Source organism: Zea mays, chromosome 10, assembly GCF_902167145.1.
Source record: "Zea mays cultivar B73 chromosome 10, Zm-B73-REFERENCE-NAM-5.0, whole genome shotgun sequence".
Taxonomy (NCBI): domain Eukaryota; kingdom Viridiplantae; phylum Streptophyta; class Magnoliopsida; order Poales; family Poaceae; genus Zea; species Zea mays.
In genome coordinates, this window is record NC_050105.1 from 113,681,719 (window position 1) to 113,752,884 (window position 71,166).

Here is a 71,166-nt window from a genome sequence, read left to right on the forward strand (position 1 = left end):
AAACATTATGAGGTTTCCTAGCATGAATTCTCCTAATCTTGTGCTCAGGATAATTAGCAGGATATAAAATATAGCCCTCATTATCCTGAACTACGGGAGCTTTGCCCTTAACAAAATTAGACGATTTTTTAGGGGCATTAAGCTTGACATTGCTTCCCTATTGGAAACCAATACCATCCTTAATACTAGGGCGTCTCCCATTATAGAGCATGCTTCTAGCAAATTTAAACTTTTCATTTTCAATTTCATGCTCATTGATTTTAGTAGTCAATTTAGCTATGTGACCATTTTGTTCTTTAATTATGGCAAGGTGATCATCAATAGCCTCAACATTAATATATCTACATCTAGTGCAAATAGAAACATGCTCGGCAATAGATGTAGAGGGTTTGCAAACATTAAATTCTTCTATCTTAGCATGTAATATGGCATTCTCATTTCTAAGACAGGAAATGGAATCATTGCAAACATTCAATTCATCAATCTTAGCATTTAGACTAGCATTTTCATTTCTAAGACTGAAACTGAATCATTACAAACATTAAACTTTTCAACCTTAGAAATTAAGCTAGCATTCTCAGTTCTAAGGTTTGAAATGGAGTCATGACAACTGCTAAGCTCTTTGGTTAGGTTTTCACATTTTTCTACTTCCTGAGCATAAGCATTTTTCAATTTAACATGTTTTTTGTTTTCTTTAACAAGGAAGTCCTCTTGGCTTTCCAAGAGATCATCCTTCTCATGAATAGCTTCTATTAATTCATTTAATTTTTTTTCTTTTGTTCCATGCTAAGGTTGGTAAAAAGAACAAGTAAATCATCTTCATCTTCACTAGAGCTACCTTCATCACTAGATATTGTATATTTGGGGGTGGCTCTAGAGTGTACCTTCTTTTTCTTGTCGTCCTTGGCCATGAGACATTTGTGGCCGACGTTGGGAAAGAGGAGGCCCTTGTTGACGGCGATGTTGGCGGCGTCCTCGTCGCAGGAGGAGTCGGTGGAGCTCTCATCGGAGTCCCATTCTCGACACACATGGGCATCACCACCCTTCTTTTTGTAGTACCTCTTCTTCTCCTTCTTCTTCCCCTTTTTGTCGTCGTCCCTGTCACTATCACTAAAAATAGGACATTTAGCAATAAAGTGACCAAACTTACCACACCGGTAGCAAACCTTCTTGGAGTGGGACTTGTAGTTTTTTCCTCTCCTTTGCTTGAGGATTTGGCGGAAGCTCTTGATGATGAGCGTCATTTCCTCGTTGTCGAGCTTGGAGGTGTCGATGGGAAGACTACTTGATGTAGACTCCTCATTCTTCTCTTCCGTTGCTTTGAATGCAACGGGTTGCACCTCGGGTGTAGAGGTGGCGCCTTGCTCCAAGCTGACGATGTGTTTGGAGTCTTTGATCATTAGTTCAAAGCTCACAAACTTGCTTATCACTTCCTCGGGAGACATTAATTTGTATCTAGGATCCCCACGAATTAATTGCACTTGAGTAGGATTGCGAAAAACAAGGGATCTTAGAATAACCTTGACCATCTCATGGTCATCCCATTTGGTGCTCCCGAGGTTGCGCACTTGGTTCACTATTGTTTTGAGTCAGTTGTACATTGCTTGTTGCTCTTCTCCTTTGTAGAGGACGAAACGACCGAGTTCTCCCTCGATCGTTTCACGCTTGGTGATCTTGGTCACCTCGTCTCCTTCGTGCGCCGTCTTGAGAACGTCCCAAATCTCTTTGGCACTCTTTAACCCTTGCACCTTATTATACTCCTCTCGACACAAGGAGACGAGGAGTATAGTTGTGGCTTGGGAGTTAAAGTGCCTAATTTGGGCGACCTCGTCCGAGTCGTAGCCTTCGTCCCCCACCTTAGATACCTGCGCTCCAAACTCAATAATGTCCCAAATACTTGCGTGGAGTGAGTTTAGGTGATGCCTCATTTTATCACTCCACATACAATAATCCTCACCATCAAAATATGGTGGTTTGCCTAAGGGAACGGAAAGTAGAGGAGCACGCTTAGAAATACGGGGATAGCGAAGGAGCATCTTACTATACTTTTTGCGCTCATGGCGCTTAGAAGCGACAAATGCCTCAGAGCTTGATGTGGAGGGCGACGATGAGTCAGTCTCGTAGTAGACCACCTTCTTCATCTTCTTTTTCTTGTCGCCACTCCGATGCGACTTGATGGAGGGAGGGGATCCCTCCTTGGCTTTGTTGCCGGACTCCCTTGATGGAGCCTTGTAACACCCTGAATTTGGGGGTATAATTTTTTTTCCTTAATATCCATCAAATTCAGGTGTTACCTTTATCCTCATCTTCCTTTTCGCTCTTTTCCTTACGTTTCAAAGTAGCAGAAGGATTTATTTTGATGTCATGTATTAATAAAACCCTAAGGGAATAATGGTTGTTGCATCATACTGGAAATGCATTTATTTTCCGTTTGACGTATTGTCTTGGTATGTATCTATTTAATTTGTAGCTATTTCTTGTGTATAAATCTGAACAGAAATAAAATAAAATAATAAAAAGAAGAAAAATAGAAAAGAGCCACCCTCATTTTTTTCCCAGCCAGCCCAGCCGACCTGCCCTGCCCGAGAGCCGGCCCACGCGCGCGTGCGCGCTCCATTCCTGCGTGGCCCAGTCACCCATGCGCTCGCCCAGCGCTAGCAGCCGCCGCCATGGCCACCATGAAACCGCCCGCAACACACAACGTCCCTTGATCCCCTCTCCACACCCACGTCTCCCCTCCTCACTGCTACAAGCAGGTCGACGGTCATGGGCCGATGCCATTACCGCGCCCCCACGTCTCCCCCTCCTCACTGCTACAAGCAGGTCGACGGTCATGGGCCGACGCCATTACCGCGCCCCTTCTGATGTGCTGGCCGACGTCGTCGCTCTGGCAGGTAAGTCCCTTACACTGTCTTGCCTTTGCCCCTCGCTACAACTACGCCCATCGAGTTCACCATTTGTGATCTTCTCCGTTCGATCTCCACCCCGAGGTGAGGATTATCGAGCCCTCTTCTATTTTGGTTATCTGTTCTCGGATCGTAGTCTCCGGCAACGAGTAATCACTCGCCGAACCAGCCCCTGTGCGCCGCGCGCCTGCTGCTGCCCCTGCTCCGGCGAGCAGGCACATGCTAGTTGCAGGTGCTGCCCATCCTCGCCTTGCCACTGCTTCGCGGCCATCTGCTAGAGTTGCTGCGCCGCGCGCCCCTGCTAGCGAGCCGCCTAGCCTTCTCTTTCATCTCTGACCGTCAACAGCAAGCCAGCCAACCCAGCCCATGCGCTATCGACGCTTGCTGCCACGCCGTTCCTCCTCCCCCGGCCGACGAGCCCCTGACCCGTGCGTGTTGCAGAGAAGATTGAACCACTGTGGCCCCAATTCTTTATTTTCTACACGATCTGTGCGTAGTAAAAGATGGAATCGCTTCCCTCTCCAAGGCATGGCCACGTGATGGTCCCCATTAGCCATTCTATTGTACAAGATCTTGTGTGTGGCTAGTTTCTTTATATTGTTCAGCCAATCAATTTGCGACACATCATAATAATCCACAATTTAGTAATCATTCCATATCTTTTGCGTTAATTCCTCGCTTTGATCTGTTTCAGTTGCGATAGTTTTATAATAATATTGTGTACGTGTTAAATTATTAATTTTTTGTAACACATGTTTTCGTTAATTAATTAGTCATTTGTTTATCCAGCGGTTATTAAAATAGCAATCTAATTAAAACTAATTTATAGTTTCAATTTGCACTTTTATAAATACATGTTAATTTGATTAATACCAACGCGAATATTTAGATTCAATACTCGCCTTGTATAAACGCGGTATCAGTTATTGATTCTCGAGTCGCGCGTGCTGTTTCGCGCGTGTTAATTCATATGTTGTCGCGCGCGTCGTCGCTCGCGTAAATCGCTATTTACGCGCTTTAATAAAATCAATTCGCCATATTGTTAATGTTAATTAATTAATTGTTTAGTTTTCGATTAGTGAAATAATGATTCAATCGAATCTAATTTATAATTTTAATTATGAATTTGTAGATACCTGTTAACATGATTATGCCGACTTAACTGCTATATTTAATATAGAAACGACATATTTTAGTAGTATTTGTATGTCGCGTCGTTAATTCGTCTCGCTTAGAATTGCTCATATTCATTAAGTTACTTGCTTAACTGTCAACTATTAAAATAGTAAGTTAGTCAAAACTAAGTAGTAGTATTAATTTACATTTGATTAATATCAATTAATATAATTATATTGAATTGGATGTTCTAATTAGTACTTGTTTAACGTAAACGCGCTAACCCTTCGACCGTAGCTTCGACTATCGTGGTTCTTTTCCTCGCGTAACCGTAGAGGCGCTCTCTATTTTATATTACTCGCTTTTATAACATTTTATCTTGTATGGTGTAATGTTCTTATACATATGTATATGTTTGTTTGCTTGTGTCTGTTCGTCTTCGCGTCGCGTCGCGTTGCGATTAGATCGTGGTTCGTTTCTGAGCTTCGAGGACTCGACGGTCAAGCTTCGGCGACCAAATAACCCAGCTCTTCGAGTTCTACAAGGTCAAAGACCCTGAGCATCTTTTTGGTGAAGGCAAGTGTCCTCTGACCTATTATGTCCCATTTACTTTATAATTCATCAACCCGCATACCATGATCAACCTAAGGATTGACTAGCTTTGTATTTACCTTGTCCTTGATTACCTTTTGGGTTACTATGGTTAGCTTCATGCTATTGCTTTACTTTAATCAATGAACATGATGTGAACACTTATGATACGATGTTGTCTCTATGATTATGATGTTGGACTGGTGATAATTTAGGGGGCTCGAGCGGTTTCTCGAGTACCTCTCCGTAAGGACCTGTTCGTTGGATGATCGCCCGGGAAAACAGTACAACCATGAGGGTAGAATGGGACGCCCTTAGCTAAATAATTAGAGGAACTGGGGTGTAGTTTGCTTCGCCGTCGTGCGGTTAATGGGGCTCGGTGTATGCGGCTCGCTCTGCCAAGGTTGGTTCGCCCCTTGGGGAGGAGTGCGGTGCATTTAGGAAACCTAACGGGCGGCTACAGCCTCAGGGAATCTTTGTAAAGGCTTCGTAGTGAATCCCTGGCCATTCACCTCGGGAGTGAATAAGGGTCTTGCAAGCCCGGGCTAGAGAGGGAATCACGACTTGTGGGTAAAGTGTGCAACCTCTGCAGAGTGTTATGAAACTGATATATCAGCCGTGCTCGTGGTTATGAGCGGCCAAGGGAGCTCCATTGATTAGAGACACATTGACCAGAGATGGTTTGTTACAGATGATGATGAGGAGGATGGTTATGATTATGCTTATGGTAATGGTAAGTGGTATTCTTTCCGCTTGGAAAGGGTACTTTTGGGTTAACAACTTGGGTTAATATTAAAACATGGCTCTCTACTAGTAATAATTACCTGATCAACTAAAAGCAACTGCTTGACCTTAACCCCACATAAAGCTAGTCCACTATAGCCAAACGGGACATTTGTTGAGTACGTTGATGTGTACTCACCCTTGCTTTCACAAAACACCAGGTTGCCTTTGGTGCAATCTATGCTCAGGTAAAGAAGAAGGAGAACGGTGTCGAGGCGGATCTCCAGGAGTTCCATGACTTCGACGAGTTCGAGGATTAGGCTAGCGACCTCCCCCAGTCAGCTGCCTGTGGTGGGTTGTTTACATTGGCTACGTTTCGATTTTGTGTACTTTGATTTATATTATGTAAATGGCTCTAGTCTGTAATATTATTACTTACTCTTTATTGTAATTCGAAGCATTGTGCTATGATGAGTCATTTATGTAATCGCTGTGCACGTGAATTACTGATCCTGGCACGTACATGGTTCGCATTCGGTTTACCTTCAAAACCGGGTGTGACAAGCCTTCCTAAGGCTTGCAGGCTTGTCGCCAGTTTTGATCTCCCTCTTGGCGTGACCTCCCTACATCACTTCGAGTTGTTAGACTCTAATGAAGCACCGGGCTCTGATACCAATTGAAAGTCGCCTAGAGGGGGGTGAATAGGCGTAATCTGAAATTTTTACAACTTTAAACACACACTACAAGCCGAAGTTAGCGTTAGAACTTAAATCAAGTCCAGGAGAGAGGAGAAAACAAATCAAATGGAAATAAGCAAATGAACATGGTGATTTGTTTTACCGAGGTTCAGTTCCAAAGAACCTAGTCCCTGTTGAGGTGGTCACAAAGACCGAGTCTCTTTCAACCCTTTCCCTCTCTCAAACGGTCACTTAGACCGAATGAGCTTTCTCCTTAATCAAACGGGTCACTTAGATGTTTCTTGCTTTGATTACAAGTCACTTTGGAACAAGAATGAGGAAGGGAGAAAGCGATCCAAGCAACAAGAGCACAAATGAACACGAACACACACTCTCTCAAGTCACTAGGTGGTTGGAATGAATTTGGGACTTGGAGAGGTTTTGATCTTTTGAATTGTGTCTAGGAGTGAATGCACTAGCTCTTGTATTGAATGAGAACTTTAAAAAACTTGGATGCCTTGAGTTGTGGTGGTTGGGGGGTATTTATAGCCCTCTATCACCAAATGGCCGTTGGGGAAGGCTGCTGGCGATGGGCGCACCAGATAGTCTGGTGCGCCACCGGACAGGCACTGTAGGCTGTCCGGTGCACCGCCACGGCCCACGTCACCCAACCGTTAGGGTTCGGGAGCAGTTGACCGTTGGCGCCATTGTCTTCTTATGGCACCGGATAGTCCGGTGTCACACTGGACAGGTCCTGTTCACTGTCCGGTGCGCCTCTAACTCTGCGGTTCTGACTCTGCGCACATTGTTCTTCACTGTTCATTGTTAGCGGCTTTTGCAGTCGACCATTACGCGAATTAGCCGTTGTTCCGCTGGCACACCGGACAGTCCGGTGAATTATAGCGGAGCGCGCCTGCTGAAACCCGAGAGTGGCTGGTTCAACCCTGTACGGGCCTGGTGCACCGGACACTGTCCGGTGCGCCAGACCAAAGCACACTTTGGTTTCTTTTTGCTCCTTTGAATTTGATCCATAACTTGAATATTTTATTGGTTTGTGTTGAACCTTTTTGCACCTCTAGAACATATATTCTAATGCAAACTAGTTAGTCCATATATTTGTGTTGGACATTCAACCGTCAAAATTAATTGTGGGAAAAGGTTAACCCTATTTCCCTTTCAGATGGTGCTAGAGTTCTATGGGATCCAGCTCTCATGGTTCTCCCCAACTACATTCTTATCATGGTGACTTTCGTTCACTTAGTTCAAGGGGGTCCGTGCAAGTCTGACCCTCTTTGGCTAGTTCTTCATCCTTCGACAGATCAAGCAAGGGATGATCTATGGTAGCTGCTCCTTCTAAAGGTGCACTAATGCCCCATACGTACATACCTTGGACCCAGCAGGCCGCTGGACTCATAGAAGACGACATGGTTCTACCTACAGAGCGATTTCTCTCATCTCCGACTTTCTCGCCTCCTTCTACGAGACTTAAGAGGCATGCAATACCTACAGAGCGATTGCTTAGTTCTCATTTGTTTATAGAATTATCATCAATACCAAGAAGGGAGAGATTCAAAGGTCCTTGTTTTTTTTTGTGAATGGGTGCTAACTTAGGTGGATTAATATGTTTTTATGTTGAGATACATAGGATTTAGTCCACATATACACTAGAGTGAGTAACTCTAGCCGTGTAGATAGCATATTGGAAGATAAATATAAAGATAAAGATGTACCTTTGTAACACATAAACCGGATGTTGACGTGTCGTGCCACATTAGAGCAACCCAATGAAAGTTAGAGGACTTAAGTGACACAACATGTAAAATTGGGGACCCCAGGCGACTTCGAGGTGGCATGCCACGTCAGCATCCGGTTTTGTAAAACCGACTTTAAATGGGTTTGCAATGGCTGACAAAGTTCGAGGACCTGTTTGTCCGGTTTTCTAAGGCCTTATTTGTTTAAGCTTTTTTCAGGTTCTAGCCACTAGAAGCTACTGCAGACTGTCAAACGTCTAGCTTTTCAGCTCATTTCTATGAATTTAGTCAAAACCGTCCGAAATCAACGTGAACATAGAATCGATCGAGTCACTGCGATAGTAGGAAACCGTTATATCCTAAACTCTATGAATCATTTATCTTTCTCCGCAAGTAATCTCCATAATACTTAGATTCTCTCTACAACCAAATTCTTAAAAAAAGCTTCTTAGAAAAAGGTGAACTAATAAATAGGCCCGAGGTTCAGAGGTCGTAAACCTCTAGTGTACTTTATTTCTTTCTTACACTTCTAGCTGCGAACGGGCCGGACTGCGTGCGCAGCTCAGATAGCCCAACCCACTCTTCTAGTACCCACTCCATAGTAAAGCCCACAACCGAAACCGATCACAGCTGACTCCCGAATCCGTGAAATCCCCATCGCCGTCTCCGTCTTCTCCTATTGCCCTCTCCTCGCCCGCACAGCCGCACTGTTTCCCAATCCCAAACCCTCCGACCCCACCTGGAACCCAACACGCGCACCCACAGAGGGAACCGAGCCTAGCCGAACCTTCGAGAAGTTTCCGGAAAGCCGTGTCGTCGATGGCGGCCGAGGGCGGCGGCGGCCAAGAGACGTTCGAGGCGCGGGTGAAGCGCCTGTTCGGGTCCCGCCTCTTCGACGCCGTCCCGGACTCCTCCTTCCCGACGGCCTCCTGGTCCGTGGCCGCGGGCGACGTCGAGCGCCAACGCTGGGCGAAGCCGTCAGAGGCCCGCGACGCGGAGGAAGAGGCAGCGGGTGAGGCCGGCCGCGGGGACACGCCCTGCGCCTCCTCGTTCTACGACTCCAACGGTTGCCTCCGCAGCCGGAGGCGCAGGTCCAGGCAGGAGGAGTTCGAGGGGGACCTGGACGACCTAGATGAAGACGAGGAGGAGGATGGGGAGAGAGGGAGGGCGACGGAGCAGGACGAGGACGAGGGGGTTAGGGTTAACATCGGCCTCGACCCCACTCTGGATCGGGAGGTGAGCAAAGTTGTCTTCGGTCATTGATTTGGTTTGTTTTGACCACTCCATAAGCTGTTCTTTCGATATCATAATTGATGCTTGGCAGTTTGCTGGAATTAAGCTGTGAAGATTAGGATCGAATCAATTATCGACCTTCATCCTATTCCTTGACCTAGGATTTGTTGCCTCCTGACTATGGTTCTGCATGATTTGGATAAAGGATAGGCAGAGACGATCAGAGCATTTTGTTGGACATTTTTTAGTGGTCTGTGCTATAGTTCCATGTTGTGGCATTTCTGTTTCATTTGTCTTCTTGGATGTGTTCTGGTGACTGCGAGTAGGACCAATGTATTACATTTAATGGTTCACTAGGCCCTCTATCTATGGCAGTTTTTTTATTTTCCTTTTGGTTAATGATTAATTTTTTATTGTGGTAGTTAATGATGATAGTAATTGACTAATGAAATATCGTCATTTGAATGTGATATATGCTTGACCTGGAAACACCTTAAGTAACTTATCTGGACTTGTCTTGAATGTTTCTTCATGGTCGGTCACTATGAGCCATCATATCTATCACTGTTGGTTTGCTTCTAGTGGACTGTTATCTTAGAAGAGTTGTTTATTGCAGGAAGAGGAGGACAAGTATGACAGAGAGGCCTTTGGTAGAGAGGAGGCTGCTGACCGCGTGTACATGCACGATATAATGGATGACGGTATAAACATGAGCATCAACAGTATAGTCCCTGACCTCCTTGATGATTCCATTGAAGGGGTGTACCGTTTTAAGAAGGATCCTCGGGCAGATATGAGGGCAGCATCTGCAAGACTCAGAGAAGACGATGGGTCTGCTAAAGATGGTGACTCTCACTATGCCACTGAAGCGAAGGACTTCCTGAATGTGGGAATTCAGACAAAGAAAGCTGTGGAGGAAGTAAATGTAAAACCTATACTGAAGAGGAAGGAGGAGCAAGCGGATTTGAAACCAAGGAAACGTGTCCGGTTTGATGCTAATGTTAAGGATCGCGAGTCGGATATGTTTGAACGTGATGAAGATTCTCCAATGGTTCCTCAATCCATGGAAGTAGTCACAGGGAAGGAGAGCACGCCTACTTTGTCTGTGTCTCCTGGTGTCCCTGACTATGTAAGGAACCCTTCAAAGTACACCCGTTACACCCTGGATGTACCAGAGTCTAATGATGACTCGAACAGGACGGCTCTTGCTGACCTGCATGATCTGTTAGGGAGATCAGACCAAAACAGGATACATTCTGAGACTGCTGTTGAGATTCCTAGCTCAGTCACATTCATCCCTCGCAAAAAGTCAGTGGATGCCATGGCAGTGGATGACGGTCCCAGAGCTATTGATTCCAACTCATCTGTAATTGGATTGGTAGCAGGTGCCTCTGATGAACCTGATCAATGCGAGATGGATGAAGATGACAGTAATTTATCGTCAACGCCACAGATGCATACAAACTCGAAGGCAAACTCTCGGCGTTACAGGTCAAGTAGAACTGATGATGATGAGTAAAATTGAGGGCCCCAGGGTACCTAGTCTGATGTTTGTTTAAGAAGTTTTTAAGTTTCGGAATACTTATGTAAATCAGGATATATGTGTGCTCTTGTGCTTTGATCTTGTGATCTGAGCTAACCAACTATGTTTAAGTACGTTTCCCCCATATGCTTTGTTCTATAATTTCTTATATTGGGATTTGAGCGCCACATAGTATGTCAATATTAGAAATTTTCAGAAACTTCACTGGTAAGTCGTCTAAGCTGGTTTCAGTCTAATTGTGTCAGACGATATGAACTTTTTTCTTTACAGTTTATTCTTCTTGCAGAAAGCAATTTAGAGGAAACCTAACTGACCCTATATTTTTTCTATCATCAGATATGCACTTCCTTTCCTATGTAGAAACGAGTGTCAGCAGAATAAACAGTTTTGGGGACATAGGGGCATACAAATACAATATCCCATGGGTTACAAAATAGGGCATCCCATTTCAGGTTTGTGACCAAATTTCAGAACCAAAATCCACAATATCAATCTGTACATTCTTGCAGCGTTTATCTACTGTGCTCAAGACACGTAGTGGCGGCGGCTACAGCTCATCAGCAATTCTGTAGAGGGCATCAGCCACCTTGCCAAGCACACCAAGCAGGCTGCTCACTTGGTCCTTCCTCTGCTCCCTGTTCAACCGGCTGTTGACGTTCTGCGCCTCTAGCTGCGCCGCCACCATCTGACTGCTCCGGTCTAGGATCTCAACCAGCTGCCCCTGCAGGTTGGTCGTGGCTTCTCCAGAGGCATTGTCGTCGCTGCGCTGCCTCTTCTGCCCACACTGCGTTGGTGAGTCCTCGGTGATCTGCTCCGACTGCTTTTCGTTTGACGCGCCTGCTGTTTGGAAACATGGATGGTTGTTAAGTATGAAATATGAACTTCTGGAGCTTTGTCATGTGAATTTTACTGCTGTTATTTTGTTCTGGTTGCATGTGAGATTGTCTGACGATATAATATATACCCGAACCGTTTGATTCAAGTAAAAAAAAATTGCGGGTAAGACAGTATCAGGTATTGTATTAAGAAAAAAAACTTCTCACACACAAGTCAATAAAACCATCGAACCTTTGCTCCACCCATATTTTTTAACCACAGTCTAAAATTTGTTCCTGGGGAGTCAAACCTAAGACCTAAAGAATGCTACTTAGACTACCTAACCAACTCGGCTAGAGGCTCTTTTGCCATTTAATTCAATTAGAAATTGTATTAGTTGATTATTTTTCTGCGTGTTACAATAAAGAAGGTAATAGTTATTTGAACAGAAAGACTAAATAGGAAGGAATAGTCCTTACATCATCTCCAACAGATCTATACATATTTCTATGTCTTAAAACTAGCATTTTATTAGAAGGTGCTTCAGATCTGTTATATTTCTTATTGTACATATAACTTTTAAGAGAGATCCTAAAACCAGCCCTCCTTCGCGTCGAGCACAACCCTTGTCACCAACCCCGCACATGTCGCCCTAGATACTCGGGCAACAATGGAAGCGGCACACCAGCTACATAGGGGTGGCAGTGGCAACATTTGCTGTCGCCACGACAAGCGTGGCGGCCAAGCGTGGCGGCCAAAGCGCCTCCTAAGGCAACTAACCCAACATTTACAAGCCCTGGAGACTAGGACCATCCAGATGTGGCCCGGTCCAAGGGGGGCACAACATGCTCTTCCACCGACCCCTGGTGAGCCCAACTCGTCCTCCCCAACAGGTTTTCATGGCTGCCCCACGCAGGCCTTCGTGTATAGCCCAATGAATGCCTAACCCTCCTTCGAGCCACCTCTATAGGCCTGGTCCCTGCCTAGGCCACCTCCACTCGCTTCCTTGCCACTGTCGACCACCACATAGCTGGTGGGCCTCCGCAGACCGATATAGACACACTTGGCCATGCAACCAGTAGGCTCTAGCTAGGGCATTCAACAGCATAACACTACAACCACCCCCTCCGTGCGGCGAATGGTACATGGACTCTAGGGCTAACTCTCACATGGCCTCACACCCTATTATTCTCTCCCACTTCCACCATGTTCGTCATCTTCTCCCTTTGACACCATTGTTGGCGATGGTCCCACTTTCCATCATCGCCATTGAGTCATCTGTTGGACCTTTTTTTGCTTAGACATGGTTCTTGTTGCCCCATAAATCATCAACACCGTGTCTCTATCTGTAGTTTACCATGGATAATATATGTTTCGTCGAATTAGACCCCTTTGGTGTTACTTTAAAGAACCTTAGGACTCAGAACATGATCGTTAGGTGCAATAGCTTTGGCGCTATCTACTCGCTCTGCTTCTTGGAGTCACCAACCGCCACCTTTGCCACTGGCATCTCCTCCCAACTTTGGCACCACCGCCTCGACCACATCGGCCATGAGGCCCTCACACGCCTTTCTAGTAGCTCTCTTATTTCCTATAATAATGGTGCTTCGCTCATCGACATTTGTCATGCTTGCCAACTTGGTCGTCATGTCTGGCTTCCCTTTTCTACATCACAACCTCATGCCTCACTTCTGACATTTCTTTGACCTTGTACACTGATTTGTGGACCTCACAAGTGTGTCGGGCTTTAAGACCTTACTATACTTGATGATTGCACCCACAACCTTTGGACGTTTCCTCTTCGTCTGAAATCCGACATGTTCTCCACTATACCTCACTCTTTCTCCTATGTTGCCACCTAGTTTGGCACCACCATCAAAAGTGTTCAATGTGATAATGGTCGTGAATTCTACAACTCATTCTCTCATGCTTTCTTCCTCCGTCATGGGGTACTCCTCCGCATGTCTTGTCCCTACACATCTTAGCAAAATGGCAAGGTTGATCGTATTCTCCGCACCACAAATAACATCATGTGCTCCCTTTTGTTCCAAGCTCACCTGCCCTCTCCTTACTAGGCTAAGGATCTCCATACCGCCACCTACCTTCTTAACTGGCATCCCAGTCGTCTAATCATAAAGGCTATCGATGTCTCTACCCCTCTACCAATCACGTAATTATTTCCTACCATGTTGTCTTCGATGAGCACCTTTCCCGTTTGTCAAGGCCACCACCTTGGCAACTTCCTCTAACTTTGATTTTTTGGATGAGTTCCCATAGTAGGATTCGATGCTTCCTGTCAAGCGAGTGCCTGGACCCCCTACAATGCCCTACAACCACTACAATAGGAGGTGGTGGTGCCCTACTGGTCTCTAGGCATCCCACGATTGATGTTGTTATTTCACCACCCCCTAGACATGCTAGACCAACCCTTGGTTGGGCCCACAACACCACACTTGCCCCATTGTAGGCTCACCCTCTACCTAGGTCGATCTCTAGCGGGCCGTCGTCAACACCTACTCCAACCGAATCACTAGCTCCTATGCCAAGTGGACTTCACCACACGTCTGGTGGGCCACCTCTTCGAGAACTCTGCCTAGGTTGCCTACCCTCACCTTGAATGTTGTGGTCATTGATGAGCCACCTCCACTGCATAGGCCATATCCCCCCGCCTCGGTGAATTGCCCTACTTCAGCAGGACCGTTTGCACCAAGTCTTGACGACCCTAGAACATGGTGCTGGGGCACCAGCTGGCCTCGCACAACGAGTTTACCGTTTATAGCCACTCCTCTGCTACCAGCCAGTGTAATGTCTGCCCTATTCGTTGACAATCTATATGCTATGAAGACACGTGCTAAGGTTGGTTTCCACCAACTGAAGCTCCTAGTTGCATCGACAACCATTTATCGATGCCTCTAACCTATTGCAGCACCCTCGATGACCCTCACTAGCACAACACCATGAAGGAGTTCTAGGCTTTGGTCGTCAACAACACATGTACCATCAATTTGTGCCCTGCACGCGCCAATGTTCTCACCACAAGTGGATCTTCAAGCACAAGCTCCACTTAGACGACACACTCTGTCGCTACAAGGCTCATTAGGTCCTTTGAGGTTTCACCCAACACCCTAGAGTTGAATTTTTATGAGACTTTTAGTCTGGTGGTCAAACATGTTATCATTCGCATCGTCCTCAAATTGGCTGCCTCTTTGGTGATTGGGTCATTCCTCAACTCGACTTCAAGAACACATTCCTCCCTGACATCCTAAAAAGATGGTGTACTGCTCTCAACCCTTGGGATTTATTGACCTAGCTCGGCCTAATCATGACTACCGCCTCAACAAGTTACTCCATGACTTGAAGCAGGCACCCGAGCGTGCTATAGTTGGTTTGTGTCACACTCGAAGACCCTAGGCTTTGTTGAAGCCAAGTCTAACACGTCGCTCTTCATCCTCCATGGTGACTCCATGATAGTGTACCTACTTCTCTACATGGAAAACATCATCCCGACTATCTCGTCGAGTACCTTGTTGCGCTAGGTTATCACTGTCCTCGAGGCAGCCTTCCCCATGAAAGATCTTAGCCCTCTATAGTACTTCATGGGCATCACTATCCAATAGTCCACTGCAGGATGCTTCTGTCACAACGCCAACATATCTTGAGGTCCTAAAGCATGCTGGCATGACCGCATGCAAGCCCTATAGCACCTCGTCGACACGTAGGCCAAGCTGTTGACAGCATCTAGGCCCCTGGTTGGTTTTAGTGATTAATGACAATGTAATGTTATATGTGACTAACGTGTGTTTTGCAGAGACAAATGGTAAGTTAGGTCGTGTGACAGGTAGAAGTACTACAACGATGAAAACAATCCCGGAGATAAGAACTCGAAGCGACGACTAAAACGACGAAACAAAAGGTGAAGGACTACAGAGTCCGAGTGTCAAGGAGATGTGGACACTCGTGATTTAGTTAGGTCTTTTATTCTCTTTTAGCCGTACTATAAAGAGGGGTTGTCGATGAGTAGTTTGACCAAGAGAGTTCTAGTTTAGTGTTGGTGCACAATCACACTCATATTAAGTGCTAGGTGTCACTCTAGAACTCACTCACAAGTTAGATTGAAAAACAATTTGAAAAACAGCTGAAAACAAGAAGTAGGGTTTCTGGCCCTGGGGCACCGGACTGTCCGGTGCACCCTCTGCCAGGTGGGGCCAGGCTGGCCCGGGGAAGAGCCTTCCCCACGCAGAAACCCGAGAGCGCAGGTTTCAGAGTTGAATTATAGTGGCGCACCGGACAGTGCACCGGACTGTCCGGTGTGCACCGGACAGTGACTGTTCACTGTCCGGTGTGCCATCAGCCCAACGGCTAACTGTCAGAACTAGCCGTTGGAAACGACCGTTGGCGCACCGGTGGCGCACCGTTGGCGCACCGGACTGTCCGGTGCGCCCACGCGCAGGAAAATGCTGGTAACGGCTAGTTGGTGGGTGAGGGCTATTTATAGCCCCTCCACCCACCATATTCAATGTCTTGCACCCCACATTTATTCCAGCACATTGCTAGAGCATTGCAAGCACCAAAAGCCTAGTGAGGAGATTAGAGAATCTTAATCCGCGTTTGTTCCTCATTAGCGCTAGCGAGAGCCACCTAGAGCACACGCCACTTGCATTAGGCTTCTCTTGGTCAAGCGAAAGTCTACGACTTGTTACTCTTGGTGATCGGCATCACCTAGACGGCTTGGTGGCGTTGGGAGCTCGGTGATCACCGTGAAGATCTTGTTGGTGACCCGACTCAAGTTTGTAAGCGGTCTCGAGGGATCCACCGCACCGGAGTGGCAAAGGATCATCTCGTAGTGAGCACTTGGTTCTTGCGAGGACCAAGGGAGAGCGATACCCTTGCGCGGGTGCTCCAACGAGGACTAGTGGAGAGTGCCGACTCTTCGATACCTCGGGAAAATTGGAGGAGTCTTCTAAACCTTGCTTTACATTCCGCACTTAATTCAAGCACTTTACATTGTGTATTTGTTTAAGCAAGTATTTGAAGTATTGTCTTAGCATTATTGTATTTCTAGTATTACTATCTTATTGCTAGTTGTTGGGGTGAAGTTGGGCTCTTACTTAGCTCTTGTTTAGCTTTTAATTAGTGTTGATTTTTAGAAAAGCCCAATTCACCCCCCTCTTGGGCATCGTGATCCTTTCAATTGGTATCAAAGGCTTGTTGCTCGTTGATTAGCTTAACCGCTAGAGTTACGATGTCCGGTGGGGATGGACCTCCTCCCGTTTTTTATGGTGACGATTTTCCATATTGGAAAATTCGTATGGAAGCATATTTAGAGGCTATAGACATTGGTGTCTATAAAGCTGCCACACAAGGATTCCCCGAACCTATAGATCCCACAAATCTTGTAGGTGATGAGTTCAATTATGAGAAATGGAATGCTAAGGCCAAAAACACCCTTTTTATAGGCCTTTGCAAAGATGTGTTCAATAGAGTAAGAAATCATAAAAATGCTCATGATTTGTGGATGGACATTTGTGCTCTACATGAAGGAACTAGAAGTGAGCGTGAGGAGAGATATCACATAGCCATGAGAAAGTTAAATTCTTTTGAAATGCTTGCTAATGAAAATGCCAATGCTATGTACTCACGTCTCAATATTCTTGTAGAGGAAGTTAATGGATTGGGGCTTACTCAAATCTCACAACCGAATGTTGTGAGGAAGATTCTCAGTGTCCTCCCAATAGACAAATATGGACACATTGTCACTGTGCTACATCAAATGGATCTTTCAGTTACCACACCTACACAGATTTTAGGAAAGATCAATGCTCATGAGATGTACATGCACATCAACGACAAAGAAGAATCATCTTCCAAAAGAAAGGATTTGGCTCTCAAAGCAAATCATGAAAGAAAAGGAAAAACAAAAATACAAGTTGAGGAAGAATCCTCAAGTGATGATGACCTTGATGCTAACATTGCCTTGATGGTAAGGAAGACCACCAAGATGTTGAAGAAGCTCAATAGAGAAGGCATCAAGTTAGATTCAAGAAAGAAGAAATTCTTTTCCAACAAAAGAAAGACCATTTCTGAGATAGATTACTACAACTGTGGTGAGCTCGGTCATCTTGCTCATCAATGTAACAAGCCCAAGAAGAACAAGTTCAAGGGCAAGAAAGAATATGACATCGATGATGAAAAGAAGGAAAATAAATTCTTCAAGAGGAAGGATGGGAAGCAAAAGGGGTTCCACAAGAAGAAGAATGGAAAGGCATATATTGTTGGTGACTGGCTCACTGACATTGAGTCATCAAGTGGATCTTCTTCAAGTGAAGAAGAGAATGATGAAAAAGTTGCCGCCATCGCCGGGGACTTCTCTTCACCACCACCATCGCCATCATCGACTACTCACCTATGCCTCATGGCTAGAGGTGAACGGAAGGTACAAAATGATATTGATATTACTGATGATAGTGATAGTGATGAGGAATTTGCTTCACCTTCTTATGATGAGCTAACTGACTTGCTTAAAGAATATACTCAAATTATTAGAAAGTCAAAAGCTAAATGTGATAGGTTGAAAAATAAAAATGAATCTTTAAATGCCAAATATGATATAGTTATGAAAGCTAGTGATGAAATAAAAGAAGAAAATAAAACTATGTCATCAACTGTAAATGAGCTCACAATCTCCCTAAAAGATGCTAAGGATAAATGTGACAAATTAAGTGAAGCTAATAGGGAGTTGCAAAATAGACTAGTAAAAATCAAGGAAGACTATACTCAAATTAAATTTGATCATGACAATCTTCTTGTTGAAAATGAACTTTTATCTTGCAAAACACATGAGGCTATTAACCCTGTTGTTAAGATTGATGTAGCAACCTCATGTGATGATTTGAGTCAAGAAGAGCAAACTAGTCTACATGCTGAATTGACTGAAAAAGTTGAAGTCCTGACTTTAGACAACCAAAAATTGAAGAAATACTTGACTGATGCAACTACTAAAGGAAAGGTTGCTATTGAGAACAATGATTTCAACAATGAGTTGGCAGTGGATAATCAAAGGCTTAAAAATGAGGTCAAGAAACTAAAAAGTGAAAATGAACATCTTGCAACAAGTGTGCAAAAGTTCAACAAGGGTCAATACCTCCAAAATGAGCTGCTTATGAACACTGTCATGAAAAACAACAAGAGTGGTATTGGATACAATGCTTTTGTGCAAAAGAAAGCTACCACTCAATACAAGCCAAAGCAGACTCACAAGCCCATCAAATGCTTTGAGTGTGGAAATGAAGGTCATTTTGCCCACAACTGCAAAGCCAAACCACCAACTCCCTTGCCTAAGCACTCAAGACCATTTGCTTTCAATGCTCATTATGTTCTAAGAAAGGTTGCAAATGGAAAGGTCAAAGTTACATTCCTAGGTCCACCAAACAAGAGTAGACCTAGACAAATCTGGGTTGCAAAGTCCTTGATTGAGAGAGTCACTGGTCCTATGCAATATAGGGCCCTCAAAACTTAAGCTTGATTTGTCTCTGGATGTAGGTGAACTACAAGACCGGTGGGAGCCATTGGGTTATTGACAGTGGATGCACACAACATATGACAAGCAACCCACGGATGTTCACCTTACTTGATGAGAATGTTGATGGACAAGATAAAATCACATTTGGAGAGAATTCAAAAGGAAAAGTGCAAGGACTTGGCAAGGTGGCAATTTCAAATGATTTATCAATATCAAATGTTCTCTTAGTTGCACCTTTGAGCTTCAATTTATTATCAGTGGGTCAACCCTGTGATCTTGGACTTTAATGCTTATTCACTCCAACAGAGGTTATTGTAACAAAGATGGATGATGAATCAATGGTGTTCAAGGGACTTAGATACAACAACCTCTACTTAGTGGATTTCACTTCAGAAGATGCAGACTTAAGAACTTGCCTCTTCACCAAAGCTTCACTTGGATGGCTTTGGCATAGGAGGCTTGCACATGTTGGGATGAGCACACTCAAGAAGGTATTAAAGAAAGACATGGTTAGAGGATTAAAGGATGTGGTGTTTGAAAAAGTCAAGCCATGTAGTGCATGTCAAGCTGGAAAACAAGTTGCTAATACACATCCTACTAAAGCTTTCATGTCAACATCAAGGCCACTGGAACTACTTCATATGGATTTATTTGGACCTACAAATTATGTAAGTGCCGGTGGCAACCTCTACTGTCTAGTGATTGTTGATGACTTCTCAAGATACACTTGGGTGTTCTTTCTCCATGACAAATCTGAAGTTGCATCTATATTCAAGAAGTTTGCCAAGAAAGCACAAAATGAATTTGATTGCAAGATCAAAAAGATTAGAAGTGATAATGGCAAAGAATTCGACAACACCAACATTCATGAGTACTGTGATGAAATTGGGATCAAGCATGAAGTATCTGCCACATACACACCTCAACAAAATGGAGTTGTTGAAAGAAAAAATAGGACCTTGATCACTCTTGCAAGAACAATGATTGATGAGTATAACACACTGGAGAGGTTTTGGGCCGAAGCTGTCAACACTGCATGTTATGCATCAAACAGGCTATTTCCTCACCGACTACTTGCGAAGACTCCCTATGAACTGCTAAATGGGAAAAGCCAGACGTCTCCTTCTTCCGGGTGTTTGGGTGCAAATGCTACATCTACAAGAAACGCCATCACCTAGGGAAGTTTCAAAGACGTTGTGATATTGGTTTTCTTTTGGGTTATTCATTAAAGTCCAAAGCATATCGAGTATTCAACCATGCCAGTGGCATGGTAGAAGAAACATATGATGTGGAATTTGATGAGACTAATGGCTCCCAAGGAGCACTTGAAAATCTTGATGATGTAGGTGATGAGCCACTTAGGGAAGCAATGAAGAACACGCCAATTGGAGCTATCAAACCAAAAGAAGATGAAGAAGAGGTGCAAAACATTGACAGGCTTTCTTCATCAAATGTACCACAAGATGATGAAAAATATGAGAGGCATGCAAATAAAGATACATTTGTCTCTCATGAACAAGCAAGGGTACAAGCCGAAGATGTTGATGCTCTAGGATCTTCTTCCCAAGTGGTTGACAGGAGAAACTCATCACTACTTCAAGCTCATCCTCCAAATCAAATCATCGGGAGTCCTTCACAAGGGGTTATTACCCGATCACATAGACATGCTTCTTTTATTGAACATCACTCCTTTGTTTCTTGTGTTGAGCCTACTTGTATAGATGAGGCGCTACAGGATCCGGACTGGGTGAATGCCATGCATGAAGAACTTAACAACTTCACCCGTAACGAAGTTTGGACCCTGGAGAAGCCCCCACAAGATGCAAGAATCATTGGAACAAAGTGGATGTTCAGAAACAAACAAGATGATCAAGGTGTGATTGTAAGAAACAAGGCAAGACTTGTTGCAAAGGGATTCTCTCAAGTTGAAGGCTTAGATTTTGGAGAGACCTTTGCACCGGTTGCTCAACTGAAAGCCATCCGTATCCTACTTGCATATGCATCATGCTATGATATAAAACTTTATCAAATGGATGTAAAAAATGGATTTTTAAATTACTTCATAAATGAACTTGTATATGTTGAACAACCACCTGGATTTGAAGACCCTAGATATCCTAACCATGCTTATAGGTTGTCCAAGGCGCTATATGGACTAAAGCAAGCTCCAAGGGCTTGGTATGAGCGCCTTCGCGACTTCCTCATCGAAAAGGGCTTCAAGATCGAGATCGTCGACACAACTCTATTCACAAAGAAACACAACGGTGATATTTTCATTTGTCAAGTATATGTTGATGATATAATCTTTGGCTCGACAAATGACTATCATTGCAAGGAATTTGGTGAGTTGATGTCGAAGGAGTTCGAGATGTCAATGATTGGTGAGCTAACGTACTTCCTCGGCTTTCAAGTCAAGCAAATGAAAGATGGTAACTTTCTCTCACAAGAGAAGTATACCAAAGACTTGTTGAAAAGGTTCAACATGGAGAAGTGCAAACCAATCAAGACCCCCATGCCAACAAATGGACATCTCGACTTAGATGAGGGAGGTAACCCGGTTAATCAAACTCTTTACCGTTCTATGATTGGTAGTTTATTGTACCTTACCGCATCTAGGCCCGATATTATGTTTAGTGTCTGCATGTGTGCTAGATTTCAATCTAATCCTAAGAAAGCTCATCTTCGCGCTGTTAAGAGAATTCTTAGGTATCTCAGGCACACCACAAGCGTTGGTCTGTGGTATCCAAGGAGCTACTTTTGATTTAATTGGCTATTCCGATTCGATTATGCCGGTCGCAAAATTGATAGGAAAAGTACTTGTGGGGGATGCCATCTGCTTGGTAGATCACTAGTTTCATGGACATCCAAAAAGCAAAATAGTGTTGCCTTATCAACTGCCGAAGCGGAATACATTGCCGCAGGTGCTTGTTGCACACAAATTTTATATATGAAACAAACTCTTCTAGACTATAGCGTAGTTCTAGAAAAGGTACCTTTGTTGTGTGATAATGAAAGTGCTGTTAAAATTGCTAATAATCCTGTACAACACTCTCGTACCAAGCACATTGATATCCGTCATCACTTCCTTAGAGATCATGTTGCTAAAGGAGATATCATTTTAGAAGGAGTGAGGTCGGAAGATCAATTAGCGGATATTTTCACTAAGCCACTTGATAAGACCCGCTTTTGCATGTTGAAGAATGAACTAAATATTCTTGATCTCAGAAATTTTATGTAAAATGTCAAATGGTGTTGTCAAGCTTGCATTGCATGTTTAAATTTCTTGTATTGCATCTAGGGCTTGTCTAACCTAGTTGAGATAACCGCCAACAAAGCGAGTGAAAAAGCTTAACTCGGATCAAACTTGACAAGTCTTAGTTTTAAGCTTTTAGCACTTAAATTCTTACTTCTTATGCAATTGTTGGTTCTTGAAATATGCATGAGGTACTGCACTAAGGGGAGTATTCAAAACTCAAATCACTCATGAAAACCCCTAGTGCAAGGCCAAAATGCAAACTTCACCATTTGCCTATTTTCTCTAAAAATTATCTAGCCTATGGCAAAATATTTTGAAAATTATATATGAGGGTGCCAATACCTGTCCCAACAAGTGTTATTTTGTGTGTTTATAAGTTGGAATTTGGTTTGGTTGGGAACTAGATAGAAAAATTCAAAAATCCAAAATTTTCCCTCTATCTGGGCTCACCGGACAGTCCGGTGTGCACCGGACACTGCACTGTGCAATGTCCGGTGCACCGGCAGCCGCGCGCTAAAATTCCATTCTCCTGTGCGTTGTCCGGTGGTTCACCGGACAACTACTGTGCGCTGTCCGGTGTGCACCGGACAGGCACTGTAGACTGTCCGGTGCGCCCATACTTGGTTTTAAAAAAAAATCCTTCTCTGTCTGAGCCCGAGGCCAGGCTCATTTTCTCCCCTGGCCAGCCTCTGCTCTCGGTTTCTAGCGACCACCCTCTGCTCTCTGCTCACCGGCGTTCACCGTCTCCGGCCGTGCTCCGGCGACCTCGACCCAGTGCTCCTCTCCTACCCTCGCTCGGTGAGCAGCTCCTTCTCCCTCTGTCTTCTCTCTCTCTCTATTTCTCTAGCCAGTGAAGCCCCCTCTTCCACCCCTTTGTGCTCATTTAAAATTCCTGTGAATTCCAGTGAAATCAAGTGGTCATATGTGTTCCTCTGTGTGCCTTGAACATCCTTGCAGGTTCCTAGCTCCTTCGGGAGGGTTTTCCCACCTCAAATAGCCATTTCCCCGAAACCCTAAAACTCTGCCCTCCACGTGTTCGGTGAAATGCCCAAACCAGCCAAAAATGCTCCAATTGAACCCAAATTTTTTAAGGCACCTTCACGACATCTCCAGTAACATATTCGCCAAATTTCACGTCCATCCGATATTCCAGGCTTTAATTTCACCCAATTCCCCGTTTCGAGCGATCGTTTCCGAGCCGAGTGACCAAATCTCATTTTCTTCGCCTAAATTCAAACCAAACACACACTTCACTCATATTCACCCATATAAACCTATTCGTGAAGTATTGGCTCAATTCCACGTCATTTCGTGCCTCTATTCGAATTCCAAACCTCCTATGACACTTTCTATCGTTCAAACGCCGTTTTCACGTCGTTTGACCTTTCGATCGTCTCATCTCTTGTTTTCTGTGTCATCTTTCTCTGTGTATGTATTTATTCACATTTCATATACTTATGACTATGTGACTAATACGTGCTCACCTCTTCTATCATTTCAGTGACCTTGATTGCCCGTGTGCCGTCTCCTGTCCTACCTGGATCATCACCTCTCGTGTGAGCTTTCCAGGTAGTCATCTCATCCTTTGATATTCTATCGGATATTATCGATCTGTGCTTAGTCTCTCTCTCTCTTATTTGCAGTCATCAGGTCAGGATGCCGCGCACGAAGAATGTGTCGGTGCCAGGGGAGGCGATGATGAGGATCCTCGTCGCCCCTTCAGGCAGGTCAAGGGCAAGACAGTACACTTGGAGCAGCAGGAAGGCCGCAAGAAGCGGCGTATGGATAGAGCAGCCCGTGCAGCGGCAGCAGCAGCAGCAGCCGCTGCGCAGGCCGAGCTTGGAGATCAGCCACATACTCCGTCAGATCCGATTGCGTACCGTGTTCGTCACCTCGCCTCCCGGCCTCGCTCCTCCACTCACACCACTGCTTCCACTCCACCACCCACTCTGTCTGCTCCCGTCACCCCTGTTGCGCCATCCACCACCACAGCCATACCGGCTACCTCCACTACACCAGCTTCCACTGCTCCTCCTCCCGCTCCCGCTTCAGCTCCTCCTATCCCTCCACCTCGATTCCGAGAGCGCGATGAGACTGAGGTACGCCCACTTGCTACGGATCCCAGACTTTTTGACCTTCAGCGTGCTACAGCGGCACGGGTACGTAGGTTCAGATACGTACCCGTTGAGTCTTGGTTACCGGCTCAGAGGGACCCTGCTGTAGTTGACCTTTTCAGCACCCATATTCAGGAGTCCTTTTTCAGAGCTCAGATGTCTGCACAGATTGCTCTACGAGTGCACCGGCTTTTGGATCTTCCAGCTTTTCTGCTTGCCGTCGGTGCTGACTCTGAGGTGCACCTCACATATCTGCCTGGCCTTCTGACTCTTTTGACTACCAGCGGCAGGTATGTTGAGGAGTGGGTCCGAGTTTTCTACGCGACTGTATGGATAGACCCAGATCATCACTGGATGAGGTTTCGTTTTGAGCGAGAGGATGTCACTATTACTGCCAGTCAGATTCGCCGGCTCTTTGGATTTCCCGAGTCGTCGACTCGACTTCACAGCTTATGCTACGGCACCTCTGACCCTCCTCGTCGCCCTCACGACAGTGTGGCTCCGGGTACAGCTCACGTCGCGGCTCTGTTCCGCCCGCCCTTCTCAGATGGGTCGCGACGTTCACCGGCAGATTTCACTACAGCAGCCAAGTACTTATTTGAGCTTATCAGACGGACTCTTCTGCCGAGGATGGGATACAGGGAGGCTACCACACATATCCAGCTCTGGCTCCTTGGTGCCCTGGTCTCTCACTCTGAGTTTGACGTCGTGGATTTCCTTATTTGTGAGATCGAGGACACCGTTTTGGATGGCATACGTGTTCGTCGACAGTTGCCATATGCTCACTACCTGTGTCACATTTTTGCGCAGCTGATTCGGCCTCCACAGTTCCAGGGTACACTTGAGGCCTCATGCCTTGTCTTTGGGTCCTACCGTCCTGCGCCTGAGGCTCCTGTGCCAGCTTCTGCTCCAGTCTTTGACTCTCAGGCCGAGGATGCTGCTCTTCATCAGTTCGAAGCTCAGGATGCAGCAGTTGATGATGATGATGATGATTTTGGGATTCCTCCTCCGCCTCCGCCTCCTATGCCTCCACTCTCACATGATCATGAGGCTGGGAGTTCTAGTGCTACCCCTGCTGCCCCTCCTGCTATTGACCCTGCACTTGCTTCGATTCTTCAGACACTCACTCAGCAGCAGGCTCACTTGGCAGCCGAGCAGTCCCGCCAGGCAGCAGCCCATTAGCAGTTATCCGAGAGGATGCTCTTGATGTTTCAGACCATACAGGACAGACAGGATTCCCTTCAGCAGCAGCTTCTCCAGGATCGGGCTGAGAGCAGGGCATTCATGGCTCTTATGCTACAGCATTCTGGTGTCTCAGTTCCCCCGGTTCAGTCTGCTCCACCTCCTCCGCTTTAGGCTCCTGTTGTGCCAGCAATTTAGACAGGACCCCCTCCTTCTTCTGTTGGTCCTTCTCCGCTCCGGCCGGTCACCCTGGCTTTCACGTCACCGGTTCTCAGCTCTGTCTGCCCTCAGCCGCTAGTGCCACCAGCTTCTGCTGTTACCACTTCTGCTGTGGCAGTATCTGTGACCACTTCAGTTCCGGCAGCTTCTGCAGCGCGGCCTCAGTCCGAGTCAGTACCAGCTCCAGCTTCTACCGCAGATCCTGGATCCGAGACTGACTCTGACCCCCCGCCGGCGTTCGCTCTGCTGCCTCGACTGCGACCGGATGCGCCCCCGCCGCCTCCTCCCGCCTCAGATGTGTAGGTTAGGGTACCCTTTTGGTGTTTGACGCCAAAGGAGGAGAGATATGAGTTGTGAGAGCTAGGGGGAGTTAGAGAGTTAGTAGAGAGTCATTTTTGATGTAATATATGTGCTTGCTACTCTCTGTACTAGCTTGGTGTTTTTGGCTCACAAACTCTATATATACTCTCGTTGCTTATGATTGACTGTGTGTATTATGTTTTCACCTTATATTTTATCTCCAGTCTTCTAGTTCTTGATTCATCGATTTAACTTCACTTTTATATGAACAAGAAACTTACGATGTGTATACGCTCATTCTTATTATTATGGTACACATTCTTTCTGTCAAAGATTACTGAGTATAACTAACCATCTTTTCTATTGACAAAAATTTCAAAACAAACTACTCTCACAAATCTTGTAGGGTTGTCATCAATCACCAAAAAGGGGGAGATTAAAGCATCTAGGCCCCTGGTTGGTTTTAGTGATTAATGACAACGTAATGTTATATGTGACTAACGTGTGTTTTGCAGAGACAAATGGTAAGTTAGGTCGCATGACAGGTAGAAGTACTACAACGGTGAAAACAATCCCGGAGATAAGAACTCGAAGCGACGCCTAAAACAACGAAACAAAAGGTGAAGGACTATGGAGTCCGAGTGTCAAGGAGATGTGGATACTCGTGATTTAGTTAGGTCTTTTATTCTCTTTTAGCCGTACTATAAAGAGGGGTTGTCGATGAGTAGTTTGACCAAGAGAGTTCTAGTTTAGTGTTGGTGCACAATCACACTCACATTAAGTGCTAGGTGTCACTCTAGAACTCACTCACAAGTTAGATCGAAAAACAATTTGAAAAACAGCTGAAAAACAAGAAGTAGGGTTTCTGGCCCTAGGGCACCGGACTGTCCGGTGCACCCTCTGCCAGGTGGGGCCAGGCTGGCCCGGGGAAGAGCCTTCCCCACGCAGAAACCCGGAGCGCAGGTTTCAGAGTTGAATTATAGTGGCGCACCGGACAGTGCACCGGACAGTGACTGTTCACTGTCCGGTGTGCCATCAGCCCAACGGCTAACTGTCAGAACTAGCTGTTGGAAACGACCGTTGGCGCACCGGTGGCGCACCGGACTGTCCGGTGCGCCCACGCGCAGGAAAATGCTGGTAACGGCTAGTTGGTGGGTGAGGGCTATTTATACCCCCTCCACCCACCATATTCAATGTCTTGCACCCCACATTTATTCCAGCACATTGCTAGAGCATTGCAAGCACCAAAAGCCTAGTGAGGAGATTAGAGAATCTTAATCCGCGTTTGTTCCTCATTAGCGCTAGCGAGAGCCACCTAGAGCACACACCACTTGCATTAGGCTTCTCTTGGTCAAGCGAAAGTCTACGGCTTGTTACTCTTGGTGATCGGCATCACCTAGACGGCTTGGTGGCGTTGGGAGCTCGGTGATCACCGTGAAGATCTTGTTGGTGACCCGACTCAAGTTTGTAAGCGGTCTCGAGGGATCCACCGTGCCGGAGTGGCAAAGGATCATCTCGTAGTGAGCACTTGGTTCTTGCGAGGACCAAGGGGGAGCGATACCCTTGCGCGGGTGCTCCAACGAGGACTAGTGGAGAGTGCCGACTCTTCGATACCTCGGGAAAAATTGGAGGAGTCTTCTAAACCTTGCTTTACATTCCGCACTTAATTCAAGCACTTTACATTGTGTATTTGTTTAAGCAAGTATTTGAAGTATTGTCTTAGCATTATTGTATTTCTAGTATTACTATCTTAGTGCTAGTTGTTGGGGTGAAGTTGGGCTCTTACTTAGCTCTTGTTTAGCTTTTAATTAGTGTTGATTTTTAGAAAAGCCCAATTCACCCCCCCTCTTGGGCATCGTGATCCTTTCAGCTGTCTTCCACCCACACTCAGACCATGGACCCAACTGACTATCGCAACCTAGTCAGGGCTCTATAGTACTGAAAGTTCACTCGTCCAGACATCACATATGCGGTTTAGTAGGTTTGTCTCCATATGCATGACTCACGAGATCTTCACCTCACTACCATGAAGTGTATTTTTTCTACCTTCACGACACTACTAATCTCGAGCTATTTATCGCTCTCTGGCTATGACCCTCACTGTCCATATCAATGCCGACTAGGCCAACTGGCCCGACACCTGCAAGTCCATGCTAGTCTATGTGGTGTTCTTTAGCGACAACCTTATCTCCTAGTCCAACAAGCATCAATAGATGATCTCTTGCTCCAGCGCCGAGTATCGTACCGTCACAAATGGCTTTGTTGAAGCCGTCTAGTTCAAGTAACTTTTGTAGGAACTTCATCAATCCATACAGTGTGCCATCCTCGTCTACCACAACAACGTCAATGTGGTTTGTCTCTCAACTAAGCTAGTGCAACACCAGCACACCAAAGATGTCAAGAATGATCTTCACTTTCATCACGAGCGAGTCACCGTCGGTGATTTTTGGGTACTCCACGTCCTAACTACCTCCTAGTTTGCTAATATCATCACCAAAGGGATGTGGTCCACTATGTTTTGGGAGTTTCGATCTAGCATGAACGTTCACTCTAGTGTCATTCCTACTGCGCGGTCGGGGTAGTGAGATGACCAGCCTGTGATTCCCGTGATTGCTCTATGATTACGCCCATGGTTGCTCCCATGATTGCTCTTGTAATTGTTCCTTATTTCCATAAATCAGTTAAGCCTAAACCTATATAAGTGTAACCATGTACACTCAATCAATTAAGTCATGTTTTATCACTAATTACCCATGTCTTCAAATGTGAAGCAGAGCATGGAACTGGGTCATGACAACAATGATGAGCGTGGTTGTCGCGGCTAGTCGGGGCTAGGCGAAACAGGGCTCGCACAACCGGGTTAAGTACGACTAGGTGTTACCGGAGGCTTGCTAGCGCGAACGCAGATATGGTGGGGCTAGCATGACCGAGGCCGATACACCTAGAGGCAAGCTTCACGATTATCGGCTGCTTGACGCGTTAGACAACCATTTAGGGCTTGTTCGGTTATGAGTGGATTGAAGGACCCTTGCTAGTAAAAATGAATAGAAAATGATTTAAGCACCCTCAATCCCCTTCTATCCGCATTCAACTGAACAAGGCCTTAGTGGGGGTGGGACTAGCACGACAACTAGATGGAGTTGATTTGGTCGATGCGGTGTCGGCACGGCTAGGGCGGACCTCTCATGTTGCCAGATGGTGAGGGGTCTTGCACGAACATGGCTATGGTGCAGGGCCGGAGAAAAAGAAAGAAAGAGGAACAAACCATTTATTTTAGCTAACTTCACGTATGCATGACTTCATGAGTTTTTGGAGTACTTCTTGAGGTGCTCTAGTAAATCTAGAGATGTGACTTTTGGATCTGAATTTTTATGAATTTGAAGCTAGTGGAGATGGTTGTTTTGATTAAAAATCCGATCTAAAACTAATTTTGATGGACCTAAAGCACAAAGAACAACAATCAACATATTGCTTTCACGAGTATTGATTCTAAGAGCAAGTTTACTAATAGAGCCAACTGATGGTAGTAAAGATCCTTCGGCCATTTAGCCCATTTATATATTGGTTAGCTTTTCAGTATTAATGCATGGCGTCATATGTCTCTCCCACAAAGGTTATTGGTTCTTGTGTCGAAGCCAGCTAGGTATAAGTTTATAGCCCGCTTCTCCTCTCTTTGCTCTTTTCTCTCCTCCACCTCAACATTTAGCCAACTTATAGCCTCTCATTATACTTGGTCTAAGGTTGTGTTTGAATATAATGGAGCTAATAGTTAGCTGCTAAAATTAGCTGAAGATATCTAAACAACCTAGTCAATAGTTTAGGTATTAGCTGCTTTTAGGTACTATAACTATTAGCTGTACCATAAACTACTCATTAGTTTATTAGCTGGTTCAACCTAGTTAAAATCAACTAATAGTTAGCTAGCTAATTTCACTAACAATTTTTTTTTGCAATAAAACAAACCCTAAGTCATCGCCTGGTGGAGTCCGGAACTTCGCTCTGTTATCTTAAAAAAAGTCAGCATTGCCGTGTGTTTACACGGTTCTTTTTTTATGATCTTATACACATGGTAAACTATATATTGTGCCTTGAAGAGTTCGATAGTTCCAGAACTAATCGGTTGTCATAAAAAAGGACAACTCAGTCTCATACAGCTTTAAAGCAGCACAAGACTGTTCACAAAGAGAAAAGGTAAGCTAGTGTGTTGCAATCGTAGGACGCATGAGAAATGGCAGCCACAAACTTATGTTCTTCTTGGAATTGCAGGATTTTCATGGCATGTTTTTTTTTTTGAAGCTTTTGGATTGAAACGGCATGGAGTAATTGGCGCAACCGCTTATACTGCATTAGACTTTGGCCGATCAAACCGAACCAATGGAACAGTAAAAAGTTTCTGTGGAGTAGTACCTTGCTCGGAGCTCGCTTGCCTGGGCACATCAGTCGTCTTCTCTGTAACTGTAAGCAGAATGCAAAGCTTTTGTCAGGCAAGTAACAATCCCAATACCAAAGTACATCCTTATCGTTAGCTGGAACAGAAAGTAGAAAAAGGGCTATCAATTCCAGAACCATGAAAAGAACATTTTCCCCAAGAAGCAACTGGTCAAGGAAAACATGTTCATTGCACGCGGTTCCACACAGAAAAAAGGTTACAGTTTTACGCCAAGAAGAAGCTCACCGTGCACTGAAAGAGAGGAGGCACGCGCCATTTCTAGGAAGGATGGAACAGCAACAGCTTGCTCTCCGGGGATCGGCACGGCCACCGCAGCCGGCGCCGGCGTCGGGCTTGGCGTGGCCGCGTCTTCTTCTTGGTCATCCTCGTCCTCAGACGAGGAGAAGAGGCCACCCCGTTGGACCGCGCGGCCAGCGTGGACCACCGCCTTCGCCTCCTCCTCCTTGCCGTCCACGTCCTCCAGCGCCGCCGCATTACCGCCGGCGCGGCCCTCGAGGATGTCGTAGACCTCCCGGTCGAAGAAGCCCGGGAGGCGCCTCTCCCGGCGCGCGTCGTTGCGCATGTCCCAGAAGGAGGCCTCCTTCCTGGCCGCGTACCCGCGCTCCCACTCCCTGATCTTCTTGTAGTCTCCGGCGAGGTTGCTCCAGCGCTTGCGGCACTGCACGGGCCCGCGGTCCACGCCGTGGCGCCGGCAGTACTCCGCCACCGCGGCCCACTTGGTCGGCTCCGCGCCCTCGCCTCCGCGTACCCGGCCGCGGCCCCGGCCGCGCCCGCTCCCCTCCACCACCCGCTTCCCCTCGACGAGCACCAGTATCTCCTGCCGCGTCCACCGCGGCAGCCGCGACCCGCGGCCCGTTCCCACTCCTCTCGCCTCGCCAGCGTTTGACATGCCGCCCCCGGCTCACGTACGGCGAGCTCTCGCTCCTTGGCCCTTTCCCCCCAAAAAGAACCGGTGTCCGGTGTAGCTAGTTGCGCAACGGAGATGCAAGGGACGAGGGCGTGATGAGCTCCGGACCTTAATGAACTCTAAAGCTGGGGGATTATGTGAGGGAGGCAGTGAACTAATCAGCGATAAGGCTTTGATTAAGAGTAGGGTTAGTGAAGGCTGCTCTCCAGCTCTCCTCCTGAAGACTACTAGAGTAGAGAAGGAGAACAAAAAGGCAGGGAGTGGTTTGCATCTTGCAAGGGTTTGGAGCAAGTGGATTAAGGAAAAGCTACAGGCAAGCAATGAGTGTGAGTAATTAGGAGAGGAGAATGTCTCGGACTTCTATTTATTTACATATAGAGACGATGAATTAGCAAGTAGGGGCTCCAACACCAACATGGACAGGGTAGGTGTTGGAGGCCTAGCTAACCTACCGTCATCAATTTTCAGCAACAATAATAGGGTGGGGAACAGTGTGCGTGTGGGGGTGGGGTGGGGTGGGGGAGGGGAGGGTATTGTGACGTGGATTCTAAAAAAATCACTAAGAGCATCTCCAACAATGCCTCAAACTGGTGCCTCAAATTGAAATATGAGGCTCTACACAGGAAAAACTACTCCAACAGTGCCCTATTTCATAATTTTTTGTCAAAAAACTATAGGGCACCCTCTCAAGTGACTCAAATATACTACACCGTAGTGGGCTGCCCTATAATCTAGATTTGGGGCTTTACTGTTGGAGCGAGGTGTTTTGTTGGTGCCCTAAATTCTATAAAATATACTTATTTTCAAATTATAGAGCATTTTTATAGGTCACGTTGTTGGAGATGCTCTAACAACAGCTCCACTTTATGAAAATTTAGCCGAACATTTTAGATGCAAGAAATCTAGATCCACTATTTTGATGGATCTAGTGGCATATTCACTGTTTTACTGAGCCCCACGAGGGTATCTATTAACTCAATTTTGGTAGAGTTGAAAAGATTTATCCATTATTAATAGGAGTGAAAACGGAATCGAGTATACCTGTCGGGTACCGGATACGGATAGTACAAATACCTGTTTTTATATAGTTTTGGATATTTTTATACCCGGGACGGATACGAGTACTATCAAGATAGTGCAATATCGGATTCGAGTAGGATAAAGGTACCCAGGTTTCGAGTACCCGTTTTTCTTTTTTTCGTAATCTCTACAACTATTAAGAGCCAATTGTAGACCGCCTCCGCCTCCTCTACGCCCGCACGCCGCAAACCCCGTCGCCCCCGATCCCCTCGGTCGTCTCCTTCTCCGGAACGCAGGCAGCGCCCCCGCCTCCGCCTGCCCGACGTCCGGAAACCCCGCCTCCGCGATCCTCCCGCCTCCGCGATCCCCAAGCACGCAAATCCCTACGCGAATGGCACCGTGACCGTTTCAACCGCCGCGAGCCGCCCGCCGCATGCCCAGTTGCTACCTCTGCGAAATCCCTCGCCCAGCTACTACCTCCGCGCACCAGATCCACGCCAACATCCACGCCCAGATCCAGTGCACAGGATGCCCCCGCCTCCCCCTCTCCGCGATCCGCGCGTGCCCTAGCCTAGCTGAGCGCTCCACGAAATCCACGCCCTCCTCGCAGAGGAGTATGCCCTGATCCGTGGCGTCCGGGGCGACATCCAATTCATCACCAACGAGCTAGCCAGCATGCAGGCCTTCCTCAGCAGCCTGAGCAAGTGCGAGGAGGGCCACAACAACCAGACAGAGGACTGGATGAAGCAGATCTGGGACGTCGCCTACGACATCGAAGACTGCATCAACGACTTCGCCCACAGCCTCCGTCCAGACCCCAGGGGCAGCGGCTAGGTGACGGCCGTCCGCAAGATTCTCTACGAGATTCGGACGTGGTACCCCCGCCGCAACATCGCCACCCAGATCGTCGATCTGAAGAACCGCGCGCAGCATATCGGCGAGCACCGAACCAGGTAGGCGTCCTCGACCCGCAGCCTAGGAAGAAGAGCAACTTGGGGGGCGCTACGGGGTATCTCGCTGCTGAGAATCAGGACGTAACCCGACAACTCGTCCGCACCCAGCAGCATGTGGGGGTGAAGTGCTCTGTGCTTGCAGGCGCCTGCAACCTCTGCAACGGTGGCATCCGCTTCGTCCGGGAGCAGCGCCCCAACAGGTATTGTATAGCCGCATTGCTCAATTTTCAGTCAAATCAACATCGATTCAGTAGCTGAGAGGTTCTTCTGATGGGTACGCAAATCCAACGAACAGGAGCATCAGGGACATGCCGCTGCAGATTGAGTCTAGGAGGGAGCTCCTGCAGCGATCAGGGAGGTCCCCTGACGGCATCTCCAGTGTTATTCTCGTTGAGAAAGACAGGTGCCTAGCCATAAGCTTCCTTCAAGAATGGCTGAATGCTACTACAGATTGCTCGATGACGAGGTGCTCATCTTATAATTATTCTTGCAGGTCTTTCATCAAGTCTAAAGTAGTGCTAAGGATAATGGAATACCTCAACCTTTTTGAGATCCATGGTTTGAATTAGCCTCAAATAAACAATCTTATAATTACCCAATACACAGAAAGCAAAATGTTTGGATCAATAATTCATAAAATTTATCTGATCACGAGAAACTCTAGGTAACCAAACGTGGCCTAAGCATGAATGCATGATGACAATTGATGACAGTGATGTGACTAATCATCACGGTCCTTCAGATGAAAAAAGATTGTTGGAAATAACTAACACAACACTCATGATCGATCCACCTTTAACCGACAAGCTTAAACCTCTAATAGGCTCTTCTTCTAGCCACACATCAGCCTGCTGGACCAGTTTCAGCGACACCTAAGGTGTGATGTGCCTTTCATATTTTCCTACAAGAATATTCCTTAACTTTGTGCTTTGTTTTTGCATGTCAAAAGACTTGTTGTTATGGCATGCAAGTTACTTAAACATATAAAATAAAGAATATTCTCATATGAATATAACACAATAAGAGTCATGTAGCTTGGTTACTGTTTCAGTCTTGCATCAACACAATTCATTTATTGTTTATCTTCAGGAAAGTAGCACATGGAATTTATTCCTTAGTGATGATCCATTTTTCTCTATTTAACATTGTCTATATGTTTTTTCCTGTTGGGCTCTCAATTCTCAAGTAGCTTTATTTTACAATGAAAATTTCATTTTTGAAACAAGTTATTGAATACATTTGTGTCAGTGGACAGTTGCAAGTTGCATTGGTTCAGAATTTTCAGATCTTGATTATCATCAGCCATTTTTTTAAGAAAAATACAATCTATTACCGTTGTATACTTATCAGATGCTGGTTATACTCTCAGGTACCTTATACTAGAGATGACAATAAGTTCAATGATGCCATTTATGAAGACTTATGTGTGGTCATGCTAACATGACATTCGAGAATTACGAAGAGTTATTTGGTACCTCTCACATTCGAACTGAGGAACTCTTTGATGACACCGGAATTGATAGTTACTTTTAAATGAAGGAAACATTGCTTTTTGCTCAATCGACAAATAAGATTGGACATTGTTTTACCATCCTAGAGCGGAGCTGGTCTCTGTTGCTGCAGTGATGAGTAGCAGAAGCCACTTCTTGTTGTTCCTCATGATAAGTCGAAGCACTTCTCTTAAGTTTTGGGCCTCCTCTAATCTTGCCAAAATTATTCTTCTGTATTTTCACTGTGATTCATGATTTTATTCACTTGTCGAGTTTGCTTTTACTACCAATGAAAGAGCGGATGTGAGGCTTTATCATGGTGATACAGGTCTACAATCTATGGCATACTAGGTTGGAGAAAATTCCCCTATGTGTTGTATGCATACCGTGTATTTGCCAGAGAAGCCTTTAGCTCACATCAGAAAGATATATAACTTTCTGTTTGACAGGAATGACTCAGTAATTGGGAGTCAACTGGAATTAAAATAATACCAGCCTTAGCTAAATGACAGTTGGAACGGTGAATGAGGATATGTTTAGGTAATACAAGAAATACTCCACCATTGTGTTATCTTTATTGCATGTTTGTTGCTACACACCCAAGACATCCTTTTAATGATATTAAATTTGTGACATGCATTCTTTAGAAGCAAGAACACAATAAATCCATCTTCTACAGGAGCCATACTTTGTGGACCGAATGAAATGATGACAGCTGGAAAGGTGAACGTGTATATATTCAGGTAATACAAGAAATACTCCACCATTGTTTTATCTTATTGTAGGTTTGCTGCTACACACCTGAGACATACTTTTCTCTACAACTATTAAGAGCCTATTGTAGACCGCCCCCGCCTCCTCTACGCCCGCACGCCGCAAACCCCGTCGCCCCCGATCCCCTCGGTCGTCTCCCTCTCCGGAACGCAGGCAGCGCGACGCGTGGTTGGGACGGCTTCTCCCTCCGAAACACGGGCAGCGCGGCACGCGGTGGGGACGGCTTCTTCATGCCGGTGAGCATGGGCCCGACGTACTCTGCTCATAGCGTAACTGCAGGAGAGAAGAGAAGCCCCGCAACCCTAGGTCGTTGCCTCTCTTCCTCTCAGGTTCCACTCATCCGCGCGACGCAACGCGATGACACCGGAGGTATTCCTCTCTCCTGCTCCTCCTATACAGGATCTTTTATTTCCTCGTCGTGGATCATTCGTTGCTCCTCCTATACATGATCTTTTATTTGGGTGGCAGATCTGTCTATTGCAGAAGTGCTCATGCGCAGACGACATCACAACGACCGAGGGTGGCGAGGAGCGAGACGAGAAGTCGAAGTCTAGGCATCCAGGGCCTCCCTTGCTTCCGCCGGCATCACAGAGCGGAGACACTTACGCGCACACGAGGTCGTCGGGATCGGGATCCCTCGCGGCGGCTCCTGCGGTAGCCGCGACGGCGAGCAGGGCCAGCGCCGCCACGCTGATCCCCGGGGCACACCGCCCACGCCACGTCCCCTACGCAGACGAAACAAACCATCACCTTTTGTCTGTTTGGGCTCTTCTAGCATCGATGATCCTCCACAGTTTATTGACTTTGGAAGCTCACAAATCCTTTTTTTCTCTCTACTGCCCGTTGGCTCGGTTGCCATATATTCATAGATTTCTGCGTGTAAAATTGCTCTGATTCACCATGTTTACCCCCATCTACACTTCAATCTTTTCCGCAAAATTTATCAGTTTTGGCTTGATCCCAAGCAATTTAGGCACGATGTTGTTGTCAAGGTTTGTGCCTAACACGTTATATGCTCTGGACGCCTGCAGGATGCCATCTCAAGTCATGGATCCGAGGCGCCACCTCTCCCAGTTTAGCAATCCAACCGTGGCTGCGTCCTCCTTCTCTGAGGAGCAGTTTCGCCTTCCCACAGAGGTAATAATCTGCAGTTGCAGAATTGTTGCCCCATTTATTGTTTGTGTGCCTGCAGGTGGGGCGAGCAGTCAGACGACGTGTTCGATGCTCTGGCTGGAGACTTCATGAAGCCCAGGATACAGGAGGTGGACTAGCTCCTCAAGCTCGTCGTCAATGTCACCGTCTACAACGAACAGGTATTCTGACTGATTGAACCAAACAAACTCACTGAACGAGTGACTGACGAAAATGATCCATGGTTGGCATTACCACCACAAGCTTCAGCAATCCAACTGTGGCTGTGTCCTCCTTCTCTGAGGAGCAGTTTCGCCTTCCCACAGAGGTAATAATCTGCAGTTGCAGAATTGTTGCCCCATTTATTGTTTTTCTGTTTTTGTTAGCTTATGCTAAGACCAGTGATGCCTTTATTGTCTTAGTTCATGTTCGATACCTATCATTTTGTTATTTGATCATCTTTCTTGAGTCTTGACTATGGCATGCACTGATTTTTTTAATCTGTCTTTGCAGAGGCAGGTCGGATTTTGGAAGCAGGAGTCGCTGCATCACATTGGTGAGTACTGAATTTGATTTAATATCCCTTAGCTTTGTGCTCATTTCCATGCAAAGGATGCCCTGTGGCTGCAAAAATTCACGCGTTGTTGTGGGGGGCATTTTGTGCATTAACAGTCACAACATTTTATGCATGACTAAATAGCATAAATAATTTGTTTGCATGTGATGAATATGATTTTAGCTTACCCTAACTTTACGAGAATAATACGTTTTGTTTTTGGTGTTGTCCTGATGGACATGATTTGTTGCACTTTCCATTTGCTGTTTCTGTATTTAGGTCAAGCCATTTGTGTGAAAGGTCAAGCTGGTTAGGAATGACTAGAATGTATGTGTGCCTGCAGGTGGGGCGAGCAGTCAGACGACGTGTTCGATGCTCTGGCTGGAGACTTCATGAAGCCCAGGATACAGGAGGTGGACCAGCTCCTCAAGCTCGGCGTCAATGTCACCGTCTACAGCGGACAGGTATTCTGACTGATTGAACCAAACAAACTCACTAAACGAGTGACTGACGAAACTGATCCATGGTTGGCATTACCACCACAAGCTTGCCTGTTTGATCTGCTCTGCTTTTTCTTGGACATATGGATCTCCTTATTGTTTGCAAATAAAATAACTTGGCCATTAGATAGTACTAACAAGTCTTTCTTTCTCTCTCTCTCTCTTGCAGGTCGACCTCATCTGGGCGACCAAAGGCACCATGGACTGGGTTCAGAAGCTCAAGTAAGTGTAGTCTCTCTGATCTCACACGCACAATGTGCACTCTGTCTAGCATCTAGCTCTGGTCACAATTCACAACACAAGTGGCCTAGCCTCCTAGCTTACTGATCTGATGCCTCCTGCTGCTGCTGCTGCTTTTGTCATCCATCAGGTTGGACGGCCTCAACAGTTTCATGAGCTCTCCCAGAACGCCCATCTACTGCAACAAGGAGGGGCAGTCCGACACCCAGGCCTTCGTCAAGTCCTACAAGAACCTCAACTTCTATTGGATACTCGAAGCCGGACACATGGTAATTAACGAATGGTAACCCACGCACCCCTTTGTTTTGGTTGTTGCATTAGCACTCACATATATATCGTCGTGACCAAGCTGAGAAGGTGACGCGCCATCCACCCTGATGCATACTCGCTCGTCTAGTGAGTGCATAAGCTGGAAAGAGCGTGCATTCATGCAGTTGGTGAGATATAGCTTCTTCGTGCCCACGTGCACCAGAAATGCTCCATGCATCTGCCTGTTGCTCCATTCATGATTCCCTCTCCTCTCTCAATGAAGAGAGACAAGACTCCGGCCACAGGCCAGCCGGGCACACACATGCACCAACAGTGATATGTAGACAGACAGATTCCTAGATTGTAGGCAGCTAGCTAGGACAGCATCAGGCAGGGAACTGCTTTGCTGTCTTCTTGAATGTCTTTATATAGACTGGACTTATTAGGACTGATTTGGTGAACAGGGGAATGGAGGAGCTTATGGGAAAGGAATCTCCTCGCTCTTCAATTTTGATTCCTTCTTCATAGATCTCCTTCATTTCTCTGTCCACATAAAGAGAAAAAGATTTAAATGTTTTCTGCATAATGTTCCACTTCCTGTCTTCATGCTGATGGCAACAATGGACAGGTACCTCTGGACAACCCTTGCCCTGCGCTCAAGATGCTGGCTGACATTACGCGATCTCCTGCCGAGTAGCAGGAGGAAGCAAACAAGGCGATGGAATGGAACGACCTGACACCAGTTCTTCAAGATTCTTCTCTTTTAAAGTTCCGTAGCACTTCATTCATTCAGTCAGCCAGTCTATCTTTTCATATAGTCAGAGAAAAATAAATCATTGGTGGTAGCATTCATACATGCAACAATAAACAAACACAAAGGAAAAGGTAGTGATAGGATCAAACAAATATTTAATTCAGCAGATATTATTGTGTAGCACCGCTGTAGAGCTTGCACCTGAATTTCCAACATGATGATCTAATTGACAGTGCCTTCTGCTGTCTCAACTCAACACTTGAGCTGACCCGATCTCGCCTCCTTCCTACATTGCCTCTGATCCCTTGTATTAATCGGTAACGACTAATATGCAATTAGACCTTAGGTACAAGCATGCAAACGAGCATCCTATTCTGTTTGATCATGATTTAATTGTATATATAGTTATAGTTTTTTAGTAGCTTCTTTATAAATCTATACGAATTGGTGGAAATATTTAAGTATTAAATGTGACATATGTTTAGATCATGATGTAATGGATCACGATGCTCGCTTGCATTTATCCGTGTTAAATTGTCTTATACAGATCGGTACAATGCTCAAAGCAGATCCAATGCGGCATAAGTATTTCTATCTCCGTCCAACAAAGTACGACATTTCAGTTTTGTTCTGAGTCGTATAATCAAAGTAAGGCATCTATAGAGAGAATCATTCTTATCTATGGCACCGAATAGAGTAACTAGCTAGAGAAATATAATCCATTATCTATCTAAAATGGTACGTATTTCTTTGCTATTATAAATTAGCTGTTGTTGGTCTCATCCCATGCAGATGCCTTGCGACCGAAGTTTGTCTCGTTTGGGTGGATGTATGTTACAATAAGTTTTTTCTCTGTACACAACTCGTGTCCACTTTTTAAATTTTCTTAGACAGCTTGTTTGAGGATCCTCTTTTCCTTGCTTTTTTATATTATTCTAGATTTATTTGGATTGTCAGGCTTGTTCGATTAAGAGCGGATTGAAAAGGATCGAAGGAGATTGAATCCCTTGCTAGATCCCCTTCGCCCCATGCAATCGAACAAAGCTTTATTCGTTTTTAGCTTGTGTTATGAGGACTCTCATAATTATATCGTATAATTCTATTCTTAATAAAACCAGTAGTTGACCAAGGGGAGGCAAAGTGGATCATGCCCCACTCAATTTTTAAAACCTATTATATCTAATGTTCATTTATATAGAAAATACTAAAGTTTTGTGTGGGCTAAGACAGCCCGTCCTAGGCCTCCTCGTCTAGATCAGCTCAATTCTCCCTCTTCTCATCCACTAGCGCTTCGTAGTGTCGCCGCACCTCCTCTGTCCGCGTCGGGCGAGGATGACGATCACGAGATCTGCTCGGATGATAGAAAGGAGGGGCGGAGGGTTTGCTACCTGGAGTAATCGAGCTTGGGTGTGGACTTCTTCTCGACGTCGAGGACAACGGTGTTCGTGCCGCGGACGGTCTCAAGAGCGTACTCCACCTAGAAGATGTGGCCGCCATTGGCTGCGGGGCCGCCATGCCTCCAGTGGCGTTGCCCGACAAGGAGGCTGGGTATTTGGGGGATTATCGGCGAAGCATCATGGCTCCCGACGAAGCAGGGGCTGCGACTAGCGCGCTGGACGTTGCTGGGGGGCTGTCTGATACTGGCGGTGGCTGCTGCCTGGGGGCAGCGGCAGAGCTCATGATCGTCGAGACCTTTGATACCAGATTGGTAGGAGCCACGTTCCCTATCCCGACAATATGTTTCCGTTGCAACGCACGGGCATCCACCTAGTATTATTATAAATTCATAACTTTTGCATATGAATTCAGATGTAGATAAAGTTTACATGAAAATCATAGAGCTCAAAAAGATGTACAATTTCGTAGTACAACACATTTTGTTTGAACACATCTATATGTCGATATCATTGAAGTAATGTATAAATTTATACCAAAGTAATAGACAATAAATCACATGTATACATCCAATACTCGATAGCTTATGAATGTTGTAATTCGCTTATTATTAAAAATACAAGGTATTGGCGCCTCTTATAAATTGTTTAGTCTACTTTTTGTGTGTGCGCGCGCGTGCGTGTCTTGTGTTACATTATGCTATCTTATGTCATGAAAACTATCTTTTGTTGTATTAGACTATTGTGTGATTCGAATTTTGTCATTATGTTCGACTATCGTGTTGGACTATTGTATGATATAAATTTATTGCTATATTGTTATGTTGATTTGTGTTCTATACAATGCTCGTGTATAATTGTTTTATTCGCGAACTAAATTGAAGCAAATGGTAACCATTCCATGCTCTATCCGATAAGTATATAGTATCCGACCAAATAATATTTGTATCCATCACTTATTCGCCCCTGAATAAATATCGGGTCCTTGCATCCTTATCTGCCCTGTTTCTAACTATCTATATCCGACCTCGAATCAGATTGAATATACAATAGGGTAGGATACGGATGACCTACTATCCATCCTTATCTGTCATTTTTCACCTCTAACTATTAACACTCATTACATAAACATATTAGTTCATGGTTTTGTTTCTTTTCATCATCATCGTTGTTGGTCACTTGCTTTTGGCTCCTAAGAGAAACCAAGAACAAGGCAACACAAATGAGAATACTTTGCTTCCTCCCTTTAATATATTCCCTTTGTTTAAGGGAGTCGATTAAAGGGAGAAGGTGGGTTGATAATGAAATCTTAGATAGTATCGAATACATAAAGATTACACAACAAATCTTAGTGGAAAAGTAACATAACAGAATAAGACATCTAAGGGGATTAGTTTAACTTTGCATCTTTTCCTTATGAATGATGACAAAGATACCTTTGACTTTACAAACAAAAGTATGAAGGAGAATTGAGACACCTTCAAAGGCTGAGAGATTCTAGTATATCCCACTCAGTCCTCTCCCACAATGCATGCCATTGTTCCTCTATTTATAGTGGTGAGGTACAACTTTGTATAAAATTACAAACATGCCCATGAGTCCTATTTACATGATCTATGATACTCATGAGGGAAAAGTCGTCTTTTCCTATGTTCTTTGCGCTTGCTGGGTTTTTAGATTCTTCTCTCCCATGCCTGCTTCGTACATCGATGCTATAAAGTCGAAGCCTCTTTGTTCGACTATGTTTGTCTGCTAGCCCTTCGAGGGTAAAGCTTCTCAGCTTCGCTCTTGTCTTACGAGCCATCTTGGATGAAGGTTAGGTTCCTCACTCTTTGGATAGCACCCAAAACATGTTTAGTGCATAATGTAACACTTCAAGGACCTTTGACGATTGGGACCCCCAACAATCGTTTCTTCTTCCCAGTTGTCTGCCCTCGTTTGGCCATGCCCCACCCTCGTTTAGCAATGCCTCATCCCCGTTTGGCCAGGCGTCGCCCCTAGTAGCCCTTGTGCCACCCTTAGGATACCAGAGCCCGAAGTGAGGCGTATGAACTAAATATCGAAGAATTCGCTTCATGACCACAAGGTGACATTCCTTGGGGTCGAATTGAAATCTAGAACACATGCAAACAGAAAGCATAAGATCAATAAATAAAGCAAGGATCCTATCATAGACCGATATAACTTTTGATCTACGGACTTACCTCCTGCGTTAAGGTCCAAATGTTTGTTGGTTCCCATCAGCGTCTTGATGGGCTTTGCGTCCTTCATCCCAAACTTCTTGAGCAAATCTTGCTTGTACTTTGTTCAGGGGATGAAGATGCTTTCCATGAGCTGTTTTACTTGAAATCCTTGAGAGTATGTCAACTCACCCATCATAGACATCTCAAACTTTTACATCATCACCCTGCTAAACTCCTCACAAGACTTTTGGTTAGTAGAACCAAATATTGTGTCATCGACATATATTTGGCATATAAACAAATCACCATCATAAGTCTTAGTGAAAAGAGTAGGATCTGCTTTCCCTACCTTGAAAGCATTAGAAATAAGAAAGTATGTAAGACATTCATACATGCTATTAGTGCTTGCTTAAGCCCATAGAGCGCCTTAGAGAGCTTATACACATGGTCGGGATACCTGTCATCCTCGAAGCCAGGGGTTGCTCCACGTACACCTCTTCCTTGATCGACACATTGAGGAAAGTGTTCTTCACGTCCATTTGGTAAAGCTTGAAAGAATGGTGACCAACATAGGCTAATAAAATTTGAATAGACTCAAGCCCTAGCTATAGGAGCAAAAGTATCCTCAAACTCCAAACCTGTGACTTGGGCATAACCTTTTGCCACAAGTCTCACCTTGTTTCTTCTCACCACTCCGTGCTCATCTTGCTTGTTGCGGAACACCCACTTGGTTCTCACAACGTTTTGCTTTGGACGTGTCACCAGGCTCCAGACTTCATTTCTCTTGAAGTTATTGAGTTCTTCCTGCATGGCCATCACCTTATCCAGATCTTGCAATGCTTCTTCTACCCAGAAAGGCTTAATAGAAGAAACAAATGAGTAGTGCTCACAAAAATTAGCAATACTAGAATGTGTAGTAACTCCCTCGCTGATGTCACCAATAATTTGATCCACTGGATGATCCATTTGAATTTTGGTGCGAACTTGGGTTGGAGGTGCCTGTGGTACTTCTTCCTCCTTGTCGTTTTGTTCTTGTGCTCCCCTTGATCCATACCATCGGTTTGAGCTACCGGTTTCTCATCTTGAGTTGGGGGTTACGCCTAAAAGGGAAATGTGCCCTTGGTCCATTTCTATATTGTTTTGGTGATTAGATGCTCAACACATTTTGCTTAGACTAACATCATCTAACGTGAGAAATGAGATAGGTACTTAAAAGCAAATTGAGCTTGGGAGAAGGCAAAATACAAATCTATATGGGACCAAGTGAAAAAGGCAAGCTGTGGACACTTAGTCAATTGTTTTGGGTACTAATCATATTTGTATAAGTGCTAGGGACGTTATGAAGCCAAAGCAAAAAGGAGCAAAAGAGAATAAGGTTGAAAAAGGAGAAATTGGGTGGATTGAGTTGCACCGGATGGTCCGATGCCACCCACCAGACAGTCCGGTGTGCACCGAACAGTCCGGTGTGCACCGAACAGTCCGGTGCACGGTCCGCTGTACTGCCTACTCTTGAGAATTTTAGCCTTCTTCGGCTACAATTCACCGGACCGTCCGCGCGGAGCACCGGACAGCCCGGTGCGCCAGCTAGCCAACGGCTAGTGGCCACGTCAGCCTCAGACCAACAATCACATGGTGCACTGGACAGTCCGGTGCCCCCCAGAAGCAGAAAGTAGCCAATAGGAGATTCTCTATCATTGCACTGTTCATTGTCCGGTGTGCACCGGACAGTCTGGTGCACCCGCGAATAGAAGGCAACCAAAGCCTGCCAAATTGAGCTCCAACGGCTCCTAGGTCCCTTGAGGCTATAAAAGGGACCCCTAGGCACATGGAGCTCAACACCAAGCATCCATTAAACATTCTACAACACCGAGACACTGCGACCACACTTTTGGTTTGATAGTTTGAGATTTGAGCAAGTGTTTGAGCTGTAATTATTGTCGGGGACCATAATTAGGGGTACCCTCAAGGCTCCTAATTCTCAGCTGGTAACCCCCATCAGCATAAAGCTGCAAAGGCCTGATGGGCGCGATTAAGTCAGGGATCAGTCCATTCGAGGGATTCGATCACGCCTCGCCCGAGCCTAGCCTCGGACAAGGGCAGCCGACCCCGGAGGATTTCCGTCTCGCCCGAGGCCCCCCTCCAGCGGCGAACATATTCCCGGCTCGCCCGAGGCCCTGCCTTCGCCAAGAAGCAACCCTGACCAAATCGCGGCACCGACCGACCAAATCACAGGAGCATTTAATGCAAAGGTGGCCTGACACCTTTATCCTGCGCGCCCCCCAGCCGGCAGAGCCGAAGTGACCGCCGTCACTTCGCCGCTCCACTGACCGGCCTGACAGAAGGACAGCGCCACCTGCGCCACTCCATCTGCGGTGCCACTTGACAGAGTGAGACTGACAGGCAGTCAGGCCCTGCCGAAGGCACCATAGGAAGCTCCGCTTCGCCCGACCCAGGGCTCGGACTCGGGCTAAGTCCCGGAAGACGGCGAACTCCGCTCCGCCCGACCCAGGGCTCGGACACGAGCTAAGTCCCGGAAGACGGCGAACTACGCTCCGCCCGAACCAGGGCTCGGACTCGGGCTCAGCCCTAGAAGACGGCGAACTCCGCTCCGCCCGACCCAGGGCTCGGACACGGGCTAAGTCCCGGAAGACGGTGAACTCCGCTCCGCCCGACCCAGGGCTCGGACTTGGGCTCAGCCCCAGAAGACGGCGAACTCCGCTCCACCCGACCCAGGGCTCGGACTTGGGCTCAGCCCCAGAAGACGACGAACTCCGCTCCGCCCGACCCCAGGGCTCGGACTCCGCCCTGGCCTCAGCCGACGGCCTCCGCCTCGCCCGACCCAGGGGCTCGGACTCGACCTCGGCCACGGAAGACAGACTCGACCTCGGCTTCGGAGGAGCTTCCGCATCGCCCAACCTAGGACGCAGACCAGCCACGTCAACAGGAGGCGCCATCATCACCCTACCCCGAGCTGACTCGGGCCGCAGGGAACAAGACCGGCGTCCCATCTGGCTCGTTCCGCCAGATAGGCAATGATGGTGCCCCGCATACTCTGTGACGACGGCGGCTCTCAGCCCCCTTACGGAAGCAAGAGGACGTCAGCAATGACTCGACCGCTCCGACAGCTATCCCTCCGCCAGGCTCCATCGCTCCTCCGACGGCCACGACATCACACCAGCTGGGTGCCAAAATCTCTCCGGCTGCCACAACGGCATGTACTTAGGGCGCTAGCTCTCCTCCGCTAGACACGTAGCACTCTGCTACACCCCCCATTGTACACCTGGATCCTCTCCTTACGCCTATAAAAGGAAGGACCAGGGCCCTCTTAGAGAGGGTTGGCCGCGCGGGGACGAGGACGAGACAGGCGCTCGCTTAAGGCCGCTCGCTCCCTCACCCGCGTGGACGCTTGTAACCCCCTTCTGCAAGCGCACCCGACCTGGGCATGGGACGAACACGAAGGCCGCGGGATTCCCACCTCTCTCACGCCGGTCTCCGGCCGCCTCGCTCTCCCCCCTTCGCGCTCGCCCTCGCGCTCGACCCATCTGGGCTGGGGCACGCGGCGACATTCACTCGTCGGCTCAGGGACCCCCCGGTCTCGAAACGCCGACAGTTGGCGCGCCAGGTAGGGGCCTGCTGCGTGTTGACGAACAGCTTCCCGTCAAGCTCCAGATGGGCAGTCTCCAGCAACCTCTCCAACCCGGGACGGTGCTCCGTTTCGGGAGTCTTGAGTTCATGTCCCTCGACGGCAGCTACGACATGATACTCCTTCCACCGCCGCGCGACAACGACAATGGCGGCCGACAGCCCGCCCGCCGGCGGCGGAATCGACGACGTCTTCCCCGCATGGTGGAAGAACAACCTTCGAGCTCATCCCGCCCTCTTCCCCGCCGACGGGGGGAAGGCGGGGCAACCAAGGCCAAGCAGGAGGCAGCGCCTCATCGGCTGTCGAGCGAGTCGACAGCGCCGGCACCCCAACGGGGGCGCACCGGGTATCAACTTCACGCTTGAGACGAAGACGAGCGCCGTCTCCCCGCGACACGCCAATCCCGAGCAAGCGGACGACGCCAGCACGCTCGCGAAAAGCTTGCTGGACGTCACCCTCGTACCTGAGACAACGGTGCAGTCAGTCCCCGACGTGACTTTATCGCCGCTCGTCGACCAAGAGGTACTGACTGATTCCCATTCCACGTCATTTGGATTCAGCCTCAACCCGCCTAGCGACCCCGCTTTGGCGGGCGCTCTCGTAGAGGCGAGTCCAAACCCTCTGGGGTTTCGTATGCGGTCACCTTGGGACCGGCTGACGGACGTCTCGACCTACGGGCCCTCCGGGTCCGAGGAAGACGACGAGCCCAACTTCTGTTGGGATTTCTATGGACTTGGCAACCCCAGTGCCATGCGGGACTTCATGACCGCATGTGACTGCTGCCTCTCCGACTGTTCCAACGGTAGCCGTAGCCTCGGCGACGAGGACTGTGGCCCAAGTCGCGAATGCTTCCACGTCGATCTAGGGGGTCCCTCCGAAGGCAACCATCTCGGCATGCCGGAGGACGGTGATCACCCTAGGCCGGTGCCCCGCGTTGACATCCCACGAGAGCTAGCTATGGTCCCCGTTCAGGCGGGGGGCCATGACCCACAGCTCGAGCAAATCAGCGGGGTGCAGGCCAGGCTCGACGAGGGAGCAGGAGCGCTTGAGCCGATCCGCCGGGACGTCGGGCAGGCATGGGCGGGCCAGCCTCCGGCCGGAGAAATACGTCATCTACCCCAGGGCTTCCAGCACCGTGTCGCCGACGACGTCAGGGTCAGGCCACCACCCGCATCTAGTGGGGTCGGCCAGAACCTGGCTGCAGCAACGATGCTTCTCCGCGCGATGCCGGAGCCATCAACCACCGAGGGGCGGCGAATCCAGGGGGAGCTCAGGAATCTCCTGGAAGGCACCGTGGTCCGACGGGCCGAGAGCTCTGCCTCTCGAAGGCAGGGGTACCCCTCGGAACCTCATGTCGCGACTTCCCGATTCATGCGGGAAGCCTCGGTCTACACCGGGCGCACGCGCAACACCGCGCCTGCGGCCCCGGGTCGCCTCGGCAACGAGCACCATCACCGTGGCTGTTGGGCCCACCTCGATGAGAGGGTGCGCCGAGGCTACCACCCCAGGCGTGGGGGACGCTACGACAGCGGGGAGGATCGGAGTCCCTCGCCCAAACCACCGGGTCCGCAGGCCTTCAGCCGGGCCATCCGACGGGCGCCGTTCCCGACCCGGTTCTGACCCCCGACTACTATCACAAAGTACTCGAGGGAAACGAGACCGGAACTGTGGCTCGCGGACTACCGTCTGGCCTGCCAATTGGGTGGAACGGACGATGACAACCTCATCATCCGCAACCTCCCCCTGTTCCTCTCCGACACCGCTCGCGCCTGGTTGGAGCACCTGCCTCCGGGGCAGATCTCCAACTGGGACGACCTAGTCCAAGCTTTCGCTGGCAATTTCCAGGGCACGTACGTGCGCCCCGGGAATTCCTGGGACCTCCGAAGCTGCCGACAACAGCCGGGAGAGTCTCTCCGGGACTACATCCGGTGATTCTCGAAGCAGCGCACCGAGCTGCCCAACATCACCGACTCGGATGTCATCGGCGCGTTCCTCGCTGGCACCACCTGCCGCGACCTGGTGAGCAAGCTGGGTCGCAAGACCCCCACCAGGGCGAGCGAGCTGATGGACATCGCCACCAAGTTTGCCTCCGGCCAGGAGGTGGTCGAGGCTATCTTCTGAAAGGACAAGCAGCCCCAGGGCCGTCCATCGGAGGATGCCCCCGAGGCGTCAACTCAGCGCGGCGCCAAGAAGAAGGGCAAGAAGAAGTCGCAAGCGAAACGCGACGCCGCCGACGCGGACCTTGTCGCCGCCGCCGAGTACAAGAACCCTCGGAAGCCCCCTGGAGGTGCCAACCTCTTCGACAAGATGCTCAAGGAGCCGTGCCCCTATCACCAGGGGCCCGTCAAGCACACCCTTGAGGAGTGCGTCATGCTTCGGCGCCACTTCCACAGGGCCGGGCCACCCGCGGAGGGTGGCAGGGCCTGCGACGACGACAAGAAGGAAGATCACCAGGCAGGAGAGTTCCCCGAGGTCCGCGACTGCTTCATGATCTACGGTGGGCAAGCGGCGAATGCCTCGGCTCGGCACCGCAAGCAAGAGCGCCGGGAGGTCTGCTCGGTGAAGGTGGCGGCGCCAGTCTATCTAGACTGGTCCGACAAGCCCATCACCTTCGACCAAGCCGACCACCCCGACCATGTGCCGAGCCCGGGGAAATACCCGCTCGTCGTCGACCCCATCATCGGCGACGTCAGGCTCACCAAGGTCCTCATGGACGAAGGTAGCAGCCTCAACATCCTCTACGCCGAGACCCTCGGGCTCCTGCGCGTCGATCTGTCCTCTATCCGGGCAGGCGCTGCGCCCTTCCATGGGATCATTCCCGGGAAGTGCGTCCAGCCCCTCGGACAACTCGACCTCCCCGTCTGCTTCGGAACACCCTCCAACTTCCGAAGGGAGACCCTGACGTTCGAGGTGGTCGGGTTCCGAGGAACCTACCATGCGGTGCTGGGAAGACCATGCTACGCGAAGTTCATGGTCGTCCCCAACTACACCTACCTGAAGCTCAAGATGTCGGGCCCCAACGGGGTCATCACCGTCGGCCCCACGTACAAACACGCGTTCGAATGCGACGTGGAGTGCGTGGAGTACGCCGAGGCCCTCGCCGAGTCCGAGGCCCTAATCGCCGACCTGGAGAGCCTCTCGAAGGAGGTGCCAGACGTGAAGTGTCATGCCGGCAACTTTGAGCCAGCGGAGACGGTTAAGTCCGTCCCCCTCGACCCTAGCGGCGACGCCTCCAAGCAGATCCGGATCGGCTCCGGGCTCGATCCCAAATAGGAAGCAGTGCTCGTCGACTTTCTCCGCGCGAACGCCGACGTCTTCGCGTGGAGTCCCTCGGACATGCCCGGCATACCGAGGGATGTCGCCGAGCACTCGCTGGACATCCGAGCCGGAGCCCGACCCGTCAAGCAGCCTCTGCGCCGATTCGACGAGGAGAAGCGCAGAGCCATAGGCGAGGAGATCCACAAGCTAATGGCGGCAGGGTTCATCAAAGAGGTATTCCATCCCGAATGGCTTGCCAACCCTGTGCTTGTGAGAAAGAAAGGGGGGAATTGGCGGATGTGTGTAGACTACACTGGTCTAAACAAAGCATGTCCGAAGGTTCCCTACCCTCTGCCTCGCATCGATCAAATCGTGGATTCCACTGCTTGGTGTGAAACCCTGTCTTTCCTCGATGCCTACTTAGGGTATCACCAAATCAGGATGAAAGAGTCCGACCAGCTCGCGACTTCTTTCATCACACCCTTCGGCATGTACTGCTATGTCACCATGCCGTTCGGCTTGAGGAATGCGGGCGTGACGTACCAGCGGTGCATGAACCATGTGTTCGGCAAACACATTGGCCGCACGGTCGAGGCCTACGTCGATGACATCGTAGTCAAGACGAGGAAAGCCTCTGACCTCCTTTCCGACCTTGAAGTGACATTCCGATGTCTCAAGGCGAAAGGCGTCAAACTCAATCCCGAGAAGTGTGTCTTCGGGGTGCCCCGAGGCATGCTCTTGGGGTTCATCGTCTTCGAGCGGGGCATCGAAGCCAACCCGGAGAAGATCGCAGTCATCACCAGCATGGGGCCCATCAAGGACTTGAAAGGCGTACAGAGGGTCATGGGATGTCTCGCGGCTCTGAGCCGCTTCATCTCACGTCTCGGCGAAAGAGGTCTACCTCTGTACCGCCTCTTGAGGAAGGCCGAGTGCTTCACTTGGACCCCTGAGGCCGAGGAAGCCCTCGGAACCTGAAGGCGCTCCTCACGAAGGTGCCTATCTTGGTGCCCCCAGCTGCCGGCGAAGCCCTCTTGGTCTACATCGCCGCGACCACTCAAGTGGTTAGCGCCGCGATTGTGGTCGAGAGGCAAGAAGAGGGGCATGCATTGCCCGTTCAGAGGCCAGTTTACTTCGTCAGCGAGGTACTGTCCGAAACCAAGATCCGCTACCCACAAGTTCAGAAGCTGCTGTATGCGGTGATCCTAACACGGCGGAAGTTGCGACACTACTTCGAGTCTCATCCGGTAACTGTGGTGTCATCCTTCCCCCTGGGGGAGATCATCCAGTGCCGAGAGGCCTCGGGTAGGATTGCAAAGTGGGCGGTGGAAATCATGGGCGAGACAATCTCGTTCGCCCCTCGGAAGGCCATCAAGTCCCAGGTCTTGGCGGACTTCGTGGCCGAATGGGTCGACACCCAGCTACCGATGGCTCCGATCCAAGCGGAGCTCTGGACCATGTTTTCGATGGGTCGTTGGTGAAGACGGGAGCCGGCGCAGGCCTACTCTTCATCTTGCCCCTCGGGAAGCACATACGCTATGCGCTACGCCTCCATTTCCCGGCATCCAACAATGTGGCTGAGTACGAAGTTCTGGTCAACGGATTGCGGATCGCCATTGAGCTAGGGGTCCGACGCCTCGACGCTCGTGGTGACTCGCAGCTCGTCATCGACCAAGTCATGAAGAACTCCCACTGCCACGACCCGAAGATGGAGGCCTACTGCGATGAGGTTCGGCGCTTGGAAGACAAGTTCTACGGGCTCGAGCTCAACCACATCGCTCGGCGCTACAATGAGACTGCGGACGAGCTGGCTAAAATAGCCTCGGGGAGAACAACGGTTCCCCCGGACGTCTTCTCCCGGGATCTGCATCAACCCTCCGTCAAGATCGACGACACGCCCGAGCCTGAGGCACCCTCGGCACAACCCGAGGTACCCTCGGCACAGCCCGAAGCACCCTCGGCACAGCCCGAGGCACCCTCGGCTCGGCCCGAGGCGCCCTCGGTTCAGCCCGAGGTACCCTCGGCCCCCGAGGGCGAGACGCTGCACGTCGAGGGGGAGCAAGGCGGGGTCACGCCTAACCAAAACTGGCAGACCCCGTACCTGCAATATCTCCACCGAGGAGAGCTACCCCTCGACCGAGCTGAGGCTCGGCGGGTGGCGCGGCGCGCCAAGTCGTTCGTCTTGCTGGGTGATGAGAAGGAGCTCTACCACTGCAGCCCCTCTAGCATCCTCCAGCGGTGCATCTCCATCGCCGAAGGTCAGGAACTCCTGCGAGAAATACACTCGGGGGCTTGCGGCCATCATGCAGCGCCTCGAGCCCTTGTCGGGAATGCTTTCCGACAAGGCTTCTACTGGCCCACGGTGGTGGCCGACGCTACCAGAATTGTCCGCACCTGCGGAGGGTGTCAATTCTACGCAAGGCAGACCCACCTGCCCGCTCAGGCTCTGCAGACGATACCCATCACCTGGCCTTTTGCTGTGTGGGGTCTGGACCTCGTCGGCCCCTTGCAGAAGGCACCCGGGGGCTACACGCACCTGCTGGTCGCCATCGACAAATTCTCCAAGTGGATCGAGGTCCGACCCCTGAACAGCATCAGGTCCGAGCAGGCGGTGGCGTTCTTCACCAACATCATCCATCGCTTCGGGGTCCCGAACTCCATCATCACCGACAACGGCACCCAGTTCACCGGCAGAAAGTTCCTGGACTTCTGCGAGGATCACCACATCTGGGTGGACTGGGCCGCCGTAGCTCACCCCATGTCAAATGGGCAGGTAGAGCGTGCCAACGGCATGATTCTACAAGGGCTCAAGCCTCGGATCTACAACGACCTCAACAAGTTCGGCAAGCGATGGATGAAGGAACTCCCCTCGGTGGTCTGGAGTTTGAGGACAACGCCGAGCCGAGCCACGGGCTTCACGCCGTTCTTCCTAGTCTACGGGGCCGAGGCCGTCTTGCCCACAGACCTAGAATACGGATCCCCGAGGACGAGGGCCTACACCGACCAAAGCAACCAAGCTAGCCGAGAAGACTCGCTGGACCAGCTGGAGGAGGCTCGGGACAAGGCCTTACTACACTCGGCGCGATACCAGCAGTCCCTACGACGCTACCACGCCCGAGGGGTCCGGTCCCGAGACCTCCAGGTGGGCGACCTGGTGCTTCGGCTGCGACAAGACGCCCGAGGGCGGCACAAGCTCACGCCCCCCTGGGAGGGGCCGTTCGTCATCGCCAAAGTTCTGAAGCCCGGAACGTACAAGCTGGCCAACAGTCAAGGCGAGGTCTACGACAACGCTTGGAACATCCAACATCTACGTCGCTTCTACCCTTAAGATGTTTTCAATTTGTTCATATACCTCGCTCCCACGCAAAGTTTAGTCATCAAGGAAGGGTCGGCCTCGCCTCGGCAGAGCCCGACCCTCCCTCGGGGGCTAAAAGGGGGGAACCCCCTCTGCGTCGAAATTTTCCTCGAAAAAAGATCTTTTCTGCCAGAGTGTCTTTCATGCTTTTTGACTACTTCGAAAGTGGATCCTGAAAACGACGGAGTACACGTAAGCAGCCAAGGCTGACCGAGCCGAGGGACTCCTATGCCTCCGGGATACGGATACCTCACTCATCACCTTCTGCGATAAGTAACTCACGTTCGGATAAGTGATTCCGCGGACCGAACAAGTCTTCACGTTCGGAAGCTCTTCTGCCGAAGCGATCCTTCGAGCCTTCTCGACTGCGTCGGTGACAGAACCCTATGGACGAGTAAGAGTACGCGTAAGCGGCAAGGCCGACCGAGCCGAGGGACTCCTACGCCTCCAGGATACGGATACCTCACTCATCACCTTCCGCGAGAAGCAACTCTCGCTCGCACAAACATTTCTGTTACCGACAAAAAAGTCCAGATACTCGAAACAAGAGGAAAAGAGACGCAGCTTTACAACACGGCGAGGGTGTGTTTTGGCCTCGGCGGCCGCAGGAAACACGCGCTACAAGACAATCTGATCCTGCAGGCTCGGGTCTTGACGCTGGAAGGAAGGAGCAGCACCCTCGGCGTCGACAACACCTTCGGCGAGGTCCGACCTAGCCTCGGACGGCGACGCGGTCCGATGATCTCCACTCCGAAGGACGACGTCATCGCCACGCCCGGGCCATCGCTGCCAGGGTCTTCTCCGGGAATCCGGCCCGAGCAGGCGGCTCGGCCGGTCACCCCGGGGCCTCGGCCAGCCGTCCTCCAAGGGCGTCAGCCCGACCCGAGGCCTCGGCTGGTCAATTCCGGCGTCGATCCCGCTAACGGACGACTCGGCCAGGCTCCGACCAACCAGGTTTTCTTTTCGAGCCAACTCTGCCTCTGTTCATGCTGACACCGCTACCCCTGGCCTCGGCTCATCGAAGAGCGGCCGAGGGGTTCCTTTAACTAAGCTAGGGAAGCCTCAGACAGCAAGGCCGACCGAGCCGAGGGACTCCTACGCCTCTGGGATACGGATACCTCACTCGTTGCCTTTGCACGGGGCGACTCACGCTTGGTGAAGCGGTTCAGACAACCAACAGGCGAGTCTTAGTGCTCGAAAATGAGGAAAAAACATGGCTCCGTGCCAAAATTACATACATGTTCAGGCCTCGACAGCCACAATGAACAAACACACTGGCATTCAAAGTGCCATTACAAACGGAACTCCGGTTCCACCTCTGCAGGTACGAACAACCCCACTCGATGGGGGGGGCCTGCGGAGCAACAGAAGACTGACAGGCGGCTCACCGCCGCCCGCTCTGACAGCAACAACAACGACCCCCGCTCCGGGTGGCCGAACTGCAGCAGCGTAGGCCTCAGGGCGGGTGCTGCTGCAATCTTGCCCTCGCCCACACTGACGCTCGAGGGGCGAGGACAAGTACAAAGAACCGAAGGCCCGAAGCGCGGATGGTGGCGGTGATCCCGTCGACAACGGGGACTTCTCGAGCCGCCTCCACCTTGGCACCGACGATAGGGGCCGTCAGCCCTCCGGCAGATCCCCACTCAGATCCTCCCGGACGAGTGGGGCACCGACCTCCGCGCGGAGGCGCCATACCGGTGCAAAGGCAGGACCGCCCCAGAACACGAACGCCGCCCTAGCAGCGCGCGACATCTTGGGTGGTCCTCCCGTGCACAGGGCGCGACAGCCGCCTTCCGGCAGGAGGGGGCACCGGGAGCCAAGCCGACGAGCTCGACACGCTGAGGCTGGCGACGCCCGCCGTCGACTAGCCCCGCGTTGTCGAAGTCCGACCCGCCCGCAGGGCCAGTGAGCGCCCTCTCCCTCGAATGCCGTAGGAGAGGGTGACCCACGAACCCGCACGGGAGGTAGAGCTCCGGCTCAGCCCGGCCTCCACCCCAGCGAGGATGATGAACATCCTTGAAGCTGAGGGTGGGACCAAGATCGCAGCCCGGCTTGCTTCTCCCCACCCAGGGGCTGGTGGTCACCGTCTTGGGTGACCGCCGACGGGGGGGGGGGGGGGGGTACAGCCGGGCTGGCTGATGAAAATCCTTGAAGCCGAACGATGGCTGAAAGGTACCAACTCCCACGGAGTTGTGTTCCTCCAACGACGAGGCGGAAAGACGGCGGGTATCCCCCATCCGGGGGCTTGGAAGGTGGAAAGACACGATGCATAAGGGAGCACGAAGACATGGTCGCCTTCCAAGGGGGTCACCCTCCTTTTAAAGGCGACTCTCCCTACTTGCGTCCCCAGCCGTCGCGGGTTGAGTCTTCTCCAACACGCTCCAAGGTCCTCCCCTGCGGCGCGGGGGCTGGGTCCCACACGTCATGCAAGCCGGCTCAGAGCAAAAGAAGCCAAACCGCCGTGCGCGGTGCGCACAACCGCCCAGCGATTACAAGTGACCCTCCACTTTTGCCCAGACCAGCGGGCGAAAGGGCGGGCAGCCATGCAGGCGGCATGCAACCGCGCCAAGTGGGCGCACTTCTCCGACTCCCAACACGCCCGGCATGGGGGCCCAGGCCCACGCGTCATGCAACCGGCGCGCCGAATGCTTCGTGCATGCAACTGCACCGCCACTTGCGCCACCGCCGCACCTCCTCGACTGCGGAACCAATACCGCGACTCGAGGCGACCCAGCGCACGACCCAGCAGCGCCAGCCTGGCGCGACGGTCAGTGCGGCCAAAAATGGGCCGGCAGTAATGACGGTGGCAGGCGGGCAGGAGCAGCGGTCACGTCGTCAGCCAAAGCTCACGTCCCATCCGGGGGCGGCAAGAGAACCCTCTCCCACGGCGTGAAGACAACGCGCCCATGTTCTGTTCCTCGAACGGCCCGCGCACGCGCAACGGCCGCCCCGCCAACCACTCGCCCCGTCGCATTAACTCCGCGGCGGGACATGCGGCGCCTCTAGGAGGAGAAGCGGGCGACGCTTCGCCTTCGCCATAATGACCGTGTCAGTAAAGGTATGTCGTGTCATTCGATTTCGTATCCTTTTCCTTTTTTCCTCTTTCTCTCTCTCTTGCAACAGGGACCGGGAAAGGGGGATACCCCGAAAAGGATCCTTCCCCGTGAAGGAACCAGGCTCCGAGCCTCCCTACTGATCAGAGGTTCGAAGGCTGGCCCCCCGGAAGGGTTCGACAGCCGCCTCAGATCGCGTGGGCCCTACACCCACTACTGGTCAGAGGTTCGAAGGCCGGCCCCTCGGAAGGGTTCCACGGCCGCCTCAGGCTACTCGGGCTCCGCGCCCATTACTGATCAGGGGTTCGAAGGCTGGCCCCCGAAGGGTTCACAGCCGCCTCAGACGCCGAGCGAGGGATGACCATGGGTACGTTCGATACATAACCAAGGCTCGGGCTGCGCTCCCGAGGTACCCTAGGACATTTCCGAGACCAGCGGGAACGATCTTGTAACAGAATCCCATCAGAGGGAGGCATCGAGCCCTCGGACCCCGTCGCCAGGGGACCGGGTCCGGCAGATCACCCGCAGGTACTTTTGGGCGTGCCTCTGGGCCCCTAGCCGACCCCTAACGAACGAGGCACGGACGTCCACTCGGATTACCCGCTTGCAGCTCACCAGAGACACCATGTTCGGCGCCCATCGAGGGCAACATGGCGCTTCCCCCCCTCCTCCTTGCGGAAAGGCGACGCATGGGCGTATGTAAAAAAGCTGAGTCTGTCCCTGATCGCCCTCTCGCCCTGTGCAGAGGCTCGGGGGCTGCTCTCGCAAACCCGGCTCCGGCCGAACCGTTGACAGCGTCAACATACCAGCCCAAGAACTTGGAACCCGACCGTACACCCGGGCTACGGCCAGCTCGCATGAGGGAACAACCAGACCAGCTGAAGCATTACGCGAGGCATTAAGTCCTCGAAGGAGTGAAACCACTCCTTCGAGGCCTCGGGGGCTACACCCGGCGGGTGCGCTCGCGCGCACCCACCGGAACAAAACGCAACCGAGAAAGGCTGGTCCCCTTGCAAAAAAGTGCGACGAAAGCCTCCAAGCGAGTGCTAACACTCCCTTCGAGGCTCGGGGGCTACTATCGGGGACCATAATTAGGGGTACCCTCAAGGCTCCTAATTCTCAGCTGGTAACCCCCATCAGCATAAAGCTGCAAAGGCCTGATGGGCGCGATTAAGTCAGGGATCAGTCCATTCGAGGGATTCGATCACGCCTCGCCCGAGCCTAGCCTCGGACAAGGGCAGCCGACCCCGGAGGATTTCCGTCTCGCCCGAGGCCCCCCTCCAGCGGCGAACATATTCCCGGCTCGCCCGAGGCCCTGCCTTCGCCAAGAAGCAACCCTGACCAAATTGCTGCACCGACCGACCAAATCGCAGGAGCATTTAATGCAAAGGTGGCCTGACACCTTTATCCTGACGCGCGCCCCCCAGCCGGCAGAGCCGAAGTGACCGCCATCACTTCGCCGCTCCACTGACCGGCCTGACAGAAGAACAGCGCCGCCTGCGCCACTCCGTCTGTGGTGCCACTTGACAGAGTGAGACTGACAGGCAGTCAGGCCCTGCCGAAGGCACCATAGGAAGCTCCGCTTCGCCCGACCTAGGGCTCGGACTCGGGCTAAGTCCCGGAAGACGGCGAACTCCGCTCCGCCCGACCCAAGGCTCGGACACGGGCTAAGTCCCGGAAGACGGCGAACTACACTCCGCCCGACCCAAGGCTCGGACTCGAGCTCAGCCCCAGAAGACGGCGAACTCCGCTCCGCCCGACCCAGGGCTCGGACACGGGCTAAGTCCCGAAAGACGGCGAACTCCGCTCCGCCCGACCCAGGGCTCGGACTTGGGCTCAGCCCCAGAAGACGACGAACTCTGCTCCACCCGACCCAGGGCTCGGACTTGGGCTCAGCCCCAGAAGACGACGAACTCCACTCCGCCCGACCCCAGGGCTCGGACTCCGCCCTGGCCTCAGCCGACGGCCTCCGCCTCGCCCGACCTAGGGGCTCGGACTCGACCTCGGCCACGGAAGACAGACTCGACCTCGGCTTCGGAGGAGCTTCCGCATCTCCCAACCTAGGACGCAGACCAGCCACGTCAACAGGAGGCGCCATCATCACCCTACCCTGAGCTGACTCAGGCCGCAGGGAACAAGACCGGCGTCCCATCTGGCTCGCTCCGCCAGATAGGCAATGATGGCGCCCCGCATACTCTATGACGACGGCGGCTCTCAGCCCCTTACGGAAGCAAGAGGACGTCAGCAAGGACTCGACCGCTCCGACAGCTGTCCCTCCGCCAGGCTCCATCGCTCCTCCGACGGCCACGACATCACACCAGCTGGGTGCCAAAATCTCTCCGGCTGCCACAACGGCATGTACTTAGGGTGCTAGCTCTCCTCCGCTAGACACGTAGCACTCTGCTACACCCCCCATTGTACACCTGGATCCTCTCCTTACGCCTATAAAAGGAAGGACCAGGGCCCTCTTAGAGAGGGTTGGCCGCGCGGGGACGAGGACAAGATAGGCGCTCGCTTAAGGCCGCTCGCTCCCTCACCCGCGTGGACGCTTGTAACCCCCTACTGCAAGCGCACCCGACCTGGGCGCGGGACGAACACGAAGGCCACGGGATTCCCACCTCTCTCACGCCGGTCTCCGGTCGCATCGCTCTCCCCCCTTCGCGCTCGCCCTCGCGCTCGACCCATCTGGGCTGGGGCACGCGGCGACATTCACTCGTCGGCTCAGGGACCCCCCGGTCTCAAAACGCCGACAATTATATTGTGTTGTTTCTTGTGCTCCTCTCTCTTGACTTGTGTGCGTGTGTTGCTGCAAGTTTGTCTCCTGTGTGTGTCTCGACTCCCCCCTTACTCTTGTGGTTTATCTGAGATCAACTCTGTAAGGCATGGGAGACTCCAAATTGTGGAGATTCCTCACAATGGGAAAAGCTTGTGATAAGAAAGAGAACTGTGGTATTCAAGTTGATCATTGGATCACTTGAGAGGGGTTGAGTGCAACCCTTGTCCATTGGGACACCGCAACGTGGAGTAGGCTTGCATTTTACGCTTGACCGAACCATGGGCTCAAATCGCCGTGTCACTTGTCTAAGTTACTTTACGTTATTGTGATTCTACTCTTTCTATCATTTCACTTCACTTGCAATATTGCTCTAAGTTTAATACTCACCTTGTGAGAGCAATTAAGTGAAAAAGTTCTCTCCTCTCATCCTCTTCATTTGGACTTGGTTTTTTTATCTCACTAATTCAATATTAGACCAAGTTTGTTTTGTTGAGTTATTTTTTACAGGATCACTTATTCACCCCCCTCTAGGTGCTCTCAACGCCATTATCGAGGAATTAGGTTGATCTTGCACTTGTTCACATCGCCATAGTCCCCATGGAGGCCGTAGGAACCTCGTTCTCACCTATGTCATCAAGATCAATTTGCTCTCTTGGAGAGCCATTAGTTTCATCAAATACAATGTCACTAGTTGCTTCAACTAAACCAGAAGATTTGTTGAAGACCCTACATGCCTTTGTATTTGAATCATAACCAAGTAAAAACCCTTCAATGACTTTGGGAGCAAATTTTGATTGCCTACCACTCTTGACCAAAATGTAGCATTTGCACCCAAATAAACAAAAGTAAGAAACTTTGGGTCTGTTACCGGTTAGTAGATTGTATGCCATCTTCTTGAGGATGTGATGATGATAGAGGCGGTTTATGGCATGGCAAGCCATATTTACGACTTCCGACCAAAAGCGCTCCGACGTCTTGTATTCTCCCAGCATAGTTATCGCCATGTCGATAAGTGTCATATTCTTTCTCTCCACCAAACCATTTTGATGTGGAGTGTAGGGGGCGGATAACTCATGCTTGATGCCTTCCTCCTCAAGGTACTCTTCTACTTGTAGGTTCTTGAATTTCGATCCGTTGTCGCTCCTTATCTTCTTAACCTTTAGCTCAAACTCATTTTGAGCCCACCTTAAGAGGCACTAAGGGTTCCTTGGGTTTTAGATTTATCCTGCAAACAGAATACCCAAGTGAAGCAAGAATAGTCATCAACAATAACGAGACCATACTTACTCCCCTCGATGCTAAGATAAGCAATGAGCCCAAAGAGATCCACGTGTCGCAACTCCAGTGGTCTTGACATCGCCATTATATTTTTGCTCGAATGACTTGTTCCCACCTATTTTCCTGCTTGACACGCGGCACAAGGTCTGTATTTCTCAAAATAGACGTCAGTTAGTCCTATCACATGTTCTCCCTTTAGAAGTTTATGAAGGTCCTTCATCCCAACATGTGCTAGATGGTGACGCCAAAGGCAACTCATGTTAGTCTTAGCAAGTAAACATGCATCTAGATCAACATTATCTTTAGTAAAATCTACCAAGTAAAGCTTGCCGTCAGATACACCTTTAAATGCTAATGAACCATCACACCTTCTAAAGGTAGTTACATTAACATTTGTAAATAAACAATTATATCCCATATGACATAACTGGCTGACAGAAAGCAAATTATAACCAAGCGATTCTACCAAAAAGACATTAGAAATTGATTGCTCGATAGTAACCGCTATTTTACCTATCCCCTTTACCTTGCCTTGTTTCCCATCTCCAAAGATAATTGTATCATGGGAATCCTTATTCTTGACGTAGGAAGTGAACATCTTCTCCCCCATCATATGTTTCTTGTCATGGGAATCCTTATTCTTGACGTCGGAAGTGAACATCGTGTCCCCCGTCATATGTTTCGTGCACTCGTTATCGATAATCCAACTTCAGCCCCTGAATGCATAAACCTGCAAGGATTTTAGGCTTGGAGTTTAGGTCTCCAACTTGTGTTGGGTCATGTTAGGTTAGTTACATAAGATTTTGGAACCCAAATGCAAGTCTTACCCTTCTTGCATTTTGGTCCCACATTGGTAGCAACAATTCTATCATTCTTGCAATAAATCTCATATGAAGCATCAAATGTACGCAATACAATAGAAAGGCTGAAAGCATCTATGCCCCTAGTTGGTTTTAGTGATTAATGACAACATAAGTACTTGTGACTGACGTGTGTTTTGCAGAGCAAATGGTAAATTAGGTCACATGCAGGAAGTTGCGCTCCAACGGTGAAAACAATCCCTCAGATGAGAACTTGAAGCAACAGATGAAAAGGGCAAATACAAAGATGAAGGTCTTCATACCCTAAGTGTCAAACGAGTTGTGGAACACTTGGTATAAAGTTAGGACTTCTATTTTCATTTTAGCTATACTATAAAGAGGGGTTGTGGATGAGTAGTTTGACCAAGAGATAACTAGTATAGTGACGGTGCATGTTCACACTCACAACTAGTGCTAGGTGTCACTCAAGAACTCACTCAAAAGTTAGAATCAAAATCGGTTTAGAAAAACTCAAGAAAAAAAGAAGTGTCATTGCTCGGGGGGCACTAGACTGTCCGGTGGTTCCGTGGATAGTGGGCCCAAGAGCGCCCGAAAGCAAACCTTGATAGGAACTGAAACCCGAGAGCAAGCCGTTAGAGGAAGCCAAATTTTAGCCTAGCACTGGACTGTTCGATGTGCACCGGACAACTACTGTGTTGTGTCTGGTGCAACTCTCAGCAACGGCTAGTTGTCAGAACTAGCTGTTGGGAGCGTACCGGTGGCACACTAGACTGTCCGATGCGCCCATGCATAACAGACTGTATAACGACTAGTTTTTGGTGGGTGGGCTATTTATACCACAACCACCTATAACTTATTGCTAGAGCATTGCAAGTCCACAAAGCCTAGTGAGGTGATTAGCAAAATCATAATCCCATGTTAGGACCTCATTAGTGCGGATGAGAGCCACCTAGAGCACACACTACATGCATTAGGCTTCTCTTGGTCAAGTGAAAGTCTATGATTTATCACTCTTGGTGATCGGCATTACCTAGACGGCTCAGTGGCGATTGGATCTTGGTGATCACCCTGTAGGATTTGTTGGTGACCTGACTCGATGATTGTACGTAGTCATGAGGGTCAACCGCGCTAGAGAGAGACAAATGGTCATCTCATAGTGAGCACTTGGTTCTTGTGAGGACCAAGGGGGAGCGATAACAAAGTACGACGAAGTGAGATATGAGACCTTATCTCATATGCCTTAACATATTATTTCTCTTATCATACAATACAAGTTTACAATCATATTTTCGGCTTCTTGATGCAAGATAGCACGGAAGGTGTTTCAGAGGCTGAGCTATACGAAGCTGTAGCACCTGGCTAAAGGTACTTTATGCAGGGTGAAAGTCGCCTAGAGGGGGGGTGAATAGGCAAATCTGAAATTTATAAACTTAAAGCGCAACTACAAGCCGTGTTTAGCGTTAGAAATATAATTGAGTCCGAAAGAGAGGGCGAAAACAAATCACAAGCGAATAAAAGCGGATGACACGGTGATTTGTTTTACAGAGGTTCGGTTCTTGCAAACCTACTCCCCGTTGAGGTGGTCACAAAGACTGGGTCTCTTTCAACCCTTTCCCTCTCTCAAACGGTCACTTAGACCGAGTGAGCTTCTCTTCTCAATCAATTAGGACACTAAGTCCCCACAAGGACCACCACACAATTGGTGTCTCTTGCTTTGATTACAAAGATCTTAGGAACAAGAATAGAGGAAGAAGAAAAGCGATCCAAGCGCAAGAGCTCAAAAGAACACGGCAAAACTCACTCTTCTAATCACTATTGCTTTGAGTGGAATTGGGACTTGGAGAGATTTTGATTCACTCTATTTGTGTCTTGTATTGAATGCACTAGCTCTTGTATTGAATATTTTTGGCTGAAAACTTGGATGCCTTGAAGTGTTGGTAGTTGGGGGTATTTGTAGCCCCAACCACCAAAATGGCCGTTGGGGAACCCTGCTGTCGACGGGCGCACCCAACCGTTGGGGTTCGACCGTTGGAGCTCTGACAAGTGGGCCACCGGACAGTCCGGTGGTGCACCAGACAGTCACTGTTCACTGTCCGGTGCGCCATCTGCGCCTACTCTGACTTCTGCGCGCGCAATCCGCACTGTTCATTGTTCACTTTTGCAATCGACCGTTGGCGCTGTAGCCGTTGCTCCGCTTGGCACACCGGACAGTCCGGTGAATTATAGCGCAGAGCCATTTTTAGAAACCTGAAGCTTAGCAGTTGGAGGGGATTCTCCCTGGTGCACCGGACACTGTCCGGTGGTGCACCGGACAGTCCGGTGCGCCAGACTAGGGCAGCCTTCGGTTTTCTTTGCTCCTTTGATTTGAACCCTTTCTTTTATATTTGTATTGGTTTGTTGTGAACCTTTGGCACCTGTGGAACATATATTCTAGAGCAAACTAGTTAGTCCAATAATTTGTGTTGGGCAATTCAACCACCAAAATCATTTAGGAAAAGGTTTGACCATATTTCCCTTTCAATCTCCCCCTTTTTGGTGATTGATGCCAACACAAACCAAAGCAAATATATAATTGCAGAATTGAACTAGTTTGCATAATGTAAGTGCAAAGGTTGCTTAGAATTAAAACCAATTTATACATTCATAGGATATGCATGGATTGCTTTATTTATTTTAATATTTTGTACCACGCTTGCACCACTTGTTTTGTTTTTGCAAACTCTTTTGGAAATTCTTTTCAAAGTCTTTTTGCAAATAGTCAAAGGTAAATGAATAAGATTTCGAGAAGCATTTTCAAGATTTGAAATTTTCTCCCCCTGTTTCAAATGCTTTTCCTTTGACTAAACAAAACTCCCCCTTAATGAAATTCTCCTCTTAGTGTTCAAGAGGGTTTTAGATGTTAATTTTGAAAGGGTCATACCAATTTGAAATTATATCAAAATAAGATACCAATTGAAAAACTTCTTTAATACAAATTGGAAGACTACAGTTCTTGAAATTGGTGGTGGTGCGGTCCTTTTGCTTTGGGCTAATACTTTCTCCCCCTTTGGCATGAATCGCCAAAAACGAATACTTTGTGAGTGAAATATAAGCCCTTTTACTTTTCTCTCCCCCTTTGGCAAACAATATATGAGTGAAGATTATACCAAATTGGAGAGTGGTGCGAAGTGTCGGCGAAGGATGAATAATTCGATGGAGTGGAGTGGAAGCCTTGTCTTCGCCGAAGACTCCATTTCCCTTTCAATCTATGACTTAGCATGAAATACACTTGAAAACCACATTAGTCATACCACATGAAAGAGAGGTATGATCAAAGGTATATGTATGAGCTATGTGTGCAAGGTATCAATCAAAATTCCTAGAATCAAGAATGTTTAGCTCATGCCTAAGTTTGGTAAAGGTTTTCTCATCTAGTGGTTTGGTAAAGATATCGGCTAATTGTTCTTTGGTTCTAACATAAGCAATCTTGATATCCCCCCTTTGTTGGTGATCCCTCAAAAAGTGATACCGAATGGCTATGTGCTTAGTGCGGCTGTGCTCAACGAGATTATCCGCCATGCGGATTGCACTCTCATTATCACATAGGAGAGAGACTTTGGTTAATTTGTAACCATAATCCCTAAGGGTTTGCCCCATCCAAAGCAATTGCGCGCAACAATGGCCTGCAGCAATGTACTCAGCTTCGGCGGTAGAAAGAGCTACGGAATTTTGTTTCTTTGAAGCCCAAGACACCGGGGATCTTCCCAAGAACTGACAAGTCCCTGATGTGCTCTTTCTATCAATTTTATACCCTGCCTAATCAGCATCTGAATAACCTATTAAATCAAAAGTGGATCCCTTGGGGTACCAAAGACCAAACTTAGGTGTATAAACTAAATATCTCAAGATTCGTTTCACGACCCTAAGGTGAACTTCCCTAGGATCGGCTTGGAATCTTGCACACATGCATACGGAAATCATAATATCCGGTCGAGATGCACATAAATAGAGTAGAGATCCTATCATCGACCGATATACCTTTTGATCTATGGATTTACCTCCCGTGTCAAGGTCGAGATGCCCATTGGTTCCCATGGGTGTCTTGATGGGCTTGGCATCCTTCATTCCAAACTTGGTGAGTATGTCTTGAGTGTACTTCGTTTGGCTAATGAAGGTGCCCTCTTGGAGTTGCTTTACTTGAAATCCTAAGAAATACTTCAACTCCCCATCATAGACATCTCGAATTTTTGAATCATGATCCTACTAAACTCTTCACAAGTAGATTTGTTAGTAGACCCAAAAATAATATCATCAACATAAATTTGGCATACAAACAAATCATTTGTAATTGTTTTAGTAAAGAGAGTAGGATCGGCTTTTCCGACTTTGAAGCCATTAGCGATAAGAAAATCTCTTAGGCATTCATACCATGCTCTTGGGGCTTGCTTGAGCCCATAAAGCGCCTTAGAGAGTTTATAAACATGGTTAGGGTACTCACTATCTTCAAAGCCGGGAGGTTGCTCAACATAGACCTCCTCCTTGATTGGTCCATTGAGGAAGGCACTTTTCACGTCCATTTGGTAAAGCTTAAAGCCATGGTAAGTAGCATAGGCAAGTAAAATGCGAATTGACTCAAGCCTAGCTACGGGTGCATAGGTTTCACCGAAATCCAAACCTTCGACTTGTGAATATCCCTTGGCCACAAGTCGGGCTTTGTTCCTTGTCACCACACCATGCTCATCTTGCTTGTTGCGGAAACCCCACTTGGTTCCTACAACATTTTGATTAGGGCGTTAAACAAGATGCCATACCTCATTCCTCGTGAAGTTGTTGAGTTCCTCTTGCATTGCCAACACCCAATCCGAATCCCTTAATGCGTCTTCCACCTGTATGGCTCAATAGAAGACACAAAGGAGTAATGTTCACAAAAATGAGCAACACGAGATCGAGTGGTTACCCCCTTATGAATATCGCCGAGGATGGAGTTCACGGGGTGATCTCGTTGTATTGCTTGGTGGACTCTTGGGTGTGGCGGCCTTGGACCCTCATCATCTTCCTTGTCTTGATCATTAGCATCTCCCCCTTGATCATTGTCCTCCTCTTGAGGTAGCTCCTCTTGATCTTCATTTTCATCATCTTGAGCTTGATCCTCATCTTGGGTTGGTGGAGATGCTTGCATGGAGGAAGATGGTTGATCTTGTGCTTGTGGAGGCTCTTCGGATTCCTTAGGACACACATCCCCAATGGACATGTTCCTTAGCGCGACGCACGGAGCCTCTTCATCATCGAACTCATCAAGATCAACTTGCTCTACTTGAGAACCGTTAGTCTCATCAAACACAATGTCACAAGAAAGTTTAACTAGTCCAGTGGACATGTTAAAGACTCTATATGCCCTTGTGTTTGAGTCATAACCAAGTAAAAAGCCTTCTACAGCCTTAGGAGCAAATTTAGATTTTCTACCTCTTTTAGCAAGAATAAAGCATTTGCTACCAAAGACTCTAAAATATGAAACATTGGGCTTTTTATCGGTGAGGAGTTCATAAGATGTCTTCTTGAGGATTCGGTGAAGGTAGAGACGGTTGATGGCGTAGCAAGCGATGTTGATTGCTTCCGCCCAAAACCAGTCCGAAGTCTTGTACTCATCAAGCATGGTCCTCGCCATGTCAAGTAGAGTTCTATTCTTCCTCTCTACTACACCATTTTGTTGAGGTGTGTAGGGAGAAGAGAACTCATGCTTGATGCCCTCATCCTCAAGAAAGCCTTCTATTTGTGAGTTCTTGAACTCCGTCCCGTTGTCGCTTCTAATCTTTTTTATCCTTAAACCAAACTCGTTTTGAGCTCGTCTTAAGAATCCCTTTAAAGTCTCTTGGGTTTGTGATTTATCCTGCAAAAAGAACACCCAAGTGAAGCGAGAATAATCATCCACAATAACTAGACAGTACTTAGTCCCGTCGATGCTTATGTAAGCTATCGGGCCGAATAGGTCCATGTAGAGTAGCTCAAGCGGCCTGTCAGTCGTCATGATGTTCTTGTGTGGATGATGAACACCAACTTGCTTTCCTGCTTGACATGCGCTACAAATCCTGTCTTTCTCAAAATGAACATTTGTTAGTCCCAAAATGTGCTCTCCCTTTAGAAGCTTGTGAAGATTCTTCATTCCAACGTGGGCTAGTCGGCGATGCCAGAGCCAACCCATGTTAGTCTTAGCAATTAAGCAAGTGTCGAGCTCAGCTCTATTAAAATCAACTAAGTATAGCTGACCCTCTAACACTCCCTTAAATGTTACTGAATCATCACTTCTTCTAAAGACAATAACACCTATATCCGTAAAAAGATAGTTGTAACCCATTTTACATAATTGAGAAACAGAAAGCAAGTTGTAATCTAAAGAATCTACAAGAAAAACATTGGAAATAGAGTGGTCAGGAGATATAGCAATTTTACCAAGTCATTTGACCAAACCTTGATTTCCATCCCCGAATGTGATAGCTCTTTGGAGATCATGGTTTTTCTCATAGGAGGAGAACATCCTTTTCTCCCCGGTCATGTGGTTTGTGCACCCGCTATCAATGATCCAACTTGAGCCCCCGGATGCATAAACCTACAAAACAAGTTTAGGCCTTGTTCTTAGGTACCCAAATGGTCTTGGGTCCTTTCACATTAGAAACAAGCACCTTGGATACCCAAACACAAGTCTTTGAGTCCTTGTGTTTGGCCCCAACATATTTGGCAACTACTTTGCCTGATTTGTTAGTTAAAATATATGAAGCATCAAAAGTCTTAAATGAAATAATAGGCTCATTTGATGCAATAGGAGTTTTCTTTTTAGGCAATTTAACATGAGTGGATTGTCTAGAACTAGATGCCTCACTCTTATACATAAAAGCATGATGAGAGCCAGAGTGAGACTTCCTAGAATGAATTCTCCTAATTTTGTGCTCGGGATAACCAGCAGGATATAAAATGTAACCCTCGTTATCCTGAGCCATGGGAGCTTTGCCCTTAACAAAGTTAGACAATTTCTTAGGGGCATTAAGCTTGACATTGTCTCCCTGTTGGAAGCCAATGCCATCCTTAATGCCTGGGCGTCTCCCACTATAGAGCATGCTTCTAGCAAATTTAAAATTTTCATTTTCTAAGTCATGCTCATTAATCTTAGCACTAAGTTGAGCTATGTGATCATTTTGTTATTTAATTAAAGCTAGGTGATCATGAATAGCATCAACATTAATATCTCTACATCTAGTGCAAATAGTAACATGTTCAATGGTAGATGTAGAGGGTTTGCAAACATTTAATTCATCAATCTTAGCATGTAAAATAGCATTCTCATTCTTAAGATTGGAAATAAAAATATTGCAAACATTTAAATCTTTAGCCTTAGCAATTAATTTTTCATTCTCAATTTTAAGGCTAGAGAGTGATGCATTCAACTTGTCAATCTTGGTAATCAAATTAGCTTTGTCATTTCTAAGACTAACAATTGAATCATCACAATCATCTAACTTCTCAACCTTAGCAATTAATTTTGCATTTTCATTTTTCTAAGGTTTGAGATTATATCATGGCAAGTGCTTAGCTCACTAGTCAATTTTTCTATCTCCTGAGCATAAGCATTTTTAACTTTAACATGCTTCTTATTTTCTTTAATAAGGAAGTCCTCTTGGCTATCCAAGAGTTCATCCTTCTCATGAATAACACTAATCAATTCATTTAATTTTTCTTTTTGTTGCATGTTTAAGTTGGCAAAAAGGGTGAGCAAATCATCCTCATCATCACTAGAGCTAGCCTCATCACTAGATGTTGCATATTTAGTGGAAGCTCTAGATTTTACCTTCTTCCTTTTGTTGTCCTTTGCCATGAGGCACTTGTGGCCGACATTGGGGAAGATGAGACCTTTGTTGACGGCGATGTTTGCGGTGTCCTCGTCGGAGGAGGAGTCGGTGGAGCTCTCGTCGGAGTCCCATTCCCGGCAAACATGGGCATCGCCGCCCTTCTTCTTGTAGTACCTCTTCTTCTCCTTCTTCCCTCTCTTGTCGTCGCCCCTGTCACTAGAAATAGGACATTTTGCTATAAAGTGACCGGGCTTACCACACTTGTAGCAAACCTTCTTGGAACAGGGCTTATAGTCTTTTCCCTTCCTTTGCTTGAGGATTTGGCAAAAGCTTTTGATGATTAAAGCCATCTTCTCATTGTCGAGCTTGGAGGCGTCGATGGGGAGCCTACTTGACGTAGACTCTTCTTTCTTCTCCTCCGTTGCTTTGAAGGCAACGGGTTGCACCTCGGGTGTGGAGGTGGCGCCTCGCTCAATGATTTGTTTGGAGCCTTTGATCATTAATTCAAAGCTCACAAATTTTCCTATCACTTCCTCGGGAGACATTAGTTTATATCTAGGATCACCACGAATTAATTGAACTTGAGTAGGGTTAAGAAAAACGAGTGATCTAAGAATAACCTTGACCATTTCATGGTCATCTCATTTTGTGCTCTCGAGGTTGCGCACTTGGTTCACCAAGGTTTTGAGCCGGTTGTACATGGCTTGTGGCTCCTCCCCTTGGTGAAGCATGAATCGACCGAGCTCTCCCTCGATCGTCTCTCGCTTGGTGATCCTTGTCACCTCATCTCCTTCGTGCGCGGTCTTGAGCACGTCCCAAATATCTTTGGCGGTCTCTAACCCATGTACTTTGTTATACTCCTCTCGACTTAAAGAGGCGAGGAGTATAGTTGTTGCTTGGTAGTTAAAGTGCCGTATTTGGTCGGCCTCATCCAAGTCATAGTCCTTATCCCCACTTGTGGTACCTGCGCTCCAAACTCAACAACATCCCATATGCTTTTGTGGAGTGAGGTTAGATGACCTTTCATTCTAGCACTCCACATAGAATAATCTTCACCCTCAAAAACCGGTTGTTTGCCTAATGGAATGGAAAGTAAAGGAGTGTGTTTAGGAATGCGAGGATAGCGTAGGGGGATCTTACTAAACTTCTTGCGCTCATGGCGCTTAGAAGTGATGGTTGGCGCGTCGGAGCCGGAGGTGGATGGCGACGAAGAGTCGATCTCGTAGTAGACTACCTTCTTCATCTTCTTTTTCTTCTCGCCGCTCCGATGCGTCTTTGAGAGCACCTAGAGGGGGGTGAATAGGTGATCCTTTAAAAACTTAAGACTTAAAGCCACAAAACTTGATTAAGTGTTAGCACAATTAAAACAAGTGGCTAATGACCGAGCTCTTGTGAAACACAATAGACACAGTGAGAACAAGCACAAGAGACACGATGATTTATCCCGTGGTTCGGCCAAGTACAAAACTTGCCTACTCCACGTTGTGGCGTCCCAACGGACGAGGGTTGCACTCAACCCCTCTCAAGTGATCCAATGATCAACTTGAATACCACGATGTTCTTCTTTCTTTACTCTTTCCCGTTTGCGAGGAATCTCCACAACTTGGAGTCTCTCGCCCTTACAATAAGAATCAAAGTGAAAGCACTAGAGTAAGGGAGGGAAGCAACACACACAAATCCACAGCAATATGCACACACACGGCCAAGACTTGAGCTCAAATGAATAACACAAGGTTCACCACTAGAACGGAGCTCAAATTACTAAGAATGCCAATAGAGTGCGCAAAGATGAAGTGTGAATGATCAAGAATGCTTAGAGTGTGCTTGGTGTACTCCTCCATGCGCCTAGGGGTCCCTTTTATAGCGCCAAGGCAGCTAGGAGCCGTTGGAGAGCAATCCAGGAAGGCAAATCTTGCCTTCTGTCGGGTGGTGCACCGGACAGTCCGGTGCACCACCGGACACTGTCCGGTGCTGATTGCTTTTTTATTCTGGCGCAGCCGTCCGTTGAAGATTTGGAGCCGTTGGCGCACTGGATACTGCCCGGTGCACACCGGACAGTCCGGTGCCCCCTTCTGACCGTTGGCTCGGCCACGCGTCACGCGCGGATTGCGCAGCCGACCGTTGGCTCGGCCGACCGTTGGCTCACCGGACAGTCCGGTGATTTTTAGCCGTACGCCGCCGATGAAATCCCGAGAGCAGCCTTTTCACCAGAGCCAGCCTGGCGCACCAGACACTGTCCGGTGCACCACCGGACAGTCCGGTGCACCCAGACTGAACAACAGTTGGCTGTACACAGCCAACTCTTTTTCCTTTTGTATTTTCTCTGATTCTAGCACTTAGACAAATATGTTAGTACACAAAAACCAATGTACTAAGTCTAGAATCATACCTTTGTGTCGATTTGCACTTCTTCCACCATTTGACATAGTTTCATACTTAAACCATTTGTGTTGGCACATGATCACCAAAATACTTAGAAATGGCCCAAGGGCACATTTCCTTTCAGTCTTGTTGTGTGAAGGGGATCCCTTCATCTTGTTGCCGGACTCTCCTGATGGAGCCTTCCCGTGGCTTGTGGCAGGCTTCTCGCCGGTCACCATCTCCTTCTTGGCGTGATCTCT

The 71,166-nt window shown here is 48.5% G+C and overlaps 3 protein-coding genes and 1 long non-coding RNA gene across 5 annotated transcripts; 3 read left to right on the top strand and 1 right to left on the bottom strand.

The window, feature by feature from the left end:
- The first annotated feature begins 8,491 nt into the window (after positions 1-8,491).
- LOC100382401 (uncharacterized) lies at positions 8,492-10,687 on the top strand. The gene is made up of 2 exons (NM_001175146.1): positions 8,492-9,000; positions 9,614-10,687. The coding sequence occupies exons 1-2, from the start codon at positions 8,584-8,586 to the stop codon at positions 10,514-10,516; spliced, it is 1,320 nt and encodes a 439-aa protein (NP_001168617.1). The 5' UTR covers positions 8,492-8,583; the 3' UTR covers positions 10,517-10,687.
- A 222-nt stretch (positions 10,688-10,909) lies between these two features.
- LOC103641593 (Putative homeodomain-like transcription factor superfamily protein) lies at positions 10,910-31,685 on the bottom strand. 2 transcript variants are annotated; one of them, XM_008664933.3, is made up of 3 exons: positions 30,622-31,685; positions 30,354-30,401; positions 10,910-11,377 (listed from the first exon to the last, which is right to left on the bottom strand). In XM_008664933.3, exons 1-3 carry the CDS (start codon positions 31,283-31,285, stop codon positions 11,088-11,090), a joined length of 1,002 nt encoding a protein of 333 aa, XP_008663155.1. In that variant the 5' UTR covers positions 31,286-31,685; the 3' UTR covers positions 10,910-11,087. The 2 variants fall into 2 exon arrangements, with proteins under 2 accessions (XP_008663155.1, XP_008663154.1); XM_008664932.4 differs by having other exon boundaries at positions 10,910-11,380.
- Positions 31,686-36,576: 4,891 nt separating this feature from the next.
- LOC109943185 (uncharacterized) lies at positions 36,577-37,228 on the top strand. The gene is made up of 2 exons (XR_002265917.2): positions 36,577-36,677; positions 37,185-37,228. It is a non-coding gene; the product is annotated as an uncharacterized lncRNA (long non-coding RNA).
- A 232-nt stretch (positions 37,229-37,460) lies between these two features.
- Positions 37,461-39,037, top strand: LOC103642716 (serine carboxypeptidase-like 51). The gene is made up of 5 exons (XM_008665923.2): positions 37,461-37,498; positions 37,571-37,691; positions 37,897-37,949; positions 38,098-38,236; positions 38,845-39,037. The coding sequence occupies exons 1-5, from the start codon at positions 37,461-37,463 to the stop codon at positions 38,911-38,913; spliced, it is 420 nt and encodes a 139-aa protein (XP_008664145.1). The 3' UTR covers positions 38,914-39,037.
- The last annotated feature ends 32,129 nt before the right edge of the window (positions 39,038-71,166 follow it).

What these genes read in the sequence shown, in the direction of transcription:
- LOC100382401 (NM_001175146.1), top strand. Translation starts at nt 8,584, where the DNA reads ATGGCGGCCGAGGGCGGCGGCGGCCAAGAGACGTTCGAGGCGCGGGTG. An exon ending in ACCCCACTCTGGATCGGGAG is followed by an intron (nt 9,001 to 9,613) that starts GTGAGCAAAGTT and finishes TGTTTATTGCAG; the next exon opens with GAAGAGGAGGACAAGTATGA.
- LOC103641593 (XM_008664932.4), bottom strand. Translation starts at nt 31,285, where the DNA reads ATGTCAAACGCTGGCGAGGCGAGAGGAGTGGGAACGGGCCGCGGGTCG. An exon ending in CTCCTCTCTTTCAGTGCACG is followed by an intron (nt 30,402 to 30,621) that starts GTGAGCTTCTTC and finishes TTCTGCTTACAG; the next exon opens with TTACAGAGAAGACGACTGAT. An exon ending in GCAAGCGAGCTCCGAGCAAG is followed by an intron (nt 11,381 to 30,353) that starts GTACTACTCCAC and finishes GTTTCCAAACAG; the next exon opens with CAGGCGCGTCAAACGAAAAG.
- LOC103642716 (XM_008665923.2), top strand. Translation starts at nt 37,461, where the DNA reads ATGGACATGATTTGTTGCACTTTCCATTTGCTGTTTCT. An exon ending in TCACCGTCTACAGCGGACAG is followed by an intron (nt 37,692 to 37,896) that starts GTATTCTGACTG and finishes TCTCTCTTGCAG; the next exon opens with GTCGACCTCATCTGGGCGAC. An exon ending in GACTGGGTTCAGAAGCTCAA is followed by an intron (nt 37,950 to 38,097) that starts GTAAGTGTAGTC and finishes GTCATCCATCAG; the next exon opens with GTTGGACGGCCTCAACAGTT.